The sequence below is a fragment of the Ursus arctos genome, unplaced genomic scaffold (assembly GCF_023065955.2).
Source record: "Ursus arctos isolate Adak ecotype North America unplaced genomic scaffold, UrsArc2.0 scaffold_18, whole genome shotgun sequence".
NCBI lineage: Eukaryota > Metazoa > Chordata > Mammalia > Carnivora > Ursidae > Ursus > Ursus arctos.
In genome coordinates this window covers 2,899,908-2,971,996 of record NW_026622852.1, presented here as the reverse complement: position 1 = coordinate 2,971,996, position 72,089 = coordinate 2,899,908, and the positions used below count along the sequence as shown (strand labels likewise).

At 37.4% G+C, this 72,089-nt stretch overlaps 1 protein-coding gene and 1 long non-coding RNA gene across 2 annotated transcripts; both read left to right on the top strand.

Moving 5' to 3' along the window:
* Positions 1-13,899: 13,899 nt before the first annotated feature.
* On the top strand, positions 13,900-18,686 carry DMAC1 (distal membrane arm assembly component 1). Its single transcript, XM_026506539.4, has 2 exons — positions 13,900-14,256; positions 15,096-18,686. Exons 1-2 carry the CDS (start codon positions 13,983-13,985, stop codon positions 15,158-15,160), a joined length of 339 nt encoding a protein of 112 aa, XP_026362324.1. The 5' UTR covers positions 13,900-13,982; the 3' UTR covers positions 15,161-18,686.
* Positions 18,687-20,600: 1,914 nt separating this feature from the next.
* On the top strand, positions 20,601-41,306 carry LOC130544011 (uncharacterized). Its single transcript, XR_008959855.1, has 4 exons — positions 20,601-20,797; positions 26,334-26,444; positions 26,786-26,874; positions 40,398-41,306. It is a non-coding gene; the product is annotated as an uncharacterized LOC130544011 (long non-coding RNA).
* The last annotated feature ends 30,783 nt before the right edge of the window (positions 41,307-72,089 follow it).

Genomic DNA, 72,089 nt, shown 5'->3' with positions numbered 1-72,089 from the left:
TTTATTACTTACCTCTTACTCAATAGCATCTTTTCATTTAAAGCTTTCCCTAATCATTTCGACTAGAATTATGACTCCTTTTTATGCCATATGGTCATATATCACTCTTGCACTTTATTTAATTTAGTTTCATATCTTATCTTTCAATTTAGTCCATAAGCTTTGGAAGAGCAAGGATCCTTACTATGTATTCTTATCTATCTATCATCTATCTATCTATCTATCTATCTATCTATCTATCATCTATCTATTCATTCATTCATTCATTCATTCATTCATTCAACTAGAAAGGTACTGAGCCAGGCTTTATGTGAAATGTAAATATAAATAAGTCATAGTTACCATCATCAATTTGATTTTTGTTTAATTGGTGAAATAAGACATGTAAGTAATTACCATTGCATGGGTCCTATAACTTTTTTTAGATTTAAAAATGTGTTAAGTAGAGCTGAAGATTTTTTCCCAGCATTCTTGGCCCCTGCTGCTTTATATACTTCACAAAATTTAGTACGATGTCATGGACAAAGTAGGAACTAAGTAAATATATGTTAAATAAACTTTTATTAAAAGAAATTTTTAAGATTTCAGTATTAGGCCCATCAAAGTTCCTTTTTTGTTCATACATTTCATAAAGCTACCCACTGTGATACTTTATTACATTTGCATTTTCAGATTCTGGTGGCTCATAACTAATATATGGAGACAAAAATCTTAAAAAAAAATATGAGGGAGCAATATGTAGGGAGAAAAGCATTGAGCTTCAAGTCAGGGAATCTGTGCTTGGTTTTGGTTCCTCTATTTCTTAGCTGTGTTGTGAGACACAAATAAAAGAATGGATTTGAAAGCACTTAGAAAACTGCAAAGCAGTTTAAAAATGATATTGTGAGCTCACAGGCTACGTAACGTGGGTGAAGTGCAGCATGCAGTCAAGGACAATAAGAATTTGCCTTGCTGCTACACCCTGCCAGCCTGACTTGCCATTGACACCTTATCAAATTAGAAAAGTTACATTGTCATTGAATTTCAGCTTTTCTTTCTTTCTTTTTTTTAAGATTTATTTATTTATTTTAGAAAGAGAGTGTGCATGAGTAGGGGGAGGGGCAGAGGGAGAAAATCTTCAAGCAGACTCCCCACTGAGCAGGGAGCCTGACACAGGTCTCTGTTCCACCACTCCAAGATCATGACCTAAGCTGAAACCAAGAATTAGATGCTCAACCAACTGAGCCACCCAGGGGCCCCTGAATTTCAGCTTTCCTACACACAACCTGAAAAGACACTTTATAAATGTAAAAAGCTGAATGGAATCCAGCATTCCATGATCCTAACAATACTTACAAAACCTTCAGAAATCTTTATAATAAAGGTAATATGCAAATATACCCTTGCTACTCAAGTATTAATAGTAGCTCTTAATTATAGAATATTTTCCATGTGCAAAGCAGTGTGTAAAGCACTTTATAGATACTATATTAGCACAGTATATGGATAGACACCTCAAATTGCAGTCAGAAGATGCCACATGATTTGGACCACACTACAGTATAGAATGGGTTCTTCATCCGAAAACCTAGATTCAAGTCTAGTCCTATCTCTTAACTCAGTGACTTCTAATACCTGGTTTCTCATCAATTAAAAAAAATGGACTGTTAATCTCTGCACGTAGAGTTATTGTGAAGACTGAATTTAATTGAGGGAATTGAATTTAATTGAACTGAATTAGTTTTATTTTTAACTGAATTGAATTCAATATGCAGAATGTCTGGATCAATATTAGGTGGTATTTTTTCATCTCTTCCACCTACCAGCAAATTACTTTGGGCAAACTACTTAACCCCTGCAGACTCCAATTTCCTTATCTGTAAAATGGGGATAATAATGATACTTTTGTTACTATTCTATTGTATAAAATTTGATAATATATAATCTTGAAAATACTATAGCTATTTTAATTCATATTGTCACCTCATCCTCTTTCTCTTCTGTTATTTTATTCTTTATACTAACCACAATAAACTACCAGTATATGCTCTCAGGAAGGAAATTCTGGAATAAATTAAAATTCCAAAAAAAACTGTGCTTTTTATCACCAAGAGAAGTTATCTCCCTTGGGTTATGTCAGGAGCAGCCCCAGAGCCATCTAACTTGACAGTATGGTGCCATGTGGATTAGTGTCAGCAATCCTTAGGACACAGTGGGCTGCAGGACACCTGGGGCCCCTCTCCTTTTCTGATGATTCACCGGACAGCAAAGAACAGCTTTCCCATATGTTCACCCATGTGATACCCACAAGGACTGAGAGAGATTACAAGAGGGATTAATATAAGTTCCTTCCTCATGACGCTAATAAGGAACAAGGGAGTTAGAGAGGCATCCTGTTGGAGTGAATAAGTGTTACGGGAAGAACTGAAATAGTTAAATCATTTTTTGCTCACAGTTCTAAAGGTCTGGGCTCACCGACATGTACTTGAACAACGTTTCCTCCTCGGCTGTGTATATACATTAGACATTTCTAAGTTAAAAAGATTCGAGACACCATGAAGTGCCATTTCTTGAAGAAAAGCCAAGCTATTTATTCTTCATCTAATCAATACCGGTATCCAGACCAAAGGAAATACACTGCTTAATAAGCCATATACGACTCCTTGAACTTGACAAACATAAACATTAGTACTAGGCTGTAAGACTGGATTCATCTTCTAAGGAAAGAATTTACTTCAACATCATTTTGAATGACGTGTTTACTTTTTGGTTCTGGTGGACTGAGATACTGCAAGGAGTCGATGTCAGTAGATTGAAGCAATGTGGAGGGTGTACTAGCTGCCATTTTGTATGACATGAACATCCTAGATACAGGTACACATGCAATCATAAATTGAGGAGGAATCAGTTGTCATAATTGTTGTCATAATTTTTAGTAAACCCCAATTTTTAATGTCTTTAACACTCACTACTTTTCAGGTTTTAATTACATAAACCATCTGTTAATATTAATACAGCCATATGAATAATGTATGTAACAGCACTCTTTAACTGCAAAACATTTTACCAATGTTAGTTATTACACCTCTTAACCCTCTAGGACAATGGAGTCAGTGATATTGACATATCATTCCACAGTCCACACCTTCGGTTGCTTTTCAGGCTCAGCTTAAAGTATTTTTCCTCTTAAATTTAACTAACTTGCCTCCATCCAATTAGAAATAATTTTATTTTTCCTACATTCCCACTGAATTCATCACTGCCTCTGTTATAATATTGGCCACAGTCTACAGGTATTTGATTTATTTATGTATATGTTCAGCTTCCAGATAAGACTCATGAAACCTACAAGGCAGTTACTATCTTGCTCATCTTTGTGTAAGCTGCCCCACTACTTCTCTCTACTGGGAGTTTGCACCTAGATGGTATTTAATTATTTTTTTAAATGATTAAAAATATGTTGCTTTTATGTCAGTTATATTTTAACTATGGTGCTACTTATTTTCTGATCCTTAAAATAAGATAATTATGTAACCCACCCTTCCGCCCTATAAAAACATATGGTTATCTACTAGGGGGACACATGCAACCAGATTTATTTTGTGCCTTTTTCTTAGCTACACAGGACATTCCCTCCTGCAGTTCTTAGGGTGATACTTTCTCTCCATGCTGTCTGTGGTAAGTGGCAAGCAATGCTTTTCCCTAGTGAGAAGGAAGTCAATAGGCTGTATTTTACTGTGACAGCTGGGCCATTTGACTTGAGTCTTATTACACTTGATGGCTACCTTTAGGGAATGTCTTTTTCAATTGTTTATTTTCCAAGCCTCTTGTCAGTTCAAACTATAGAAAACAAAAGAGGAACCCACATTTCACTAGTCTGTACCCACAATATGGAATTCACTTTATCAAACCTGGCCCAAGAAGATAGTTCAGTCAAATGAAAGCTACAGATATTTCTGAGTACCAATAACTTTATGAAAATGATATAAAAATTAATAAGCTCTAACAGTCCACTCATGGATATTATATTTAGGAGATAATAAGTACATATATAAAAAATTTAAAATTATCTGAATTACTTGAAAATAGAAGATTTAAAAAAGCCCAAAAAAGTCTAACTTGGGCAATTTTAATAATGGGCACTCATTTCGGGAAGGCAATTTGGCTATACTTGTCAAGCCATTCACTGAGTTTTTCAGGGGGGAAACTATTGACATTTCAGCAAAGCAAACTTTATTGCATAGGACTGTTGTAACCATTACCAGAGATTTAGTATCCCTGGCCCTTGGACACTGTCACTGGGACAACCAGAAGGGCTTCCTTATATTTCCAAATGCCCTGGAGGGTAGCACCCCCAGTTGTGAACAAACTGTTATCTGTCAAAATAGGCTAGGTTATGCTGCAGTAACAAACAGCCTCATATCTCCAGGACTTCATACAACAAACGTTTATTTCTTTTGTGTCCTACATATACAGTGCAGGTCAAGAGGACTATTCTGCTCATTATAATGACCAGGAGCCAAACCTGATGAGGATCCATTGCAATCTGTACATGTGCAATTGCTATGACAGTGGTGATCACGCAAGGTTATGCTGCAGAGAGGAGAGCACGGAGCTGGGACATTGCAGCAGCAGATATCAGAATGAGTCAGCAAAGTACCATTCTTGAAGGTGAAGGGCACACCTTAAATCCCTGCATTCCATGGACCTTGTTTTGCTCCATGAAAAAAAGAAGGTAAAGTGAAATAAAAAACCCACCAAGAAGCCATGTATGCAGGAAGTCCCCTGTCTCTGTGACAGTGTAGGAGAAAAAAAGACTTTGAATTAAAAAAGAAAACCCCCAAAGTTGCCTTTCTATTCACTGGAGAGAAAAGAAGGCTACATGAACTCACATAAGACTCCTTGAGCCAAAAGGATAATCCCAACTGGCCTGCAATTCAGTTCTGGCTCTGTCCTGATATAACCTGCTCCTAATATAAATGGGAAAACCCACCCTTTCAAAATGCTTAATAAACAAGGGAATCAAAACAGGACGTTCAAAGATACACTAAAGAATAAAAGGGAAAGAATGAAAGAAACAAGAAAAATAAATGGTAAATTCATAGTAACATCCAGAGATATATTGTCATGGAGCATATAAAAATCATGACCAAATATTTCTTCCTGAATTTTAAAAATTTAAATACCAGTCAATTCTATGAAGCAAGAGCTCAAAACACAAATAAAAGAACTTACATAAAGATAACTAGACAGCAGGAAAATGTAAAACATGGGTTGTCAGAACTCAACTGAAGCAATGGGAGAAGAAAATGAAAGTATCAAAGGATTACAAGGACAGAAGTAGAGGACTGTGAGAGAGAACAGACATTGCTATAAACACATTAAGGAGCAAAGCTAAAATAAATCAGAAAACGAATGGAAAGAATTTGTAAGAAAATTAAAGAGGATACAAGAGGATATATAATTGGAATCCCTGAAGAAAAAAGAAAAAACAACAAATACTAATGAGCAGATTCATGCTGGCAATGGTACAAAAGGAAGAAGTACTGTGATGGTTACTTTGCTGCACCCACACTAGACTCCTGGGGCACAGGTGAGGGGATGCATGCAACATGTCACACTGCCTTGTCATTCTCCACATGCTGATGCTGCAGCCCCAATATTGCCGTCTGGTCACTGTCCTTCCCAAGGTCTATGGAAGTAATAACAGCATCAACAAAGGAGAACATATCGCTAGCTGCAGGAAAACACATGGAGTCTATTTCTTGTCACAAAAAGGCAAACGTATAGCTTTTTGAATCCATGAGCTGACAGGGCCTGAATAGGCCCATTTATCATTGGAATTGCAAATGGACTATAGCACAAAGCAGCTACTGCTCATTCTGGAGAGAAGGAAAAGAGAGAAGCATGTGGAAGTATGAAAGTCCAGAAGAACATGGACAAGGATGTTATTCCTCATCTTCAGACATCTCCAACCCTCTACAGTGGAAGTTAAAAAGCCAAGGTCCCTTTTTTTTTTTTCCTGGTAATGGAATGGAGGCTCACCACGAAGACATACCTCCAGAAATTAAGGGGGATGGTGGTTATACAAACCTCTTTTTTAGATTCAACAATAGAATAAGCCAGCAGAGGCAAGCATTAGAAACAAAGCTCCAAAAGATGATCAAATACTTATAAATGAGCAGATAACCAAAATTGTGTATCTAAAGAGGCATGTGGCATTCCTTGAGGCTAAAAATAAAAAAAAAAAAAGGTCAGTCCTCATAAAGGCCATGTGTGGATGCCGATTTTCTAGGAAAAAAATCAGAGGTATGGAGCTTGTAATCACATGTAAAAACACATCATCAATGTAGCAGAAGTCTGAAGCAAATATAGGGACATCTAAGGACATGCAGATACCCAGTTTCTTTTCTTTAATTTTCCATCTCTAAAACTTCCTTAGAGGAATATTCTTCTTTTTTTTTTAAAGATCTTATTTATTTATTTGACAGAGAGAGAGATAAAGACACAATTAGGCAGGGCGGCAGGCAGAGGGAGAGGGAAAAGCAGGCTCCCCACTAAGCAGGGAACCTGACCTGGGGCTTGATCCTAGGACTCAAGGATCATGACCTGGGCCGAAGGCAGATGCTTAACTGACTGAGCCACCCAGGTGCCCCAGGAATCTTCTTCTTGAGAATGTTCTGAAAGGACTTACATTTAAGCCAAATAGAAGAGCACATAAGAGGAGGAAAGGAAGGGAAATAATGTAGTTCATACACAATGTCAACAACATGTTACCCAGATACTCCCCTGAAGTGTCCGTAGTTCAGAAGAAAATGCAGACCCCTGACTCAGGAAAAATTAACTGTGAAATATTCAGTTTATCTGATTTGGTAAACACTAAAGTCTTAGCAGTTCAGTTTATCCCATTGTAAACCAAATAGCTACTAGGAGATCTTTACCAAGAAAAAAATATCTTTCTTTTCTTAGGGTTATAAATGTATAAAAATGTATTTTGTGTACTAATCTATAACATCATAAAGGATCATTCAACATCCAATTTTTAATGAAAGCCTAGGGCTTTCTGTAATCATTTTGTTATGCAAATTTTATTGATTCATAGGAGGTGTTTAAATTACATACCTTTCTAGATTAAACTATATGTACCACTCTGAGATTCTTTAACCATAAAGATTGCATTAAAACTAATAGAACTCTTTAAATTTCTATTTTATAAGGAAAGAAATGAATGATTAGTTTTTCTTTTTTCTTAATTACCAGTTCACATAATTAATCAGGATGCCTTGGTAAATTTAACCTTTTTGTTTGTTTGTTGTATAGTGCATTATTTTGAAAGTATGCAATGAATTATCCTTTTGTCTTCAATAATGAATGAGTGGAAGTAATGTTAATGGTTGTATCTGGTGCCAAGAAAACAATAAATAATTAATTGTGCCTTAAAAGATATAATTCAGATAAACATTCTTGGAACAAAGATAAGAGAATGTGTGTGTGTGTGTGTGTGTGTGTGTATACACACATATGTATATTTGTCTCTAAAATTTGGTATTATATAATATATAATAAATAATATACAATAACACAAATATATAATATAGATAATATGTATATCATTGTTTATGCCTGGAAAACTGAACTAGAATAGTCAACAAAGATATATATCCTGGTAAAACGTTATTGGATTTCAACAACTTGAAAGGAAAGGAAAGGAAAGGGAAAAGAAAAATATCACTCAGGCATCTAGGCAAAAAGATCTAGTCACTTATATTGGAGATTAAATTGACCTGCCCTCAGAATACTCCACAACAATATTTAATGTCAGAAAATTGTGGAGCAGCACAAACTCCTTAAGAAAAAAAAAGTGCTGGAGTGCCTGGGTGGCTCAGTCAGTTAAGCACCTGACTCAATTTCAGCTCAGGGTCGTGAGATCAAGCCCCGGGTCAGGATCCACACTCAGCAGAGAGTCTGCTTGGGATTCCCTCTCCCTCTGCCCCTCTCCCCACTGTGCTCTATTGCTCTTTCTCTCTCTCTCAAATAAATAAATCTTAAAAAAAAAATGGAAGAAGAAAAGAAAGTGCTATCTGTGGTTATACTTTCCTATCTTCAGATTCTTCAGAGTGCATTGTCTGGGACAAAGGTTTAATCAAACACAAGTATTAGTTTCCTGTGGTTGCTGTAACAAATTGTCACAAACTTGGTGGCTTAAGACAACAGAAATTTATTCTCTCGCAGTTGTGGAGACAAGAGTCTGAAATCAATATCACTGAACTGAAGTCAACACGTTCATTCACAGGGTTGTAGTCCCTCTGGAAGCTCTAGGGGGGAGTTTGTTCCTGGCCTCTTCCAGTTTCTGGTGGCTGCCCATACTCCTTGACTTGTAGCCACATCACTTCTTGGTCACAGTGCCTTCTGTTCTGTGTGTACTCTTTGCCTGTATGGTATTTATAAGGATGGATGTGACTATATTTAGGGCCTGCCCAAATGATCCAGCATAATCACTCCATTTCAGGATCCTTAAGTAATCACATCAGCAAAGACTCTGTGTGTGTGTGTGTGTGTGTGTGTGTGTGTGTGTGTGTATAAACATTGATAGGTTTGACACAGGTTATAAAGAAATTAAAGGAATTGTAAGGGGCTACTCTTCTCAGTGTAGTGCAAATAAACTTGAAAACTGGGATGAAGTAAATAATATTCCAGAAATGTATAATTTGCCAAAACTATTTGCAGCAGAAAATTTAAACATATTTCTAAAATACAAATCAAGAATTATGTTAAAGAACCTCCTTCCTCACATCTCCTCCTTCCCCCACTAAAATAATAAAGTGCCTGGACTAGACAATTTCACAGGGAAATTCTAACAGAACTTATAAAAAACAGGTAATTCCAATGGCATTTTAACTGTTCCAGAGTACAAAGAAGTAATGCTCCCAAATTCTGTTTATGAAATGAGTATAAAAGTGATCCCCAAAGTCAATAAGAATTCCACAAAAAGAAAACTATCAATCACATTCCAAAAGCTCACCAGAAGGTCCTAATAATTCAATGTTAGGATATATAGAAATCAATAGTCTTCTTGTATTCAAACAACAACCGGTTAGAAGACACAACAGAAGGAAAAATTCCTTATTTTCAATAACAGCACAAAAAGATAAAGTGTCTGAGAGGAAATGTGTAGGATCATTATAAAAACGACTTTAAAATGTTACAGAGGAACACAAAATAAGATATGAACAAAAGAAAAAGCATCCTATGTCCTTGCATAGGATGACTCAACATCATAAAGATGTCAATTCTCCCTAAATTAACCTACAATTTTCACGCAAGTCTAATAAAAATGTCAGCATCATTTTGTCAGAATAATCAAGCTAAGTCAAAAGTTCATGTGGAAAAATAAACATGTAAAAATAGCCAAGAAAATCTGGAACAGGGGGGAACCTGTCTCCAAGTATTAACACATTACAAAGCTTAGTAATTAAAATACTATGATACTGACACATAAATAAGTAGACAAATCATGGAGCAGAACATGAAGTCCAGGAATAGACATACATCTGTATATGGCATTTTAGAAAGCTGGGCATTTCTAACATGTGGGGAAAGATGGATTATTTAATAAATAGAGTTAAGAAAAATGGATTGGGGAAAAGAAAGGGGGGAAAAAGTTGATTCCATTCCTAACTCCTAATAATAGTAGAAATTCCAAATGTATTAAAATTTTAAGTGTTTAAAGAAAAGATCAAAATACCAGGGGAAACCATAGAAAGTAGAAGGCCTTTCTAATTATGACATGAACCTCAGAAGCTATAAAAAGAAAGATAGCTAAATTCAGTTAAATGTTTTTAAAATGTTCATGGTAAAAAGTACAAGCATAATAAGGCAAATAGCAAATTGGGAGAAAATTATGAACTTACATCACAGACAAAAAGTTAATCTCTCTAGGGGCGCCTGGGTGGTTTAGTCATTAAGCGTCTGCCTTTGGCTCGGGGTGTGATCCCGGAGTTCTGGGATTGATCCCCACGTCGGGCTCTTCCGCTGGGAGCCTGCTTCTTCCTCTCCCACTCCCCCTGCTTGTGTTCCCTCTCTCACTGGCTGTCTCTCTCTCTCTGTCAAATAAATAAATAAAATCTTAAAAAAAAAAGTTAATCTCTCTAATGTATAAAGAATTCTTAGAAGTCAATGAGGAAAAGACAATTCAATGAAGAAAATGGGCGAAAATATGGATAGTTAACAGAAAAAGAAGTATGAATTATCTTTAAACATATATTAAGAAGATCACTAATAATAAGAAAAAGTAAATTAAACCACTTTTACCTACCACATTGGCAGAGATCAAAGTTATTAAATTCATTGTTTGGGGGAATAGGATAGAGAAACAGATCTCACACGTGTTGTTGAGAGTGTAAATTGGTACATCTTCTGTGAAGGGCAATTTGGTAATGTCCATCAAGTTTATAAATACTATAGCCTTTCAGAAATATATTCCGAGATATATGTTTGTGATATGATGTATGTACAAGGTTATTTACTGTGGCACTATTTGTAATACCAAAGGACTGGAAGCAGCCTAAATGTCTATTAATGTCCATGAATATGAGACCACTTAAATACAATATAGTACAGCCATACAGTGCAATACTACAGAGCCCTACAAACACATAAAGAGGCTCTTAACATATTGGCTGATATGGAATGACCTCCAAAGTCACTGGAGGAAAGAATATACACATACATACAGACATCTCTGAAAAGACATACATGAAGCTGGTAAAACTGGCTGTGTTAGGGAAGGGGAACTGGGTGCCTGGGGGACAAGAGTTGAAGGACACTTTTCATGCCTTTTGCATTTTTAAATTTATAAATAAAATAGAAGAGGTTGTAAGGCTTTGTGAGCCATAAGTGCCAAGATAAACTATAGAGATTATAAGTAGTAAGAAAATAAATAATTACAATAGAATGAAGTAATCTTTCAACCTTCTCCTCCTATTTCTTTCCCCCCAAATGCACACATCTTCCCCCAATTATAGTTTTGTCTGCTTTCATTAACCTCTAACCTCAGACCCTACTGTTTCATTTACGTCAAGATGCGTCAACATTTCTAATAATTTTCCGAAGTTACATCTCAATCTCATTTCAACATCTCAATTTCAACATGTGCTATGTGCAATAACAAACAAGCTGAAATTATTTATTTGAGGCAATCATAAGAAAAGAAACACATCTTTTGGAAGGGACTTAAAAAAAAGTAGTTAAAATCTTGCCTGTGGTTTGGAAAATGTGTCATGCGATTTTAATAATACTTGTTTAGAGAATTGAAGATGTCCTCTCCTGGCAGCTTTAACTGTAATATGCACAATAAGGAACGTAAGCTTTTAGATAAAAGATGACTTAATAAAGTCACATGTCAAATAATGATGGTGTCCATGGAGATGCACAAGCCTATATACAAAGATAAGATAAAATATTAAAATTTATATTTCTATCATTTTATCTTATCCTCATAATGTATAAAGTAATATGTAATTTATAAATAATAAATAGGCATGCATAAATGTTATTGTGTGCTCAACCTTTTTTTTGTGTGTGCATGTGCTCAACCTTTTCATCCACAGAAGTGTGTAATCAAAATATTTGGTAACTGCTGTCAAATGATGTTGTTGTTGTTTTTTTTTACATAAATAAGGAGAAATCACATGCAGTATAGAATGTTGAATCAGGCATAGTGAAAAGCAGCAGCTACAAATTGTGAATTTCTAAGTGAAACACTATTAAATTCATTTAGTACGGAACTATTAGCACAATGCTAATTGAAAAGAGATATAGTAAAAAATAGAACTTTCAAGTTAGGAAAAAGTGTTAGATATCACCTATTCCAAATCTCCTTATTACAAACATGAGGTAAATAAAGGCTAGAGAGAATAAATAATGTTCTCTATGTCATGTGGCTGACTCATGGTGACAGCTTGCTATAGAATCCAAATTTCCAAACAGTTTGTCTTTCTACTGGACAACACATGGGGAGAGAGAGAGAGAGAAAGAGAAAGAATGAAATGGAGAGGGTCTTTGAAATTAAGCAGCAGGCCAATCTGTGTTCTCATGATTGTATTTTCTCCTATTACTTTCTTTTCTCCCATTTATCCATACTTTTATTTTTATCTCTTTTTTAAGCCTTCCCAAAATCACATCCCATTTTAGAAAATGGAAAAATGAATTTATTTTTTATCATGTTAATTTTTAAGCCATTCTAAAGGAGAAAAATTCAAACCTGAAGTTAATCCTGTTTTCACCCACCTCCTGTAACAGAAATGACCTCTGAACTCTAAATGCCTTTTTCTTACCAGTAATCCCCTGAGAACCACCCAGAAAAAAAAAAAAAAGTACATATGCAGCTCTACCCAAAGGAAATGAGAGGGGAAATGGGTTGGGAATGGATGCTGTAGCAGTTGAATTGCAAAGAAGCGATCAAAATTAAAAGTCTATTCTTAAGGGATGGTAAGAATGTAAACCTGCAAGAACAGATTCTATATTAACTCTTCGAGTCCATTAGCCTGATTTTGAGTTGAATTATCTCAGAGGCTCTCAGCATCTAAAAAATATCATGAGTATGACAAAATTGAGATCATGACATTAGGGAAAAAAGCTAAAGAGAAGTGAAAAATTATTTATCCAGGTAATTCAAACCCATTTTTAATAACTCTATTATATTTATGTAGTCCCCTCACAATATTGATAAAGGAAATTTTCAACTTTGAATGTTTTCTGCTCTTGAGCTCTCAGGGAAGCAATACTTTAAAATTTGGGGCACCTCAGGGGCTCAGTCGTTAAGCGTCTGCTTCAGCTCAGGTCAAATCGGGCTCCCTGCTCAGCAGGAAGCCTGCTTCTCCCTCTCCCACTCCCCCTGCTTGTGTTCCCTCTCTCGCTGTCTCTGTCAAATAAATAAATAAAATCTTAATAAAATAAAATAAAATAAAATTTAACAAGGTCAAAATGACTAGGCAAAACCTCAAAGCATGGGTTCTATTTTTATTGTGAGCACACATTGGCCTTCTTTGTTTAAAAATAAGTAATAAGTAAAATAGAAAATAACCAAAAATGAGCATCCTAAACACAAGAAAAAAAAAAAGAAGAAAAGAAAAAGAAACTTCCCTGTTCCCATAAGATTAAGGTCATACAGCCTTCCAATATATTAAAAACCAAGATAAAGTCTGTGACGTTCTGGAATGTTCTTCATCATGACTTCTAATTCTTTGTGTAAAAACATATATAACCTTGCACCAAATGTTTTTTTCCCCCCAGAACACACTCTTTGTGAATACTGTGTACCCCAGGTAGCTATCCTAACTGGGCTGAAATAAAACTCTTTTCCTTTCTCTTTAAAATTAAAAAAAAAAAAAAAAGGAGGTTTGTTCATTTTGCATCAACAGTATGTATAGGTGGCATATAAAAAATTTGACTGTATTGACACAGGCATTGGTTTCAACTATGGCTATGCCACTTAACCAGTTTTATCATTTATTGGGAAGCTAATACCTCATTGGGTTGGGAAGATTAAATGTCATAATGCAGATAATCGCTTAGCAAAGTGTCTAGCATATAGTTAAGCACATGTAAAACTTAACTCTTTTGAGTTACACACCTCCAGACAGGTGAAGTGACATGCTCAAGGTCTCACTTTTTGTGCTAGGGAAGAAACTTACAAACCCAGACGACTCCTCTAAGGAAACTAAGAATCGAGACATTTAGGGGCTTGGCTAAATCATAATCCTGAAAGTGATTGCGTTTGGATGTAGGCATAGATGGCTTCCAGGAAAGCCAAGGTTGTTGCCACACAAATCCACAAGAGTAGGTCCGCCACCACCCTTTCCCGTTAGAGGCAGGCTAGAACTACATTTCCCAGCGACCCTCAAAGAGCTTCCTGTGCAGTGCGCCGGCGCTCTGCTTTCCGGCCGTATCTTTTACGTCAGTTCGGTCCGAAGTCTCCCACATCGGAAGCCGAGCTCCTGAGCATGGGTTCTTTCTCGTCGCAGCCTCTAAAGCCGGTCAAGGTCGCTGCGCCACCCGAGGCTGCTAGCTCCGCCGAGCCCCTGCCCCTCGCCGTACCTGGAGCACCGACCTCTCCAGCGGAAGTCCCTGTATTTAATAACTGCTGGAGCTGTCGCGTGCTTTCAGGGGCGGGGCTGATAGGGGCGGGCGGGTACGTCTACTGGGTGGCGCGGAAGCCCGTGAAGCTGGGATATCCCCCGGGTCCAGGGACTATTACGCAGATGGTCATCGGCATCAGTGAGAGTCTGGGCAAGGGGAGAGGGAAAAGTGGGCGGTAGCCACGTGGGCGGATTGCGGGACTGGTCACGTGATGGAGATAAGCCAAAGGAGAAACGGGCGGGGAGAGGAAGTTTTTGGGACGCTTTTCTCATTTAAGAAAAATCGCAGTATTGAGAACTTTTGCTAGTTTCAGTCTTTTTAATACTAACAATAGCTATTAGAGGTAGGTAAGATTATAGTAATCCTTTTTTACCGCCAACAAACTAAGGCGCAAAGACTAAGAAGTATTATGTTCAAGGTCAGATAATCAGGATGTGACACAGCTGGCACCAGACCCCCCCCCCCTTTTTTTTTCTTCCAGATCCTGGAGGAAGTCTGAGTGAGGGTACTTAATCTCGGTTTAAGAAATAGGGCTTTGAAGTCACATCTTAGACAGGAATTGTAAACCCACGTTCTGTGTGTATCATGGGTAAAGGGGCCCACAGTCCTTATCTGTAGCAATAATAATCTGATTATTATTATAAGTGATTGTTAAGATGTCTTACAGTAAAATGCAGTAATTCTTTTTACTCTTTAAGCCAGTTCAATAGGTAGAATTTTAGGTTTCAGATCTCTTACCTTTTTAATTAGATTCCCCAAATCAGTTCTCCTTAAGTCCCTTTCTCACTTGGGGATTTTTTTTTTTTTCCCCTCTGAACTTTGTTTTCCTTTTTTTAAGTTTCACACTTACAAGAGAAATGTAATGGTGATGTATCTTCTGATTGTTGTGAGGATTAAATAAGATGGCACATATGAAAGCACCTGGTAAACTGAGGTGTAACATACATGTAAGGTACTGTTGGTTTTTTTTCCCCTAGGCATTGCTTGTTGGGGTGTAGTCATCCTTTCAGACCCCAAAGGGAAGGCCTTCCGTGTTGATTGAAAGTACCACCAGTGAATTTGTCATCTTCTGTCCATGCCCCCCGCACCCCCAGGATACCAAAACAAGCATGGGACTTACGGATATTCTGGACAGACGAATGGACATTGAGAGACTTCAGTCCTGAGGATACTGCAAGACTGAAAAAAAGAAGAAATGATAAACCAAGTTGGAAAATGAACTAAACTATTATTTTAAATAGTTCTCTTTACTTTTCCTATAATTGGGTCAATATCTGTTAACATCCTAACAGTGGATTGGCATCATGCAATATGCAGAAGTACATAAAAATTTTTATGTGTGTACTGCTAATAATTTCCAAGGTGTTGTCACATATATCACCTTATGAGAGTTTCAGAGCTACTCTATTTCACTGGTGATAAGTGAAACTTAAAAAATAGTCCTGGTGATTTGCCCAGGGTCATTCAGCAAGTCAGTGGTGCATCTAGAACTTGTTCAGTTCTCGTTCTAGTCTTTCAGAACTAGGATGATTTCAAAGAGGCAAGAATTACCTTTATGAAACAAAAGTCAGCATGTAATTAAAAGTACCAAAAAAATTGAGAGAAGTTCACATTTATCATTAAAAACAAAAACATTTTGTTCTTTGTCCACAACCACTGGAAATGTTTCTGTGATGAAATTGACACACTTTTGAGATAATGTCTTAAAATTTGACAGTTCACTTCTAAGAGAAGTCTGTGAGCTTCCTGCCAGTTTATTATTATTTTTTTTCATTTCTGATATACCCTGGCTTCTCTGTAAAGTTACACATAGCTGTTTTTCAGAGCAGAAAGATATTCAAGTTCAGCTGCCAATCACAGTGTATAAGTTTTGAAAGATTTGTTAAGCAAGTCCTTTCAGAGCTGTTACTCTCTTGTATGTAGAAGTGCCTGGATATAATGCTGAGTGACTATTCCCAACATTTCTTAGGTTAAACCAAAGTACATAAATCTAACTCTTGGTTTTGGATTGACCTACTGGATAAATAGAATAACTCTTAATATAATTTTAACATCTCAGAATTTGTACTAGTGTGTAAGCAAGTAAGAGCTTTTTCCAAGTAAACTTATCTGCTCACTAGAATATTACCAAGGTATATTTGGTTCTTCCCAACTTGGGGCTGTTTAACTAGGTTTGAGTAAAATAATTCTTTACTATGTGTACGGGCAGTTAAGTGGGAATAATACATCTCCCCCCCCCCAATAAGTTTGTTAAACTTGAAACTAATAGTTTTCTTTTCTTTCTTTCTTTTTTTTTTTTAACTTTGGAAAAGTTGCTTTGATTTCTGCCAGTGCAAAGTCAGAAATCTAATTTGTTTTAGAGATGAGTCTGACCTTCAGAGACAAAAGGGATATGCCACTTTAGTCGTGCAATGCAGGAAGTACACATTGTACCCCTATTATCTTCCCTTTTGTTGGGGATGAAGTGGGGTGAGTAGGATAAACAGGCTCAAAAGTCAGTGGATTATTATTTAGTAATGTAAGAACACCTGTTTAATTATGATTCATGGGCTTTAGAATCTCTTTATGGCATGGAAATGAGTTTAAAAAGGCTGATTATTTTAGCAAAGGAGAGGAGAAAAAGTACAAATAAAGGTAATTTAAAACGACCTTACAGTTTTCTTTGAGACACAAACCAAAATGTGAACATACATGTATGTTCATGATGTCCAAGGTGTCTATTAACTAAACCTTTACATAGTATAAACTTTAGTAGCTCAATGATCAAGAAATTATTACACCAGGGCACCTGAGTATCTCAGTTGGTTAAGTGGCCGACTCAGGTCATGAGTTCTAGCTCTGAGTCTTGAGATTCTCTCCCTCTCTGCTCCTCCCCCAGCTCGCACTCATGTGCTCTCTATCTCTAAATAAATAAAATCTTAAAAAAAAAGGAAAAAAAATCATTACACAGTTTCCTGATCCTTTTTTTTTTTTTTTTTTTTTTTTTAAGATTTTGTTCATTCATGAGAGAGATCATGAGAACAAGAAGGGGAGAGGAAGAAGCAGGATCCCTACTAAGCAGGGAACCTGATGTGGGGCTTGATCCCAGGACTCCAGGATCATGACCTGCGCTGAAGGCAGATGCTTAACTGACTGAGCCACTCAGGTGCCCCTCTTGTTCCTTTTGTGTATTGCATTGACTAGCCTGGAATCCTATGACCAGCTACCAATATGTCTTGAACATATGAAAGGACCCAAATATAGACTGATGCTCAGGATCTTGCTATATGTTGGGAAGGAGAAGTGAGGGGTCTCTCTTCCCAGGCCAGTTGCTGAGACTGCTGTTGCTGGCAGCACTGGAGTGTTTCAAGTGGAGGTCAATGTAAGAAGTTACGGAGTTTCACCTGACTGAGACCAATTCCGGAGACCATACTTACAGGTTAAGTATCTCAGCCATGATTTGTACTTCACCTCTCCTCTTAGCATTTGCTCCTTGTTCCTTTTCACTAGTGGTTTCTCAGCCTGGCTGTGTCTGACTTAGGGGCCTCTTGAGTGAAAGCAGCTGATTTGATAACAAAATAAATTGCTCCTAAATTAAATACATGTTCAGGGCAAGCATATGTTCAAGTACCCCCCAAAACCAGCCTTGGCCTCAACTGATTTATTGCCGGGACTACATTGATCAAACCGACACCTCTCAAATCTTGGTCAGGAATAGTAAGCAATTTTGAGTTGAAAAGCCACTTTTTTTCCCCAATGATGGATAAATCCTTGCCTTGACCCAATGATTATATAGGTGTTAGGGGCACAGAGTCAGAGGTGAAAGACTTATAATTACACATCATTCAGAAGTACCCTAAGAGCATGGGGAGAAAATATGTCACTCTTCTAAATGCATGTCTCTTGGCCTTTGAGATATTCAGCAACTTGTCATTCATTTGTAAAAGGAATGTACAGAAATAACCCAAAGGGCAAATGTTAAATGCAGCAATGCTGCTAAAAATCACTGCTCAGTCTCGTGACTGAACTTGCATGTGCTTTAGGAATGTGGTAGGCAAGATTCTTAAGATAGTCTAGATCCCTGGTGTACACCCACTTTCTCCCAGTTATTAACACCATTCTAGGTGCTGCTGTGAAGGAAGTTTGTAGATGTAATTAAGGTCCCAGATGAGTTGATCTTAAGACAGGGAGATTATCTGGATGGGCTAATCACATGAACCCATTAAATCTTGTTCTAGAGGTCAGAGACAGGAGAAGTTAGTAATTAAAAGCAAGAGGAGTAAGATAATTCCCTGCAGGACTTGAAGAAAGCAAACGCCCCTGTGAGCTGCCTATGGGGATCATGTGGCTAGGAAGTGCAGGCCTCCTGGAGCTGTTGAGAGCTGATAGCTACTAGGGAACCTACAACCTCAGTTCTACAACTACAAGGAAATGAATGCTTCCAACAACCTGTAAGCTTGGAAGAAGGCCTTATGAGACGAAAAACTGCAGCCCCAACCACCGCCTTGTTTCAGCCCAATGATACCCTAAGCAGAGTATCTAGTCATGCTGTGAAATTGTGAAATAATACATTTGTGTCATTTTCAGTCTCCAGGTTTGTGGCCATTTATTACACAGCAGTAGAATACAAGTGCAAAGTCAGGTGTGTTTTGTGGTATCATAGTCCTAGAAGATGGAATGCCAGACCAAACATGCACCCCCATTCTGGGTATTCGGGAATTAGCAAGAAGAGGCCATCTAATAGTATTTGTCTTTACAGTTACTGTCTTTACTTGTTCTTGTTCTTTTACTGGCAGCTTTCTTGGATAGTTTTTGTCTTCTGTTTTCTAGCAAAATTGTTTCATATATATGTGGAACATATATTTGATATATGTGTATATAAAATTACAGTACCCTTTTTATGTTCCAAGCATTATGATAAGTGCTTTGTAGGAATTGTTAAATCTTCTCAGCAGCCCTGTTGTACAGTTGAGATAACCAAGGCCTGGAGCAGGTAAGAATTTTCCCAAAGCCTCATGCAACGAAGCAGTAGTGGCTTGGTGAAGAGCGTGAACTGGGAACTGGGGATTCATGTTGCTACGGTCATTTTCTTAACATTCATTCTCAAAATGTTCGGATGTCAAAATTAGAAATTTCGAATTCCGATTTTCCATTTTTAACTTGGTTATCCCTTAGTTTAACGTGTATCATTAATCTCTTGGTTTCCTCTCTATAATTGAGGTTCTATCACTTATCATTCTGACAGCAATTTGCATATTAATCCAGGACAAGAAATTCACATCTCCCTGAGCAGGCTCATACCCTTCCATGACTTTACCCTAATCTTTCTCCTTACTTTGGACAATTCTTCTGAACTTCAGACTCTATTTCCCAGCCACAGTAGGGCATCCTATTTGCCTATCTGCAGACACCAGCATTCTAACTTGTCCCAAATGAATTTATCTCACCCCAACCTACCTCTCCTATTTGCTATCTCTGTTCATGGCATTTACAGCTCATCAGCCGACCATGCTAGAAACTGTAGAATTATCTATGGCTCTCTTTACTCTCATTCTTTACCTCTGATGTGTTAGCAAGTCCTGGTTATTTAAACCCTTTAATGCTCTTTGCTGGGCATTCCCATTGCTATTGTTCTGGATGCGTTATCATCATTCCTAATGTAGATTACTATAAAAAGATTCTTAATTTATACCTGCTTCTAGGAAACCCCTCTCATCCTCCCTCACACTCTAGCCAGAGTAACCTTAAAGCACATCCCACCTAAAAACCTTTCAGTATCCCTGCTGCACACAAGGTGAACGCCAGACTCCTTGGCAGGATATGGAATGCCCTTCATTAGTTCATCTTCCTTATCTTTCCACCTTCATCTTCTTCCACTCCTTGACTTCTGTTCCACACACCCTATGTTCCTGCCACTCTTACTTAACCAACTCTTCCTAAAGATGTCACTCTTCAGGGGCGCCTGGGTGGCACAGCGGTTAAGCGTCTGCCTTCGGCTCAGGGCGTGATCCCGGAGTTATGGGATCGAGCCCCACATCAGGCTTCTCCGCTATGAGCCTGCTTCTTCCTCTCCCACTCCCCCTGCTTGTGTTCCCTCTCGCTGGCTGTCTCTGTCTCTGTCGAATGAATAAATAAATAAAATCTTTAAAAAAAAAAAGATGTCACTCTCCATGCCTTTGCACCTGCTGTTCCTTCAGCTGAAAAGGATATCCTTTTGTCTCTGCTCCATCTGGAAAAATCCTACTCTTCCTTCCTAGCCCAGCCCCAATGTCACCTCTCTGACAAAGCATTCCCTGAAAAGTCTTTGTGTCATTACTTTCAGGACTGTGCAACCATTACACTTTGTATAAACTTCTATCACTATAATTAAAAGATTGTCAGTAATTATTTATGCATCTGTCCCTCCTCACTGATTGTGAACTCCTCAAAAAGAGGATTGTGCTTTTGTCATCTTCATGTTTCTTTTTTTTTTTTTTTAAAGATTTTATTTATTTATTTGACAGAGAGACAGCCAGTGAGAGAGGGAACACAAGCAGGGGGACTGTGAGAGGAAGAAGCAGGCTCCTAGCAGAGGAGCCTGATGTGGGGCTCCATCCCAGAACACCGGGATCACGCCCTGAGCTGAAGGCAGATGCTTAACGACTGCACCACCCAGGCGCCCCATCTTCACGTTTCTGATCTCCAGCACCAAACATGCCGGGTACTTAGTTCATATTCAGCAAATATTGATGAATAAGAAAAAAAGGGTTGAACAAACTAATGAGGAAGGAAAGGGCAATGTTTATTCCATTTGACAACTTTAGTGTATGTCAGGTATGATCCCAGGCCCAGCAGCATAAGCATCACCTGTGATCTTGTTAGAAATACACATTCTTAGCCCCATGCCAGATCTACCACTCAATCAGAGGTCGTGGTGATGGATCGCAATCTATATTTTAACAAGCCCTCTGGCTGATTCAAATGAATGTTTAAATTTGAGAACCACCGGTGTATTTGAACCTGATTGATGTGTACAGCAGATCTCAGCTGTAATGTAATGGGGAAAAAAAAATCTGACTGAAGCCATGAGACCTAGTTCTCAGTTCTGCCACCAGCTTCTAATCAGCTCTTGAGCAAGCCACTTAAACTTTTAGAACATGTTACCCTCCATGAAGTCAGAAGACTAGTCAATCTCTAAATTCCTTCTCATCATGAAGGTTCTCTCTTTGTATGAAAGAGATGTACTCTCTGATGCCAAAGGAGAGAGATAGTAGTGGAGAACAAAGAAAACTGAAATAGCACTCTCTGCAGTGATGGTGTGAAGCTGCCACAGAAGCTCAGACCATTGCTCCTACAAGTTCACTCTCTAGCAACCTGAAGCAGCAAATGCTTCATGCTTCACAGGAATTTAATAATCCCTCACCCCAATTAATGCACCAACCAAAGAAACAATTCTACAGGGGTGGAACAGGGTCCTTTCTGACCCTTTTGTGATCAGATCATTCTTGGAAGCATGAAATGTGATTATCCTCTCCTGGTGTGTGTAAATGCTCAGACATTCAAACGAAATACAGGAAATCAGGAAGAGTTGAGATTGGTGGTGTGGTATGTGTGTGTGGTCTCTTTCTATTTCCCAAAAATCCAAATAGGAAAATCCCTCCTTCAGTTTCACTCTGCATAATACTGGTTTAGTGATGTGCATTAAATCAAACACGTTATGTTATCCAGGCTGTGTCTAGCATAAGAATAAACCTCAGCAAAGGAAAATATTCCATCAGTGAGCAGGCAAAGCAGACCAATAAAAAATGCACATTCTATCATATACATATGATATATGATATATATATGATATATATATGATATATATATGTTTTAAATGTTTTAAAAATGTTTTAAAAAATAAATATGTTTTAAATATCATATATATGTTTTAAATGATGTCCACCTATATGTGAAAGTAAGTGCAAACAATAAAATCCAGTAAGTGATTTTATCACTCTAACGGCCAACTACAAAAATAGTCCTTTAGGCCTGGAACCTGAAGCCAGTACTGGCGGAAGTGCTAGATTTTAGTTGTGTTATCATAAAAAAGTTTCAATAACTAGAAGAAATATGGCCTCATTTCCTTCAGGGGGATTATCATTTTCAGGTACCTCAGATGCGTTGAATTAAGATTCAGTCCAATATGCATTTATTAGCCTTTGTTATTTGCCAGATACTCTACTTGGTGTGTTGGGAATATTACAGGGTTCCTGCTCCTAGAAGTTGAGTCTAGTGGAAGAGACGGACTCTTTAAAAAGTAATTATGGTATAAGTAGGGATTATACGCTGGGTACATGGAAGCAAGACAGAGGGATATTTTAGATCTTACTAAACAGGTACAGAAATCAAGTCTGATATCTTACTTGGAGCAAAGCCCGATCAACATTCGGACAAATTCTGGATCACCAGGAGGATGAATAAAGCATACATATGTCAAGAGGAAGGGCTACCAACACTCATATCTAGGCATGTCATCAAACAGAAACTCTAAAGGGAAATTCTCAGAATTCCTTGACTTGGGATTGCTTTGAGCAGCATTCTGTGCAGCCGTGCTTAGAACTCTGTGACAGGGAACTGCAAAATGCCTGTCAAAACCCTTGACAAGTGAAAGACAGGCAAACTGGAGGGGGAGCTTTCTCTCCATCCTCACCAGCCTGTGAACACCTGTTACTAACAGAGCAAGCTGAGAGACACATTTGGCACATGTTGGCAGCACCAGCAGAATCAGCCCCTCCTCACGATTTAGTGAAAACGTGATCCTTTTTCTGTGGCTTCTGCTGCACAAAACCCATTTCAATTCCCTTTGCTGTATAGTTATCAGAACTGAGAGGGAGAGGGGCGCCTGGGTGGCACAGCGGTTAAGCGTCTGCCTTCGGCTCAGGGCGTGATCCCGGCATTATGGGATCGAGCCCCACATCAGGCTCTTCCGCTATGAGCCTGCTTCTTCCTCTCCCACTCCCCCTGCTTGTGTTCCCTCTCTCGCTGGCTGTCTCTATCTCTATCGAATAAATAAATAAATAAAATCTTTAAAAAAAAAAAAAAAGAAGTGAGAGGGAGAGATAAGAAAACCTAAGCCAGTTTTACCATGGCTGAATATGAGCATGACAAAAATTTTGGCAGCATTCTTTCTGAAGTGAGAAAAATCACCTTGTGATTTAGTGGGGAGCTTTTCAATTGACAATCACCTTCATGAATTTATACAGTTGGCTCTATAGCAAGTTGAGAGAATGGGCAGGGCATGTCACATAGTCCCCATTTTACAGATAAAGCAATGAAGGTGGCTTCGGGTGGGTGAGGGACTGTACAATCACCAGTAAGAAGCAGATTTGATCATGTGAGTGCGGCTCTTTGGCATCTTCGCAGGACATTGGTTCTCAAAGAATTCAGAGAGATGTGTCTACTTGAATTCTAGCCTTCCAGGCGGAAAGTAGTTTAGGTTGCACCTTTCAAAGCAACAGAAGTTCAACTTGTCTACCTCAAAGTGCATCAGCTGTTTTTGGAAGCCTGAGGTTCACAAGGACTGGAATGATGCAGGTGGAAGGTGTGCTGCTGTTAGAGGCAGCCAGCTGGAAGCTGTCTGTCCCTAAATAAGCTTATGAAATGTGAAAAGTCGTACCCACCAAGTTTTGTGAGAACTGAATGTTTAATGACCATGATGCACTAGGCAGACAGTCAACGATGATCAGTAGTTTTTAAAAATACAAATAACGCATGACTACTGCTCTAGCCTGCTGGTTGAGGACTCAGGGTCTGGATGTGGGGAAGGGACTTCTCTCCTAGTGATTGTGGAATTGAGTGTTTTTGGTCATATCATGTATCACAGACAGATGCCAGGAAGGCAGAATGTTAAAAACTTGGAAACCTGCTCATTGCTCGAGGCATGTCTGTACTTGCAATTTGGCTCAGTTCATTCCAATTTTTTACTTTAAAATGTTTCATTTAATTAGAAATGTAACTTTAAAATAAACAGCAAATGAAAAATAAAAAAAGAAAAACGACAAACTCTATCTAGAAAAAAAGTTCTCCTCTGAGGGGGCTCCAGAGTTGGCTCTACAAAAGTACCAGCTGCCAGTTTGTTTTATTATTACTTGGTTTAAATATATCTATGGCTGAGGAGGAGGAGGGCAACTGACAGCAGCTTTGGCTTCCTGCAATGCTTGATGCTTATTTCACCAAGTTGCTTGTGGGACTGACAAGCTTTTCCTTGACATGAGCTCTAAATGAATCCCTAAGTTGAGTCCTTTCTCCACCACTTATTGACTGTCTCACTTCCTCATTCGGAGAATAGAGATGATCTTACCCATCTTGTCTGTCTATGGCTTTTTGCATAGATCAAATAAAATAAATGGATATGTAAGTCTTTGAAACTGTACATAGCACCCTACTAGTTTTACTCCTCTCATTCAGTTGTATTTTTCAAAAATATGCAGTGCAACCCTTCAGAAACAGAGTGGTGCTACCAGGCATTCTGAATCGAAAATCTCCCAAGCTATCCTTTTTCGGTGCAATGTTAGCCATTCTCCTTTGAAACCAATTTAGCTCTTCAAAAACACCACTATGATACCAATTCTTACATAAATACCATGATTTCTTCGAACTTGCTTTGTAAGAGATAATCTTACTAAGACTTAGAGCTTTGAATCCCTCAAATTAGAGGATGAAACATGTCTGCTTCTTTCTTCTCCTAATAGTTCACATACTGTCCTATGATTCCTCTTCCCTTTCCTCTGATGTTTGATGTGAAATGTGGCATTTCTTTCCACAAGGATGCCATACAGAGTCCTAGCTGTTCAGGGGCATGGCCATTTCTCAAAAATTGGAGTCAAGGGGCGCCTGGGTGGCTCAATTGGTTGCCTCTTGGTTTTAGCTCAGCTCATATCTCATGGGTTGTGGGATGGAGCCCCAGGTCGGTCTCCACACGGTGTTCAAGCTCAGCAGGGAGGCTACTCGAAGAGTCTCTCCTATGCCCCTCCTCCCACTTGTGCTCTTTCTCTCTGTCTCTATTTGAACTTTGGCGGGAACATCATGTCTAGTTAAGGGCTTTTCTTTTGAAGTTTGGAATACTCTACTGATCTTTAGAAATTATTATAAGATCTTTTGTATCCAAGATTTTCTCTTACTGAATGTAGCTTTCACTTATTTTCTTGAATGCAGATTATATATGTGTGAAAAATATATATTGGGTATATTTTATATAAGATATATATTTTTTTAATTAAAGTAATACTCAAAAAAATAAAATAATACTTATTTAATTATAATAATAATATTTTTTAATTAAAATAATTAAAATAATACTCAATATTGGGTATATTTTATATAAGATATATATTTTTTTAATTAAAATAATACTCAAAATAAAATTTCTGACAAGTCTGGCTTTTTATTTTCAGTAGTCATCTAGATATAGCCAATACGAAACGAAGAAAGAGGTACAAGTTTATTTTCTTTATTTGGATTCCAGTTGGTTAACATACAGTGTAATATTAGTTTCAGGTGTATGATACTGTGATTCAACACTTGCATATATCACCCAATGCTCATCACAAGAAGTGCACTCCTTAATCCCAATCACCTATTTAACCCATCCCCCCACCCACCTCCCCTCTAGTAACCATCAGTATGTTCTCTACACTTAAAAGCCTATTTCTTGGTTTGTCTTCCTCTCTCCCTTTTTTTTTCTTTGCTTGTTTTATTTCTTAAATTCCACATATGACTCAAATCATATGGTATTTATCTTTCTCTGACTGATTTTGCTTAGCATCATACTCTCTAGCTCCATCGATGATGTTGTGAAAGGCAAGATTTCATTCTTTTTATGGCTGAGCAATAATAGTCCATTGTGTATATATACCAACTCCTCTTTATCCATTCATCAGTCCATGGACACTTGTGCTGTTTCCATATTGGGCTATTGTAGATAATGCTGGTATAAACAACCAGGTGATTGTATCCTTTGAATTCGTATTTATCCTTTGGGTAAATACCTACTAGTGCAATTGCTGGATTGTAGGGTAGTTCTATTTTTAACTTTTTGAGGAATCTCCATACTGTTTTCCCCCATACTGGCTATGCCAGTTTGCATTGCCACCAACAGAGCAAGAGGGTTCCCCTTTCTCCACATACTTGCCAACACCTGTTGTTTCTTGTGTTGTTGACTTTAGCCATCCTGACTGGTGTGAGGTGATATCTCATTGTAGTATTTTTTTTTTCAGATAGGCTCCATTGCCCAGTGTGAAGCCACTCATGGGGCTTGAATTCATAACCTGAGATCAGGACCTGAGCTGAGATCAAAAGTCAGATGTTTAACCTACTAAGCCACCCAGGTGCCCCATCTCACTGTAGTTTTGATTTGTATTTCCCTTATGATCAATGATGTTGAGCATCTTTTCATGTATCTAATGGCCATCTGGATGTCCTCTTTGGAAAAATGTCTATGTCTTCTGCCCACTTTTAATTGGATTATTCATTTTTGGGGTGTTGAGTTTTATAGGTTCTTTAAAAATTTTGGATACTAACCCTTTATCAGATATGTCATTTGCAAATATCTTCTCCTATTCTGTAAGTTGCCTTTTAGTTTTGATGACTGTTTCCTTCCCTGTGCAGAAACTTTTAATTTTGATATAATCCCAATAGTTTATCTTTGTTTTTGTTTCCCTTGCCTCAGGAGACCTATCAAGAAGAAGTTGCTATGGCTGATGTCAGTTTACTGCCTGTGTTCTCTAGGATTTTTATGGTTTCATGTCTCACGTTAAGGTCTGTAATCCATTTTGAATTTATTTTTGTGTGTGGTGTAAGAAAGTGGTCCAGTTTCATTCTTTTGCATGTTGCCACCCAGTTTTCCCCACGCCACATTTTGAAAAGACTGTCTTTTTCCTGTTGGATATTCTTTCCTGCTTTGTTGAAGATTAATTAACCATATAGTTGTGAGTTCATTTCTGGTTCTCTGTTCTGTTCCATTGATCTTTGTGTCTGTTTTTGTGCCAGTACCATACTGTTTTGATCAATGCAGCTTTGTTATATAACTTGAAGTCCAGAATTGTGATGCCTCCAGCTTTGCTTTTCTTTTTCAGGGTTGCTTTGACTATTTGGGGTCTTTTGTGGTTCCAGACAAATTTTAGGATTGTTTAGTCTAGTTCTGTGAAAAATGCAGTTATTATTTTGATAGAGATTACACTAATGTAGATTGCTTTGGGCAGTATAAACATTTTAACATTATTTGTTCTTCCAACACATAAACATGGAATGTCTTTCTATTTCTTTGTCTCATCTTCAATTTCTTTTATCAGTGTTTTATAGTTTTCAAAGTACAGGTCTTTCACCTCTTTGGTTAGGTTTATTCCTGGGTATCTTATTGGTTTTGATGCAATTGTAAATGGGATAGATTCCTTAATTTCCCTTTATGCTGCTTCATTATTGGTGTATAGAGATGCAAAATTTCTGTAAGTTGATTTTGTATCCTGTGACTTTACTGAATTCATTTATCAGTTCTAGCAATTTCATGGTGAAGTCTTTTCTACGTTTCTACATAGAGTATCATGTCATCTGCAAATAGTGAAAGATTTATTTCTTCCTTGCCGATAAATGTCTTTTATTTCTTTTTGTGGTCTGATTGCTGTGGCTAGGACTACCAGTACTATGTTAAATAATAGTGGCGAGAGTAGACATCCCTACCTTCTTCCTGACTGTAGAGGAAAAGCTCTCAGTTTTTCCCCATTGAGTATGATATTAGCTCTGAGTTTTTCATATATGGCCTTTATTATGTTGAGGTATGTTCTCTCTAAATCTACTTTGCTGAGGGTTTTTATCATGAATGCATGTTGTACTTTGTCAATCCTTTTTCTGCATCTGCTGAAATGATCATATGGTTTGTATCCTTTCTTTTGTTAATGTAGTGTATAATATTGATTGATTTGTGAATACTGAACTACCCTTGCAACACAAGAATAAGTCCCATTTGATCATGGTGAATGATTTTTTTAATGTATTGTTGAATTCAGTTTGCTAGTATTTTACTGAGAATTTTTGCATCCATATTCATCAGGATATTGGCCTGTATTTCCCTTTTTTAGTGGTTTTTTCCCTTTTTTATCTGGTTTTTGTATAAGGGTGATACTGGCCTCATAGAATGAGTTTGGAAGTTTTCATTTCTTTTCTATTTTTTAGAAATAGAAAGGTTTAAGAGGAATAGGTATTAAGTCTTCTTTAAACGCTTGATAGAGTTCATCTGTGAAACCATCTGGCCTTGGATTTTTGTTTGTTGGGAGTTTTTGTTTTGTTTGTTTGTTTACTGATTCAATTTCTTTCCTGGTTATCAGTCTGTTCAAGTTTTCTATTTCTTCATGTTTCAGTTTTAGTAGTTACATGTTTCTAGGAATTTATCCATTTCTTCCATGTTGTCCAATTTGTTGGCCTGTAGTTTTTCATAATATTCTCTTACATTTGTTTGTATTTCTGTAGTGATGATTGTTATTGCTCCTTTCTCATTTGTGATTTTATTTGTTTGGATCCTTTCTCTTTTCTTTTTGATAAGTCTGGCTAGAGATATGTAAATATTATGAATCTTTCCAAAGAACCAGCTCTTGGTTTCATTGATCTGTTCTATCGTTCTTTTGTTTTTTGTTTCTTTAGTTTCTATATCATTTATTTCTGCTCTGATCTTTATTATTTTCTTCCTTCTGCTGGCTTTAGATTTCATTTGTTGTTCTTTTCTAGGTCCTTTAGATGTAAGGTTAGGTTGTTTATTTGAGATTTTTCTTGCTTCTTGAGGTCGGCCTGTATTCCTATGTATTTTCCCTCTTTGGACTGCTTTACTGCATCCCAAAGGTTTTGGACCATGTGTTTTCATTTTCATTTGTTTCCGTGTATTTTTTAAATTACATCTTTGATTTCCTGCTTGACCCATTCATTATTTGGTAATATATCATCTAACCGTGTATTTGTGGTCTTTCCAAATTTTTTTTAATAATTTTTATTTTGTTATATTAGTCACACAGTACATCCCCAGTTAGATTTTTTCTTGTGGTTGATTTCTAGTTTCATAGTGTTGTGGTCAGAAAAGTTGTGTGGTATGATTTTATTCTTTTTGTATCTGTTCAGGCTTGAATTGTGACCTAATATGTGATCTATTCTGGAGAATGTTCTATGTGCACTTGAAAAGAATGTGTATTCTGCTGTTTTAGGAAGGAATGTTCTGAATATATCTGTTAAGTACAGCTGGTTCAGTGTATCATTCAAAGCCATCGTTTCCTTGTTGATGTTCTGTTTAGATGATGACCATTGATGTAAGTGGGGTATTAAAGTTCCCCACTATTATTGTATTACTATTGATTAGTTCCTTTATGTTTGTTATTATTATTTGTTTTATATATTTGGGAGCTCCCATGTTGGTGCATAAATATTTACAATTGTTATATCTCCTTGTTGGGTTATCACCCTCATTATGATATAGTGCCTTTCATTATCTCTTGTTACAGTCTTTGTTTTTCTTTTCCAAATTTTTATTTAAATTCTAGTTAATTAACATATAGTGTAATATTGGTTTTAGGAGTCGAATTTAGTGATTCATCACTTACATATAACATGCAGTGCTCATCATAATAAGTGCCCTCTTTAATACCCATTACCCATCTAGCCCATCCCCACCCCATCTCTGTTCATCAACCCTCAGTTTGTTCTCCATCATTAAGAGTCTCTTATGGTTTGCTTCCCTGTCTCTTTTTTTTTTTCCTTCCCACATCTGTTTTGTTTCTTAAATTCCACATATGAGTGAAATCAGATGGTATTTTTCTTTCTTTCACTGACATATTTCACTTAGATTAATATACCTTAGCTCTATCCATGTCATTGCAAATGGCAAGATTTCATTCGTTTTGTTGGCTGAGTAATATTCCATTACACACACACACACACACACATACACACACACATATATTTTTTATTTTTTATTTATTTTTTTTAAGTCTAGTTTGTCCAATATAAGTGTTGCTACTCTGGCTTTTTTGCGACATCCACTTGCATGACAAATGTTTCTCCGTACCCTCACTTTCAGTCTGGAGGTGTCTTTAGGTCTAAAATGAGTCTTCTGTAGGCAGCAAATAGATGGGTCTTGTTTTTTTGTATCCATTCTGACACCCTATGTCTTTTGATTGGATCATTTAGTTCATTTACATTCAAAGTAATTATTGATGGCTATGTCTTTATTGCCTTTTATTACTTGTTTTGTCATTGTTTCTGGAGATTTTCTCTGATCCTTTCTTGTCTTTGTCACTTTTGGTCTTTCTTTCCCACTCAGAATCCCCTTTAATATTTCTTGCAGGGCTGATTTAGTGTTCACATACTCCTTTAGTTTTGTTTTGTTTTTTGTTTCTTGTTTTGTGTTTTTTTTTTAGGTGGGGTCTGGAAAATTCTTTATTTCTCCTTCTATTCTGAATGACAGACTTGATGGATAGAATATTCTAGGCTGCAGACTTTTCCCATTCAGCCCATTGAATATATAATGCCACTGCCTTCTAGCCTGCAAAATTTCTGTTAAGAAATCTCTAGCTAGCCTTATGGGTCTTCCCTTGTAAGTTAAGGACTCCTTTTGTCTTGCTGCTTAAAATTTTTCATTATCACTAGATTTTGTAAATTTAATTACAATATGTTGTAGTGTTGGCTTGCTTTTGTAAATTTTAATGGGAGTTCTCTGCACCTCCTGGATTTAGATATGTGTTTCCTTCCCCATATTAGGGAAATTTTCAGGTATTATCTCCTCAAATAGATTTTCTGCCCCCTTTTCTCTCTCTTCTTCTTCCGGGACTCCTATGATACAAATGTCATCACATTTGATGGAGTCACTGAGGTTCCCTAAGTCTAGTCTCAGGTTCCATAATTATTCTTTCTCAGATCTTCGGTTAGTTTCATTATTTTTCTTTACTTTGTCTTCTAGGTCACTAATTCATTCCTCTGCTTCTTCCCGCCTGCTGTTTATTGTATCAAGCACGTTTCCAATCTCATTTATTGCATTCTTCATCTCTGATACTTTTTTTTTAACTCTTTTATCTTTGTGGTAAGAGTCTCCTTGATGTTTCCTATTCTTTTCTCATGCCTAGTGACTATCCTTGTTTGGTGTTTTAAATTCTCCATGAGGCATGTTACTTATATTTCTTTTGCTTTGATCTCTTGCTGTGGCATTATCTTGTTCTTTCATTTGGGATTCCTCCATTATGGCATTTTGTCTAAGTCTCTGCCTTCTTCTCTGTGTTAGGAAAGCCAGTTATATTTCTTGCTCCTGAAAGTAATGACTTTATGAAGAAGAGGTCATGTAGTGTTCAGGGCCTGGCACTTCAGGGACTGTCTCTGGCATGTCCTTCATGTTTTTTGCTTGTATTTTGGGTGCTCTTTCCTTCAGGTCAGTCATCTGCAGAAGCTCTCCTTGCCTGCTGTGGGCAGTGTTTGGTCCTTGGCCTGAATGTGGTGAGTTTTAACTAGGTGTGCTCTGAATGAGACCTGATACTATTTCCATGAGAACTGAGGCCCTGCAGAAGTCTCTGGTCAGGAGACATGGTGTGTGCAGGGGTTTGTGCTGGTACTGAGGTAAACTTGACTGAAAGGGGCAGTCCCAATAGAGTACAAGTGTTTGGGGCTTGGTGTAAGTAAGTTAGGTAGCCAGTGTCAGTGCTGTGCTGCTTCCTGCAGGTGGCTCTGTGTTTATGTTGAGTAGAGATGAGAAATGGTGCCAGCCAAATCCTTTTTTCCTGGAAAGGCATCTCTTTGAATGCAGCCTCTCAGGGAAGCACTGTGAGAAGAGCAAATAATCTCCCCTCTGTGTGCTCCAGGCATTTTTCAAATTGCTCTTTCCACACTGTCTGCCCCCAGACAGTGACCTCTGGGCTCTATTCCAGCTAAGTCAGCTGACATTTAAAACTCCAGGCTTTAAGCCCCAGTGGTTGCAAGAACTCAGGGAATTCAGCACCTCTCATTTTCCAAGCTTTGGGGAAATGTTCTCCTTGTACATTCCTTTGTATGGTCCTCTCTCTCTCCCCTTTCCCCACTATCACAGTTCCCTCCCCTCTGCAGCACCTGTGATCCCTTTCTTTCCTAAACCTCTGTGTCTGCACTTCCTACTTTCTTTCATGTGGCTTCTTCTCTCCCTTTAGTTTGTGGAGTTTGTTCTGTCCTTCCTCAGGTCAACTTCTGGGGTATTTAGGATGATTTGGTAGTTATCTAGTTATGTTTGTGGGACAAAACAAGCCTTGGGTCCTCCTACTCCACCACCGTCTTCCTTCTGACCAACCAGGAGGTACAAGTTCAGACTTTAATTCTCAGTGATCTTAAATAAGTCAATGGTAATGATTCTCAAATTTACACCTCTTGACCCAAAGTCCTCCTGAGCTCCAGATTCATATATTCTATTGCCTTTTGACATTGCTGTTTGGATGACTAATAGGTGTCTTGAATTTAACACTCCCAAACCCAAAACTAAGAAACTCTTGATGTCTCCTTTTACTTCCCAAATCTGCTTTATCTCTTTGTCCCTTTCTTAAGAAGTGGCATCACCATCTCTTGCTGCTCATATCAAAAACCTGAAAGTCATCTCTGACTCTTCCTTTTCTCTTACATTACATACCTATTAAGTTAATTAAACAAAGAGGCCATTATACTGAGGTTGCTCATGGTAGCCTACATAAACAACCAAAAATCTAAACTTGTAAATGCCTCAAGTTAATGGAATTGAAACGTGAAGGACAACCAATCACAAGGAGCCAAATATGCTTTAAGCTATAGCCAATCAATAATTTCCTCTTTGTTTCCATAATTTCTACTATATGAATCTTTCCCCTGGCTTCTGTACCGGAGTGCTCCTAACCACTTCTGGTTTAGCACTGGCTGATTTGAATAAATTTTTACTCAAATAAACTCTTAAAATTTTTAACAGGTCACAGTTTATCTTTTAATACACTCAACCCCACAGCAAGTCCTGTTAGTTCTATCTTCAGAATATTCCTAAAGTCTGACCCCTATCACCACCTACATCATCCTGCTTCAAGTCACCATAGCTGTTACCTGGCCTATCGTAATCCTCTCCTGACTGATTTTCCTTCTTGTCTTATACTTCCTACACTTTCAGCCCACACAACAGCCAGAATGACCAATTCAAATGTAAATTGGATCATGTCATACTCTTTCTTAAAACCCACCAATCACAGATCTTTTCCTATCACACTTAGAATAGATTCTTAGAATAACTTCTTTTTCTTGGCCTTTGAGATCTTATATGATTGAGCCCTGGATAGTTGTATGATCTCATTTCACACTTTCCCTCTTGCTCACAGAGTTCCAAGCATATTCTTTGCTCTCTTTCAAACACACATATAACATCTCATCTCAGAGTCTGCACTCACTGTTTTCTCTTCCTGGAAATCCTCCCCTCAAATAGTCACATAGCTTGTCCTGTCTCACATATCTAACATCTGTTAGATATCTGCTCAAATTCTCTCAGAGTGCTTTCTGTCAAATCCAGAAGAGTTTCCACTTTTGCCCCTATTACTCTATCTCTTTTCTGTACTCTTTTTCTTCCTAACACCCATCTCTACCTGACCTTCTGCTCAAACACATAACCACACTTGTTCATTCCTCAGTCAAATGTAAGTGTCAGGAGGATAGAAATTTAGAGTGTTACTTTTACAACTTTATTCCTGGTAACTAGAACAGTGCCAGGTATTCAGTAAGAGCAAAATTAATAATTGTCAATCAATGAAAGCATGCATATTCCTGGCCTGTTTCTTTTCTGTAAAAAATGGCCTATGACAATACCACTAGCCTTAAAAGCCCATGATTCCTTGCTTTATTTTTTGGTTTATGATCTTGCTTTATTATGCACAGAAAGTCAACTGTGTCAAAAAACAGTAGCGTAGGAGGCAATGAGGTAGCCAAATAGCATCTTACAGTAACTTTTAAGAACTTGCTCTTAAATTTGCTTCTGATTAAATGTCTTGTTCCTTAGAATTTATGTTTATGGCATATAAATTAGTATAGCTAATACAATGGGTACAAATAATCTGAGTGTGCCCAATTAAGGAAACCAAAATGCTGGTGAGGTCTGGAAGCTTAGGGCCAGCCTTTCTATTTCCAGAGAGCTTTATACATGTAGCCACATAGGCAATGACATCCTCAGATCATTCTGTTTGAGGTCCTAATTTTCAGGTACTTCCCAGGCAATGTATTATAATCAAATGAACAATCTGATTCTGATTATCTGTTCCAACACATCCTGTAGGTGTAGTCAAAGCATAAATTATCTGAGCTTCACCTATTAAATGGATTGACCAAGATAATGAAATAGTTTCATGCAGAAATCGATCTGTGTATTTAAGGTGGGGAAACAGACTGACAGACCTCTTTCATAATGCTCATGACAGCCAGCCCTTTTTGGCTTCCATTCAACATGAAGAAGTTTGAAGTCAATTTAGAATAATCCCAGTACTATTTCTTACTAATGAATAAGAAGGGTGGCACCATTCACTTTTAAATACCCTTACTCTTAAGGCAAGTGTTCACAGAGAACACAGAGGATATAAAAATTTTCCTTTACTTTGAGACATAACTTCAATTCCATAATCATCCAGAAGACAGAGTAGCTTCTTACATATCAGAGTTGCCTACTCCTTCTACCTTGTAGTCACTAGAAAGCAAACCCCTCTCTCTACGACTGATGTCTATTTGACCTCTCTGCCTTTCTCTTCTGGAGGCCTCACTCTTCTTCTCATGTATCTGGCATAAGTTAACAATTATTTGTGGATGAGGATGTGTGCGGTGGGGAGGATAATACTTAGGATGCTGCAAGTGGAGAATTAGTAAAACAGTAAAATAGTTCTGTGCTGCCAAAACAATCTATTTACATACCTGGGGTTTCTGTTTCTTTCCTCATTTGATCTACACTACCAAATTCCTCTTTTTGCTATCCTGACTGTAATGTGTCTGCTCCCTGTAAAGGAGGAAGAATGAGAGAAAGAAATAAGTTTATCATATCACAATTAGCAAAATCAGATGGAGGAGGGTTTGGAGGAGGTTTACTGATGAGTTTTTTTAGAGAAAACCAAGGCAAGGGTGTTAAGCAACAGTAGCAACAACAACAAAAAAGTTGGAGAAGCTAAAGACAAGGCTTTAGAATCCAGCGTGTTTTTTTTCTTATATTATGAAACAATATAGTACTTGTATAAATTCTATACATTAGCTCAGAATCCCACCTGAGAATGTCCCATAGATCTGATTCTGCTTTGGCAAATTATAAGTGAGAGGGAAGAAGAGCAAATGCAAGAGTTAGATTAGTTCTTGACTGGTAGCTCTGTTGCCAAAATTACAGCCAAGTTTAAACCCAAGTTTCATGAGGTGTATTGGCTGTGAATTGAAAAGAAAAATCCACCAACACATCTGGGCACCTGAGATTAGAATGTGCAAACCACTGTGCTCAGCATTCCAACTATAGTCCTGAAATATAACGTCAGACGGAGTGGGGAGCCATAAAATGTGAAGTCAAAAGGCTGACTGAGTTGTCACTGGAAGGTTCATTACTAACTCTGATGTGCTCTTTGGCATTTACCCAGACAATCTGAGGCTATGACATTAACATGCGGTTCTTTATGTGAATCCAAGCCTTGCTGCTTCCCCAGAAAGAAATGTGAGAGGGGAAAACCTAAAATATTTTAATTTCTTTTGCAGTTTCACTAAAAGCCAGAATTTTTTAGATATATATAAAAGATATCATTAAAAATAAAAGTGTAAGCCCTTTTGTAATTTCATTCATATATTTTTAATGATAAATGCTATCCTTGTTTCAGATGCTTTTCAAATAAATCTACGTGTGCATCTTCAAAAATATTTACATGACTGGAAAAAAGTAAACTATTCCTTCATACCACTGAGGGTTATTAAATTTAAGGGAAAAAATAGAGAAAATGGCCTTTCTGCTTTTTATAACAAAGCAATCCAAAGGTCCTTTCCAATTGAGAAGAGCAACTTCCAAATATATATCTAAACATATATCTGTGTCCACTGTTTGGACTGCTTTTTGACAACACATGACATAAATCCCGCTTAGGGAGTAATTGCCTGGGATGGTGCCAAGTTACCAGGTCATTTAAATCGATGCTGTGTGCTATTGCACACTTAAAATTATTTACACTGCTCTTATCCTAGCTACAATCTGTTCTCTCTCACTAATGCAGTGGAGAGCAATTTACTCCAGAATACCAAAGTCCTTCTGATTTCATTTTTGCTCCCACATCTGCTGCTGTGAGCTCAAGTCCTAGAAATAAAACCAAATAAGGAAGCACATGGAAACTTCGGGGAAAGTGGGTTTTAGAGTAAACATCAATGAAATCTTCAAAGTTCTGTTTCTGACACTTGGTTCTAATTAACTTTAATGGTTGCTTGCCATTGTTCATTTGGGTGATTTGGAGGAGATCTTTCTTTCCTGGAAAACCCTAAAAGATACCAAACATGAATGTTTTGTTTAAGTCTCAATTCTTTTATTTTTAAACCTTCATGTTACTTACACCCACCTGCAGAGCTGTTGGAAGTTCTTAGTTTTGTTTTTGTCTCTTATTTTTAAATTTTTTCTTGTTTGTTTTGTTTGTTGGTTTGTTTGTTTTTTACTGAAAAAAAGTCAGGATCTGGTTAGAAATGGATTGAAAAATCAGACACTGTAGATTTTGACTAAGTAGTGAAAAATCAAAATAAATTAAATAATTAAATTAAATTAAATTAAATTAAAACTTCCTCATCACTGTAAACTAAAATCTGATGTGCTTCTGGCTATTCTGTGGTTCCAGAGTGGGAATCTAGGAGTTGCAAACATGCCAAAGATTAGGATATGAACAACTCCATTAGTCTTCCAGAGCTTTTCATCATGAAGGACCAGGAGTCTTTTAGTACTTGGTTGCTTATCAGAAACCCACCTCTTTCTTCTCTGCTAAGAACAGTCTAACTGTATTCATGTATCTAGCCCTTAGGAAATATTGACTATTCTAGCAACAAACAAAAACCTCACAATATTAACCTATTCCCCTTGATGGTGATTGGTTTAGGAGTGAGCATGTGATCCAGTTCTTGTCCAAGACGTTAAAGGTCAACTTGCTGAGAATCTTGTGAGGTTTCCTCAGTATTAATACAGATATATAGAAAGAGATGGACCCTCCTCTTCTTTTGATTGTTGGGTCTGTATTTGATGCCTGGCACTGCTGTAGGTGTCCATGGAGTGAACCAGTGTGAGGACAAGCCAATAAGTTATCGATGGCACAGCAGGAAGACAGAAAGCTATGTCCTTGATGACATTGTTAACTCAATGAAAGCATCTTACTAAAACCTCCTATGGAAAACAAAACAACAACAACAACAATAATTAAAAAAACAAACAAACAATTTCAGCCTACCAGAGAGGATGTTGAGGTCAGCAAACTGATATGAAGTTGAAGCAACTTTGTGAGAAAAAAAATCAATTTAAGTGTCATTAGCTCCCTACCCAACCTCCTAAATTCCACCATAAGACACATCTGACCAATTTCTGTGCACAGGAAGATATGACCAAATGAGAAGCACATCATTCCACTCTCTGGCAAGACACAGAAACTAAAAGTTGAATCCATTTAAAACTTTGGATGTAGAAGACAGCGCAGAGCTAGATGAAGAAAGTATTCCTCACTGGCAGGGTAACCTGTTGGAACTAGAAGTAAGAAGCAGGACCAAACTGAGCTCCTGGGTTTGGGAAGTTGAGAGCAGAAAACCATAGGAGCCTCAAAGCTGCTTTCATCTGTAGCAGAGTATTAAAAAGCCAGGACATGCCAGGGTAGTTTCAGAGTAATATTAATGAAAACTTGAAGAGCAAGAAAGAAGATGAGACTGTCTAGGGACCACATGAAAGCACATATGAAGTACCCTCTGGGGACTTGGATGTCTTGGGAGGCATTTGAGAATGGGGTTGCTGGGTGTCCAGCCAGAGAGCTATTTTTTTGTTAAGTTTATTGCATTCCCAGATCCTTGTGACAAGGAAAAACAGGGTTCTCTGTTATCAAACCAGTAGTCACTTTGATTTGGGTTAGAACAGAAAGCTGTGTGGAGAGACCTCCTTTACCAAGCCAAACTCTGTTTAATGGTATTTTGATGGTTCGTCATTGCTATTTTTAATGGAGTTCATTAATGTTGCCTACTCATAACACAATGAATGAATACATCCCAAAGAAAGACTGGTTACCCATTTGAGAGCTCATACAACTTAAGTTTCTGAAACATTAGTGTGCCTAAGACTCACCTAGTGGTCTCATTTGAATTGCTGAATTCTGGAGTCTGCAGATTCTCATTATGAGTGTCTGGGGTGAGGCCCAGGAATCTGCATTTTTAACAGGTTCCATATGTGACTCTAATATAGGTGATCTGTGGACCCCACTTTAAGAAACTCTGCTCTAAGAATTCTGCATTAAAGTACAGATGTTATAAATAAAAACATGTAGCTTTCCCTTCAAAGAAGGCTTTGCATTTGAAATATTGTTCCACAGATAGGAATGAGGTTGATACTGAATAGTCCTCTTGGGATCTACAAATAGTCCATGAGTTGTGATTTCGCCACCCAAGAGCTATTGCATAGCAGTCATTTTTCTTCGTAGAGGTTCCTTAAGCCTTACAGAAGGAATTTTGTTGTTGTTGGGGGGGGGGGTGGGATGACAAATATGGAAGACAATGTTCACTACATATTTCCTCCCTCACTACAAGTAGGAGCATAAGAGGAGGTCAAAAGTCCATTATCCTTGAGACCAAGAAGCAATGTATTGATCTGTGATTCCCTGAGAGCAGAGTTTGCTATCCATCTTTGCATTCCCAACACCCACCCATGACATCGCTCCGCCTACTACCTTGCACATAATAGGAACTTGCTAAATAGCTGTCAAATGTTAGTGGATTTGGGCCACAGTTTCTGGTCTGAAGTTACAATAACTTCAAGATAGCAATAGATAGACCCTAAATTCTTAGCTCCAAGAGGGAAGAGAAATGTGTGTTTTTTTTTATTTGCCCACAAATAAACAAATGTTTGTTGAATAACTGAATGAATGTGTGAGGGTATACAGACCCTAAAACTTTATAATCATCTTTTACATGACATTAGATTTTTTTATTTTAATAATTTTTTTATTATATTATGTTAGTCACCATACAGTACACCCCTAGTTTTTGATGTAAAGTTCCATGATTCATTACTTTCATATAACACCCAGTGCACCATGTATACATGCCCTCCTTAATACCCATCACCAGCCTATCCCATTCCCCGACCCCCTCCCCTCTGGCGCCCTCAGTTTGTTTAGGATGTGGAGAAAGGGGATCCCTCCTACATTGTTGGTGGGAATGCAAGTTGGTACAGCCACTCTGGAAAACAGTGTGGAGGTCCCTTAAAAAGTTAAAAATTGAGCTACCCTATGATCCAGCAATTGCACTACTGGGTATTTACCCCAAAGATACAGACGTAGTGAAGAGAAGGGCCATATGCACCCCAATGTTCATAGCAGCATTGTCCACAATAGCTAAATCGTGGAAGGAGCTGAGATGCCCTTCAACAGATGACTGGATTAAGAAGTTGTGGTCCATATATACAATGGAATATTACTCAGCCATCAAAAAGAATGATTTCTCAACATTTGCAGCAACATGGATGGGACTGGAGGAGATAATGAACCATGAGAGACTACATGACATTAGATTTTGAAACTATTTTTTTCTAGTAATGAAACACTCCTTCCAAATAAAAACTTGCAGGATCCTTCCAGATAAGACAGACAAAAACAAAACTGAGGGATTGGAAATTGAAGATTCTTCCTCTCTGTATCATTGCCATCCCTCAGCAATAGCCTCTGAACCAATTCCTATAAAACTAGTTTAAAACTATTGGTCTGTAGAATATTCACAAGGTACTTGTGCAGCTTTCTACACTTCTATATTTTTTACTTTTGTGTCAAGGGTTATTAAAAAACTAATTTTTGTGTGGTCCATCTTTGCAACAATAAGCAGAACAGATTTCTTTCCCCTCACAAGTGACAAATATTTAAATCTTCTAACTATAGGATGCACACACCCTGTGCTTTCTTTCTTTATAAAATCTAAAATAAAATATTATATATAATAAGAAACAAGGCTATTCTAAACATTTATTTTTAATTCATTTTACAGAGTGCATCTATCATAAATTGTATTTACTCATAATTGGCTATAGTAGCTGTAATTTTCCTTTTCTTTACATATTTTCCCACCAGATTTCTTCTGGCTCCCATGGTAAGCTGGTGGGACTAAAGTTCATGGTGTCCCCTGACTCCAACCCCACCCACTACCACTGACTGCCATCATCAATGCTGTCATCTCAAGGTACAAACATCAACCAGGCTGGCTAAGGTACTCATCTCCCTAACTACAGTGATTGACTCAGGAGTAAGCATGTGACTTGGGATTGATAGGTAGGTTCTGGGAGGGAAAGATCTTCTTTCTATTCTAATGCTATGCTATAAATGTGGGGGTTTGGGTATACTGCTGCCCATGTTTCTCCCCCACATAGGGAGAAGCAATACAAGATGAGACATGACCTGAAGATATCATATGAGCCCCTGGAATCTGACTATGTCACACACTGTGTGACACCTCTGACTTATCAGTTGTTTGAGCTTAAACATTCCCTTTTATCTTAAAATTGACTGACTTGGTTTCTGTCACAACCAAAAGATACCTTTTAAATAAAACATTAACTGTATTCGGAAGAACAGGAGGAATTTATGAACTTATAGACCACTGAAGAGCATTTAGTATATTGAAAAGCACTTGCTCCTAATTTCTTCCTTATTCATTTATACTCTCAAAAGGACCATGTAAACTAAATATGAGATTACACTGTAGAAAAAAGAAACTTTGTAGTTAATAAAACATTTTTCAAATAGCCACATAATTACCTATGGAGCTGCAAGGATTCTAATATTTTATTTTATTTTGACAAACTTCACTGTATGTTTTGTGTTATAGGTACTATTCTAGATGAAAGCATTAGAGACAAGTTAGAAATGAGTGTTTTTATTTATTCAAAATTTCTCTGTGTTCTTTTTTTCTGCATTTTTAAAACTTTAAACAGAAATTATGCATTAACATTTAAATTGATTTTAATAAATTAATATTAATAATAACTTAATTTGAACTTGAACTGTGCTTGATACATGCCAGGCTAAGTACTTATGTGCATTAGTTATTCCTAACAATAAACCAGTAGGGTTGGTATGGTCCAGCCACTAAGATGGCTCCAAGATGGCTTCAGTGATCTTTGCCTTTTGATATTCACACTCTTGTATACAGTCACTACCCACACTGAATAGAACTGACCTACATAACCAGTAGGATATTGTGGAAAGGATGATGTGGGACTTCCGAGGCTAAGTCATAAAATATACTGCAGATTCCACCTTGCCCTTTCTTAGATTACTCCCTTTGGAGGATGCTGACTTCCATGTTGTGAGGGTACTTATGTAGCCCTGCAGAGAAGTCTACACAGTGGAAAGCTGAGACATCTGCTAATAGCCAGCACCAACTCATTATGAATGCAAGTGAACAGATCCTTCAGCCTCAGTCTAGTCTTAGGATGACTGAAACTCCAGCCAACACCTTGACCACAACCTCATGAGAGAAAGTGAATCAGAACCATCCAGTTAAGCTGCTTTCAAATTTCTGACCCACAGAAAATATGAATAATGTTTGTGGGTTTTTTTTTTTTAAACCCACTAAGTTCTGGGGAAATTTGTTATGCAAGAGAGAACTAATACAGTTGTTTCTACTGCTATCCCCATTTTATAGGTGAAATAATTAAGTTTTATGAAGACTATAAAATGAACTCAAGATCACAAAGAAAGTAAGTGAGAGAAGCCTTTCACAGACCCCTGGGTGGCTCAGTCAGTTAAGCGTCTGCCTTCAGCTCAGGCTGTGATTCTAGGGTCCTGGGATGGATCCCCTGTCTGGCTCCCTGGTCGGCAGGAATCTTCTTCTCTCTCTCCCTCTGTCCTTCCCCCATGCATGCTCTCTCTCTTGCTCACTCTCTCTCAAATAAATAAATAAAATCTAAAAAAAAATAAAAATAAAAAAAAAACAACACAAAACCCTTTTAGATTTCAAAGCCCATGCTACATATTCTGGGAAGGGAACAATAAAAATAAAAGTCATTTTTAAATGGCTTCCCACACAACAACTACTTCAGGTGTTCTCTATATCTCACTAACCCTGGACAAATATGATACTATCATTTTTATAGTTTAAAGAAGTTGAATATTGGTAATTTAATATATTGCAAACTTATAGAAAATATTACCTGCAGCAAGTGCCTCCTTTTCCTGTGATATAAGCCCGTGACATCTTTTATAGTTTTTATAAGGTTTTGAGGTAGAAGCAAAGTGTCTCATATGTAACAATGCTCTCAGTAAGATTTAAATTAATAAACCCCCTATATATTATCTCACAAGTAATAATGGAATTTTTAAAAAGAGCGTAGGCAGAAGAATGACTCACAATACATGAGAGGAAAAGATATGTTATGTATGTATACTTATAACAGAGGCAGCTATGGGCAAACAAATCTGTTGCCTTCTCTGTTGTCCCTGTCCTCTGCTACCCTTTCTGTCAATGCACTTCTCAAACTTTCACCTTAAATGCTACAGACCGATTGAGCCCCACCTGCCATCCTCAGGGTTTTCACCTTTCTCTATTCCAGCTATACATGCCCACATGTCTCAGTTGTCCTCTACACACACACTGCCTGCCATAAAAGAACCATCACCCTGCACTGCAGTAAGAATGAGCCTATGTTTGTGTGTATGTGTGAGCCACTGTCCACTGTCTATGACCTGGTATTCTCCATCCAACTGCATTTTCAGCAGCTGCAGTTAATCCTGCCATAATAACTCATCCTTCCCTTTACTAACTCCCAGCATGACCCACTTAAAATTATCCCTGCATTTTGCTTATTTCAAGAATGTTGAAAGCAGAACTCTGCTGGCTAGAGCAGAACCATATGAGCTACACAAAACATGAAGGTGAAATTGAAATGAACCAGCAGGGCAGACAACAAACAGATGTAAGCACTGGGGCACCACTATTCATGTGGGGAAACTCCAGTGACACTAGAAGACCCCAACAGTTCTGCCCAGAGAGCAAGGAGATATGGTGTCTTCAGAAGGCAAATATTTTACAAGAAAGACTGGTTTAAAGTAATATTTTCTTCATTTTTCTAATTACCACAGTCCTAAAATGAAAGTAGATGAGAAGAAGGGAAATAACATTAAATTGATTATTCAAGAAGCATGGAGATTTGTATTAGTTAGCTCTATCAATAGCTGGCTATGTAATATTGGCAAATTTTTCCATTTTTCTGAGTCCTATTTTTTCCTCTATGGAAGATAACATTTGACTATAAGATTCTTAAAGTAACTTCTGCTTTAACGTTTTAAAAATATTAATTAAGAAGAGAGCCACAATTTTAATAAAAGTTGAAGAAAATGAGTTTATTAGGGAAAAGTCAAAATATTTAGATTTTAGAAATAGTTAAAATTGAGCAAACAATGGTCTTTATTTTAATAAAGGAAAAAAAATTTAAGACAAAGATCAGCTGGACTTAATCTTAACCTTGGTCAGCATGAGAGGAAATGTTCTCTATTTGCTAAGATTAGTTTTTAACAGGGACTGTATTGGATGCCAAAGTTGTAATAGGCAATGGGAAATAATGTATAACAGCTCTTAAGACAACTTTCAAAGAGCATATATAATTATCTCTTAAACGGTCTATTCCAAACAGAAAAAAAAAAAATAACATGCAGGTGGTTTTTCATTGATCTTTTGATTTCACAAGTTTCATGAACAGAGTATTTGATGTATGAGATTAAAATCCCTACTTTTAGCCCTTATTTCCTTCTTTTTCTAGCATACATCTGCCATCTGTCTCTCCCATGCCCAGTGTTTGAGAGCAGAAGACAGATGATCAAAATACAATGGTAAACAAGTGCCATAGGCAGTGGTTTGCCAGTAAATGTTTAACAACTGACTCTGGGGAGAGAGGTGGGTGCTTTGGTTTGTAGTTCTTGCCAATTTTCATGGTATAAATACTCCCACTGTGGTTGATTTCAAGCAACCAATATGGCATCAACTAGCTGCAAAGTTTCTGAACTCATAAAAATCAGCTCTTAGGAGGTAGCATGTCAGCTCTAACACACCACTGAATGGGTATTAGAAAAGTGATTTAGAAGCTCCTAACTGTCCAGAGGAAGTAGGGCTATCATAGCAACCTGCAGAAGTTGTGACAACATGATGAATTAGGACATAAGTAGTTTGCTAGGGCGGGGTCCTAGGTTTGTAGTGGGAAATTCAAATAGGAAAGCAGAATGGGAAATATTGTGAGGCGTTAGGTAAATCACACTAAGGAGTTCGGGGTTCATCTTAAGAACAGAAAGAAACCTGAGACACATCAAGGTGGTGGTTCAATGCAGGATAATGATAAAAATAATAATTTATTTTAAGAAAATAACTCCAGTGTGAATTATGGACACATTCTGAATCCATCTTGACTTGTTTTAAGCAAAAATGGGGAAATTGTTATAATAATTACAACTTTATAGCAATGCATATGAGTCAATGAAACCCAAAAGCTACTTGGACTATACCAAACACTGGAAGGCTGCCAGGAATCCAACACATGTTCTCTCTCCCTCCCTCCCTCTCTCTCTCTCTGTCCCCTGAGTTTGTTTTGCTCTTTGCCTCTATTCACCTCTCTCTCTTTCTCAGAGGAGTGGTTTTCTCTGCAACCTCATTTATATGGTAGGAAGACAAATGTTCCAAACACCCAATTAAAAAAGAAGAAGAAGAAGGAGAGGGAGAAGAAAGTGAAGGAGAAGGAGGAGAAGGAAAGAAGAATCTTTTTTACCTGGCTCTAATCAGGTATCCATTTTTTATCCAATCACCTGTGCCATGGATGTGGCATGGGAAAAGAAAGCCAAATATGAACTATAGCTTTAGGAAGACAAAAGGGTGGGTGCTGGGGGTGAGGAGAAGTTCCCACAAAAAGAGGCCACTAAAAGCTGGGTAGATATTCTCAAAAGAATCTACTAGAGATTGGAAATGAGAGAGAATATTAAGGAAGATACATGTTTGAATCCAAGTTCTTTAACACATATTCTATGTGATCTTTTATCAAGTTAGGTTAGTTCTTCAAGACATAATTTCCTCATGAATAACATAAGTTTAATAGTACCAATCTTAGTAGGTTACTGTGAAGAATTCCTGAGTTAACCCACATGAAGGAACTTAGCAAAGTACCTTGGTATGTACTAAGTCCTCATTAAATATTTATTGTCATTATAAATATTATTAATTTCAAGTAAAGTAATAAATATAAGAAATAACTAAATGATTTGGAAAACACAAAAAAGCAAAAAGAACATGAAAGTACCTACATTCCTAGTATCCAGAATGTAACACTGTTAACATTTTAGTAGAAAGCTTCTAATGAAAGCCATTTTACATTACTGAGTTAGTACTGAAAAACCTTTCCAACCATTAGAATGTAGGCAGTAAAGAGGTGGAAAAACTCAACATAATGTTTACAAGCTTAATAGGCTAAAGCTCACAAATTCCAATAGATAAGCCATATTGGACCTACTCTTCTCTTTGATACAATCTAACAGGATCTAATTTTTCAGTTCAAAGTTGATAAGAAGCAGCAAATTGGGAAAAGAAACTCTGAAGGAGAGATTCATTTAATTATTCAGTCAATAATTAAATAGTTACACCTTAATGATATAAGAAGTGATAACCAACAGCCTTAGAGGGTGGGGAGACCTCCAATATATTACAGAGAAAAAAGTAACTAAAACTTAAAGGGTAAGATTTTAGAGTTATTCAGTGTAGGTATAAGGATCTAATAGATACCAGGCATAGTGTAGACTTGACTGAATAATAATCTTTGCAGTGATTAATGATAGTGACCCAGAATCATCAAGGGCATTTTGTTATGCTCTGTGGATAATAGCAATGGGACAGTCCTAAAATTCCAAAAGTCAGTGTAATTAAATCATGACATGTTTGGAGAAGAGTTTCTTGACATGTCACGGGAAATAATTTTCATCTGCAGTGCCAACTTTAATAGATTGGCACAAGCTGTGAAGATTACTGTGTTAAATACTGTGTTAAGGCTTACTCTATACTCTGTACTCTAAGGAAAGAGAGCCTTACTACATTATTGAAAATGTACACCTTGGGCTCCAGAACCAGTAGGGGCTGCCTCCACAAATATATCTATCCTGGGCTTAACCAAAGCTCAATTAGAGATATTAATACACATACAGACAAAAACTGGCAAGAAAATTACTGGCATGTTTCTTCTTTGAATGTTTGGTAGAATTCTCCGGGGAATCCGTCAGGCCCTGGACTCTTGTTTTTGGGGAGGTTTTTGGTCACTGCTTCAATCTCTTCATAATTAATTGGTCTGTTTAAATAATCATTTCTTCCTATTTCAGTCTTGGTAGTTTATAGGTTTCCAGGAAGGCATCCATTTCTTCCAGGTTGTTAAATTTATTGGCATAAAGCTGTTGGTAAAAGTTTCTAATGATCCTTCCTATTTCATTGGTGTTGGTTGTGACCTCTCCCCTTTCATTCATAATTTTATTAATTTGGGTCCTTTCTCTATTGTTTTGAATAAGTCTGGCCAGTGGCTTCTCGATCTTATTTATTCTTTCAAAGAACCAGCTTCTAGTTCTGTTGATCTGCTCTACTGTGCTCCTGGTTTCTTATTCATTGATCTCTAATCTAATCTTGATCAACTGCTTTCTCATGCGTGGGTTAGGCCTGTTCTTCTGTTCCAGTTTCAGCTTCTTGAAGTGAGAATATAAAAACTGCATTTTAGATTGTTCTATTCTTTTGAGTGAGGCTTGGATGGCTATGTATTTTCCCCTTAGGACCACCTTTGCAGTGTCCCATAGGTTTTGGACTGATGTGCTTTCATTCTTATTGTTCTCCAAAATTTTTTCAACTGATTTTTATTTTCCTGGTTTACCTAATCATTCTTGAGCAGGATGGTTCTTAGTTTCTAAACGTTGGAGTTTCTTCCAAATTTCCTTGTGATTGAATTTCAGGTTCAAAGCGTTGTGGTCTGAGAATATGCAGAGAATAAGCTCAGTCTTTTGGTATCGGTTGAGACCTGTTTTGTGACCCAGTATATGGTCTATTCTGAAGAAAGTTCCATGTGCATTCGAAAAGAATGAGTGTTCTGTTGTTCTGGGTGTAGTGTTCTGTATATATCTATGAGGTCCATCTGGTCCAGTATGTCATTCAAAGCTCTTGTTTCTTTGTTGATTTTCTGCTTAGGTGATCTGTCTATTGCTGAGAGTGGAGTGTTGAGGTCCCCTACTATTAACGTATTATTATCTATATGTCTCTTTATTCTGGTTAAGAGTTGGCTTGTGTATCTAGCTGCTCCCCCTGTCGGGGGCATAGATATTTATAATTGTCATACCCACTTGTTGGATACATCCTTTAAGAATAATATAGTGTCCTGTATCTCTAACTACAGTCTTTAGTTTAAAATCTAATTTGTCTGATATGAGAATTGCTACCCCAGCTTTCCTTTGAGGGCCATTGTCATGAAAAATGGTTTTCCATCCCTTCATTTTCAGACTGGATGTAACTTTAAGTTCAAAATGAGTCTCTTATAGACAGCAAATGGATGGGTCATGTCTTTTTATCCAATCTACAACCCTGTGGCGTTTTATGGGAGCATTTAGGCATTCACACTGAGACTGATTATTGAGAGATATGATTTTAATGATGTCATATTGCCTGTGAAGTCTTTGTTTCTATACATTATAAATTTCTGTTCTGTATCACTCGTGGGGCCTTTTTACTTTTATAGAACCCCCCTTAATATCTCATGTAGGGGTGGTTTGGTGGTTACGAATTCCTTCAATTTCTGCATCAAAATCATAGAGGAGAACATAAGCTGCAAAGTCTTTGACATTGGCCACAGCAACTTTTTTCATGACACATCTCCAAAGGCAAGAGAAACAAAAGAAAAAATGAACTTGTGGGACTTCATCAAGGTAAAAAGCTTCTACACAGCCAAGGAAACAGTCAAAAACACTAAGAGGCAACCCACGGAATGGGAGAAGATAGTTGCAAATGACACTACAGATAAAAGACTAGTATCCAAGATCTACAAAGAACTTCTCAAATTCAATACATGTGAAACAAATAAACAAATAAGAAAAGGACAGAAGATATGAACAGACACTTTTCCAATGAAGACATAGAAATGGCTAGCAGACACATGAAAAAATGTTCAAAATCATTAGTCATCAGGGAAATTCAAATCAAAACCACATTGAGATACCACCTTACACCAATTAGAATGGCAAAAATTGACTAGGCAAGAAACAACAAATGTTGGAGAGGATGTGGGGAAAGGCGATCCCTCTTACGCTGTTGGTGGGAATGCAAGTTGGTACAGCCACTTTGGAAAACAGTGTGGAGGTCCCTTAAGAAATTAAAAAATTAGCTACCCTATGACCCAGCCATTGCACTACTGGGTATTTACCCCAAAGATATAGACGTAGTGAAGAGAAGGGCCATGTGCACCCCAATGTTCATAGCAGCATTGTCCACAATAGCTAAATTGTGGAAGGAGTCGAGATGCCCTTCAACAGATGACTGGATTAAGAAGATGTGGTCCATATATACAATGGAATATTACTCAGCCATCAGAAAGAACAGTGTCACAACATTTGCAGCAATATGGACGGGACTGGAGGAGATGGTGAAATAAGTCAAGCAGAGAAAGACAATTATCCTATGGTTTCACTCATTTATGGAACATAAGAAATAGGAAGGTCAGTAGGAGAAGGAAGGGAAGAATGAAGCAGGGGGGAAACAGAAAGGGGAATGAACCATGAGAGACTATGGACTCTGGGAAACAAACTGAGGGCTTCAGAGGGGTGGGGGTGTGGGATTGGGATAGGCCAGTGATGGGTATTAAGGAGGGCAAATATTGCATGGAGCACTGGGTGTTATACGCAAATAATGAATCATGGAACATTACATCAAAAACTAAGGATATACTGTATGGTGACTAACATAACAAAATAAAAATTATTATTAAAAAAAAGAAAATTACTGGCATGGAACCCATTTCAGGATAGGCCAACTTTATTTTCAAAGAATATCCTAAATCTCAAAGATGAGACAAATTTCTTCAGAGCTGTTCTGACATTAAGGTTATTTTGGAGGTTTAGAGTTTAGGCTAAAATAATCCCCACACAGTTATTCTTGCATACAACAAGCAATTTCTCAATTAAGATTTGAGACATCTCAGACACCTTAATAATGGTGGAGGAATGTCCTCTCTAGGAGGCATAAAGATTCTGATCACTAAAAAGTAATACTGAATATGAATAATTAAGAAATATATATTTACAATTCTGCCTCTTATGAGCTTGATTAATGTAAATCAGCCACCCATTTCACCACTTACCCTGAGTCTATAGTCTAGGTCAATTCCAAAGAAAGAATCATCACTGGATATACAAGACCTTCAATGAGCAATGACTGAACTTAGACCTAATTTTATATGATAAATATTATAATTTTAAAATTATATAATTTTATTATCTTTTCTATCATAAGTAAGACCTCCATTCTACCCTACCCTCAAACACACACAGAGTAAGGACCCACATTCATATTTATTATAACTATGACTGTGGAAAGTAAAATAATTATCATCCTAGTTAACAAAGCTTACTATATGAAGGCTTTATGTTAAAGGCTTAATAAATGATCTCAAATATCACTCACAGTAACCCCTGGAAATGAGAATTATTGTTACCTTCACTTTCCAGTAGAGAAATCCAAGGGTTAAAAGGTTAAGTGTCTTGTCCAAGGTCACACAACTAGTAAGTAAAGCCAAAATCTGAACCATGGTGATCCAATTCCAAAGCCCTCTTGTAGCCAGAGCCCAACAGAGAGATACAAAGGTCTGATTTATGCAGTCCCCAACTTGAACCTCACCTTAGACCTTTATTCAGGAAGCAATCAGGACTCAATTGAGAATGAATGCACAAAGAAAATTTCACTTCTTACCTGCAAGGGTAATGACCAGACTCTGTATTGTGGTGATCACATGCTGCCCCTGCACAAGCTGGCCTCTATACTAGTGACTTTCAAATGCCTTTGTGACCCTTTGTGACCCACAGTAAGAACTATATTTTACGTTGCATCCACACCCCTAACAACAAAACTTCTCAGAAGAGTACTTATTCATATTATATGCGATATACTCTGATTTTTCTATTCCACTCTATTCCATTCTATTTCATTACTGGTCAAGACTCACTAGACTGACTTCCTGACTGCAATTTTGAATAATGTTCCTTTGTGCAATTCCTCCAGTGGTATGTCTCCCACTCCATCTCCCCTTGTTTTCATCCCAACTTAGACTGCAATATGATCAATGTATTTTGTGAGAGACACATGTATTTTAGAAATACTTCTACTGAACATGTTTTAATAAAACTTTGTCATTTCTTATTAAAGAGGAACATTAATTATTTGGCAATAATAAATATCTCATTCCCTTATGATGCCAGATAAATAAGCTTTTATGAACAAAATATGAATATAGGGGCGCCTGGGAGGCTCAGTTGTTAAGCGTCTGCCTTTGGCTCAGGGTGTGATCCCGGCGTTCTGGGATCAAGCCCCACATCAGGCTCCTCTGCTGGAAACCTGCTTCTTCCTCTCCCACTCCCCCTGCTTGTGTTCCCTCTCTCGCTGGCTGTCTCTCTCTTTGTCAAATAAATAAATAAAATCTTTTAAAAAAATCATCTTTAAAAAAAATGAATATAAAAATTATGCAACAAAATTAAATAACCATGATTTAAATAATAGTATTTATCACATCTATGATTATTCATACATTATATATTATACATATTATATATTATATATATTATTCATATATATATTATTATACATATTATAATCTATACATATATAGATTATATATATTATACAAATATAAATATGAATTTATATAACTTAGTAATTATTTATAACTTAGTTATTATTGACTAAGTTTCCAACTATGTCTACAGCCTCTGAAAATACTTGGATAGAATTTCACCAAGTTGGAAACTTGGGATTGTCTAACCTAAAATATATGTGGCTCATATAAAATTCAGTGTTAAGGGCTCTGGGGGAACATGTTAAATAGCTTCCAAACTGAAACTCCATCTTGGTATAGACAGAGATTCCATACTGATGTGTCACAGACAGTGGGTACAAATATGAACCCCAAGATGAAAATGCAAATCTTAAGGGACAAATGCTACAACCACAGATGTTGGTTTCTACTTGGAGCTACTTCTCACATGGGCCCTTTTAAGTAGAGCAAATGGCAATAGGAGTTTATTGACCATCCTGAACAATAAGGATGCCACCTAATGTTTACTAGGATATCTTTGGGGCATAGAGATTTTTCTTTTTCTTTTTGGTCTCCTTTGCTACTGAGGGAGAAATAACAGAAAATGAGAGAGTAAAGCATGAAAGGACAGAATTTAGCCATATGGAGGAAACTTGAAGCCCTATTTTGAAGAAATAGATACAAGACTTTAAGAAAAAAGTACCTACTTAATTTTTTATATTGCTTACATTTCTGAAATGTAAATCCTCTCCTTTTCCCTAAATATTCTTTTATATCCATAAAGTCTTCGTAACAAATTTGTTGTTTTTAACTTTTATTGTTGTTTGTGTTCTGAACATCAAGTAAAGGGACTGAGTTTTAATTCTGGGTTAATACAATGAGTCCTAAGGACAGCACGTTTGGGATGACAGGAAAATGTGTAACTGAGCTGCATTAGCAGAAGCAGAACCCGGGGCTGTAGGTGAGCATGAAAGGCAAAGCCTGCTAGGAATTCACAAAAGCATTTTCTGATAGCACTGAATCTTCCATAGAATGCAGAATGGGGTTTTAAATTGATCTTGTTTAGGGGCGTCTGGGTGGCACAGTCATTAAGTGTCTGCTTTCAGCCCAGGGCGTGATCCCAGCGTTCTGGGATTGAGTCCCACATCAGGCTCCTCCGCTAGGAGCCTGCTTCTTCCTCTCCCACACCCCCTGCTGTGTTCCCTCTCTCGCTGGCTGTCTCTGTCAAGTGAATAAATAAAATCTTTAAAAAAAATTGATCTTATTTAGATCTCAAGGAACAGTGACACCGACTAATGACAAGTATTCAATTTTAAATAAATAAAACGACTTCTGATTTTTAAGCTTATGTTTAAACCCCAAATAAACATATAATTACTTCACTTCATAGAAGAAGGTGTGTATCAAACAAGAAGACAATGTTTGGCAATTTAGGCTGGAAACATTGTTTGGGATCTAGTCTATTCAGGATACTAATAAATGTACCTTCCATAAAATATTTAAGAGCAAGTGAATGAATCCAGAACTCCATAGAGTTCATACTATTATATTTAGTTTAGAGATTTCTAATTGTAAGATTCCTCTTGGTAAGGAAAGAAAGGAAGAAAGGAAGGGAGGGAGGGAGGAGGGGGAAGGAAGGAAAAAAGAAAGAGAAAGAAAGAAAGAAAGAAAGAAAGAAAGAAAGAAAGAAAGAAAGAGAAAAAAGAAAGGAAAGAAAGAAAGAAAGAAAGAAAGAAAGAAAGAAAGAAAGAAAGAAGGAAGAAAGAAAGAAAGAAAAAAGGAGGGAGGGAGGAAGGAAGGAAGGGAGGAAAGGAGAGAGGGAGGAAGGGAGGGAGAAAAATTGGAGAAATCCCTACTTTAAAGAATTTCTATAGACCAAAATCGATTTTTGTGCTGAAAACCTGATTAAAGCAACATATACAAGGGTGGTTCATGCTGTTTAGGACACTCTCATCTGCTTTATCTGCCCTCCTTCGTGTATTAGCTTACTGGAATTGTGTGTCATAATATAAGAAAAAAGATCTTCTCATTTTCTAATGATTATGTTTTAGCAATATTCACATCTTTTCCGTATGAGTTTGCCTAATAACAAAGAGAAACAAGTAAGTGCAGAAGAGCAAAAAAGACTAGAATTAATGTCAGTTGAGTTCCTATGTGCCTCTTTCTATGTATTGCCCATTATGGAGGTCTTTCCTTCATATATTATTTCATTAAATTAATTTGGTCCTCATATATCATTATCCCCATTTTATAAAGAAAGCTTAAGAAAATTAAGTTACAAAATCACATAAATGATAACTGACGTCCACTTATAACCATGCCACAGGTTTCCAGTGTCCTTCGGTTTGTCGATTAAGTATGTCCCAAAGAAACTAAAAGTTGCTTGATCATATAAGCTTGGTAAATGCTGGATTAAACAACACCAACAAGGTCTCTTTACTATAGGACTTTTCTGAATCATTGATATGATGAGGTTGATTGTCAGTGTCCAAAAAATAATAAGCAGAATTTTTTTTAAGAGTAACTCCTATAATTAGTGTTCAACGGATTACTCACTTTAGGAAATAAATACTACACCAAACAATGTTACCTCAAATAAATTAAATAAATAAATAAATAAATAAATAAATAAATAAATTTGATCAATCTAGAACCAGTACAATGACATGATCACGATCTGTCAGAATATGGTTCAAGCCAGGTGGCTGATAACACATCAAACATGCCCTGCAATTCAGAGTACAAGTAAGGAGTCTTTATTGATTTTCTCTTGTTGCTTGACAGCCAAGCCCAGGGGTAAAGTAGAGTTACAAAAGTTCACAGGAACTTTTCAACAGACTATGTCTGCCTCCTACACTGCAGCGATATGGTGAACCCTTCCTGGGCTTATACATTGATTATAACCTTGGATAATATGCCACTGCAATTTTTAACTTTCTGGCTGAAGAACGGGTGTTACTAAGAAAAATAAAAAATAAAAGACCGATGGAATTTTCCTCCTCTCTGATGCATGTTTATCTTTTTTAATTAATAGCTTTGTAAAAATATAATTTTATCATACTGTAGTAATTTTGATTGAAAAAGCATTTTTACAAACAATGAATCATGGAACACTACATCAAAAACTAATGATGTACTGTATGGTGACTAACATAACATAATAAAAAATTTTAAAAAAAGAAAAAGCATTTTTATCACTTTTATTGAAAATTCTGGCAACAATTTCAAACACTATAAATGCATATATAACTTTTAAAAAAGTTTGTCTTCCAATCCATCATAATTGTCTTCTTTTCCAAAGTTGGCTACTGAGACCAGTTTCTTGGAAAATTTTTCAGATGTCCTCTCTCTGTGTATAAGCAATGAGTGTGTTTAAGGGTCTTTTGCACATATATTGAGAATTATTATACACAGTGTTCTGTTCCTGATGTTTAGATTTCCTGAATGAAGATCTTTTTCATATAACTTAACTTGAGATAGAATTGATTAATATAATCTATTTCAAGTAAAATACCAAGTTTTTGACCAGCTAGATTGATCTTTTTAGAGATACAGCCATATTAACCAATGCACCATACAACCCAAGCATTCTATAAGACTCTGACACCATTTTATGATCTGAGTGTTAATCCTCAAGGAAACAGAAAGTGAGCAAGGGATTATGGCATGAATGTGAAGGTGGAGAGGAAAGCAGGAGCTGGTAGGCCATACACAGAATGTGGCTTTTATTGTAAGGTTAGTAAGAAAATATCTGAAGGTTTGGTAATTGGGTGATTATGCTAATTGCATATCCTGTGTTGTTCAATACATTGGCCAAGAGACACGTGTGGCTAGTGAACATTTGAAATGTGGCTAGGCTGAATTGAAATGTCCTAGAAGTGTAAAATACACATTGGATTTTTAAGACTTACAAGATTTAGAATATAAAAAAAGATTGTATCCTTTTTCTCAGTAATGATTAAATTGGTTACATATTTAAATGACGGCATTTGGAAATGACATTAAATGAAATATAAAAATAAAATTAATTTCACCTGTCCCTTTTTAACTCTTTAATGTGGCTACTAGAAATCTGAAAATTTTACATTTCCATTAGACAACATAATAGAGACAAGAAGATCTAAGTAAGTGCACACTGAAACTGTTATTTGTCTATGGGGTTTTTTATAGCTCTGAAACCCCATTTGAATTCTTTTCTTTCTTTCTTTTTTTTTTTTAAGTAGGCTCCACTGCCCCCATGGAGCCCAGTGTGGAGTTTGAACTCACCACCCTGAGATCAAGACCAGAGCTGAGATCAAGAGTCAGACACTTAACCTACTGAGACACCCAGGTGCTCCCGAATTATTTTCTAGAATGGATATTAAGAATGGCTCAACATTTTTAAGTGGTTGATTTCAAAGATAATATGGTTCTTAGAAATAAATTCTCTGTGCAAGTACCTGAGGATTACTACTTAGTCTGAGAAGTGCTGTGGTATAGTGGAAAAATGACTGTAGTCAGTGTTATGAAGTCTGAATTCAAACACTGACCATGAACATGACATTTAACCTCATTTTTCTCATTTGTTAACCAAGAGTTATATCATCTGGCCTATTATTTATCTCAGTGTTATTGTAAGCATCAAATAAGGAAGCAGATAAACATTTAATGAATTATTAAGCACACCTTAATAGTTGATTACATAGCTGTATTAAAACAAAGAACTGAAAATATTATTGCAAGTTTACCCTTAGAAGCTCCTTAAGAAACCATGTAGTCTAACACACAACTACCCTTCCCTCACAAACATCTGCTTCATTTTACAGATGAGGAAACTAAGTTTGGGTTTAACCCAGAGAGGTTTAAACCAACAATAATGTGTTGGTTAATAGTAAATTTAAGATTAGAATCCAGATCTGATTTATTCATTTTTCAGTGAGTACATAAATGGGTTCCAGCCCATTCATTCACTTATTCCATAAATACTAAGTCCCATTAGGGACCAGGACTATAAAAGATTCTAATGATAACAACGGCTAACATTCATTGATTTCATACTAGTACCGGACACATTATATAATTTATCTCATTTCATCTAAGAGCCCTTGTGATAGGTGTTATTGAAGTCTACTTAACAAAGTGAGAAACATAGGCTCTGTGGGGTTAAGTAACCTGGTCAAGGTCACACAGTGAGTTAGTGACAGAGCATAGATTTGACCCCTGTTCTCTTCCACTCAAAAGTCCATGCTATTGACCCTGTGTTTCTTGCCCAAAGGGAAGAAAAAGCTGTCAGAGGACGCAGTCAGGTAGACAATAAACCAAAGCATAGTGTAGTTAATTCTATAACATAGAATTAGGCACAAGATTCTCAAGGAGCCCAGAGAAAGTTTGGATTGTCTTTTTGCTTCTCCTATGGTCTTTCCCAACCCAGTAAACAGCACTGCCACACATCCATTCTATTAAACCATTTCATAACTTACTAAGTTATGCTTAATCACCCTTCACACCACCAAAGTCTATTCTACCTCTAGTTTGTGTCCTTCACTGTTCTGCTTCTTTTCATCTACACTGTCACCACTTTCCCACCTCCCCACCATCCCCACCATTTCTCCATACCTGGAATATTAAAACACCTAGTTATTTGGCTGTGAATCCTTTTGCACTCTCCCTACACAAGACTTTTTCCATCAAGTAACCAAAGAAATCTTTTTTTTAATAATAATATTTCTTTATTATATTATGTTAGTCACCATACAGTACATCCCTAGTTTTTTATGTAAAGTTCTATGATTCATTACTTGCATATAACACCCAGTGCACCATGCAATATGTGCCCTCCTTAATACCCATCACCAGCCTATTCCACCCCCCCCCCCCCGAAGCCCTCGGTTTGTTTCCCAGAGTCCATAGTCTCTCATGGTTCATTCCCCCTTCTGTTTACCCCCCCTTTCTTCTTCCCTTTCTTCTCCTACCGATCTTCCTACTTCTTATGTTCCATAAATGAGTGATCTTTTGAAATTGTAAATCTGATTATGCCACTTGCCTGCGTCAAACCTTTAAATGGTTTCATATTAACTTTACAATAAGAACCATATTCTCTACATGGCCTACCAGCCACTGCTTTCCTACCCAACTTCCCATTCATGCCACCTTCCCTTGCTTGTTTTGCTTTAGCCACATTGCTTTCCTTTTAGTTCCCAGAACAAGCCAAGCTTTTTCCTTCCCAGAGACTTTGTACATGTTTCTGTTGTGGGTGTCCTGCTCTTGGCATTTTACGTGGATGTCTACTCATCTTGTAGGCTCAGCTTAAATGGCTTCTGGCACCCCTAAGCAGTTTTCCACCATCTTCTACCTTCAGAGCACTTTCATCTAATTGGAAATACATATTCATTTATTTAGTGACATGTTTATTAGATTCACTAGGCTGCAAGTCCGATGAAGGGCAGCTATCATGGTAATCTAGCTGTCCTCTGAATACCCAATATGTAACTTTGTGCCTGGCACACAGTAGATGATTAGCAAATGTTTGTAGAATAAATGAGTTATAATTATTATTGGAAAGACGGTGAAGTTTTACTAAGAAAGCAAATCAGTCACTCTTACTTCGCTCTCTCTCCCTTTTTTTTTTTTGTTTGACTAGTTATATTTCTTTTGCTTTCATGCTCCTGCTAGAAAAATTATAGGTAGCTCATCATGCAGTTTCCTAGAATTGGAAAAGTCAATGTGCAATGCCTGTAATGCTCACAGTTTGGATGATTTGCCTTCAATATAGTCCTGCAGCCATGCATTATGGATGGCTCTTTTAAGCAAAAACTGCTAGAGAAATGAATCAGCAAGAGCTAGAAGCTGCTGCCTCCATCCAGACACAGCTGTTTTCCCGGCTTTATTCAATTCTTACTTCCTGGCCACCTAATTCAACCAATGATTTTCTAGAGAGACTAGCACAGTGGTTGGTATGTAATAAGATACACAATTCTTTCCCAGAAACAAACACGTGTTTGAGTTGGATTTTTACTGAAGTTTATTCCTAATCTGGGTGTTATAAAGTAACCACACAATGAAAATCTAGCACAGTAAAAATTTAGAGCTGCTGATTGTTACTGTCTAAAAATACCTTTTAAAAATCTATCACCTATTTCATCAGGATAAGGGAGCAAGGATTAAAGAGAATCGAATGGAAACTAACATTCATTGAGTATCTGTTGGTGACAGGAAACTTGCTGAATACTTTACACATTGCCTCTTTTATCTTCAGAAAGAAGCCCTGTCAAGTAAGTATGAACATTTTATCCTCACCGTATGTTGACAAAGCAGAAAGCTTAATTAATTTACCCAAAGTTACCCAACTAGTCAAAGGCAGAGCTAGAGATTTGAAATTATGTCTATCTTTGTCTGAAGCCCACTCTCCCTGAAAAGGAGAAAGTGAAATTCAAGGTTATTTAGGGTTTTCTGGTTAGCCAACTCTTTTCAAGTTTCGGTCAAGGAGAAATTGAAATTAGGGCCCTAAACGTTATTTCTGGACCATCTGAGAACCAGCTGTGAGACATTCATGTCTCTTTACATCTGGGAATAAAAATAAATCAGGTAAATTTTAATATGGAAGCTAGTTTGAAAGAAATATGACATTTTTTTGCCCTTATTTACTCAGGACTTCCTTTCCCTTTGGGTTTTTGAAAAACACTGATTTGGCAGGAAGCAGTATTTGACAGATGACTAGCCCAAAAAGAAGAGAGGCACAGATGGGGACAACCAGTACTGAGCAGGAGAGCAGTCGGATAGTGTGCAGAATTCATACTTGGGACGCATTCCACAAACTATTCAAAAGACTGACCTATGGACTCATTGTATACTAAAAACACATCTCAGTTCCAGTAATACCCAAACAGCTGCCCAGTAAGGTACCCTTCAACAAACTGCATTGTTCTTATGGCTGAGCAGACATGGATATCTGATAAGTGAAAGAGAGGTAAGAGTGCCCTTCCACCACAAGGAAATAATTTTGGACACTAACTCCTATAGGCAATGGGTATTCAAAACAGAGGGTGGATGCTCAAGTCAGACCACTCATGCCCTGTGCATGGGATCCTACTCTGGTTATGTAATTTCCCTGAGACCCAATTTCCTCCTGCACCTATAAAATGGAAATGATGGACATTTCCTACCTTAGTGGTGAAGATCAAATGGAGTAGTGAAGGGAAAGTACCTGGCACAAAGCATACAGCAGGTCATTCTCCATTCCCTTCTTCCTATATTCTTTGTGTGTTTCTCTTCTATTTATTTATTTATTTATTTATTTATTTTATTCTTTATTATGTTCAGTTAGCCAACATATAGTACATCACTAGTTTTTGATGTAGTGTTCAATGATTCATTAGTTGCATATAACACCCAGTGCTCATCACATCACATGCCCTCCTTAATGCCCAACACACAGTTACCCCATCCCCCACCCACCTCCCCTTCCATAACCATGCTACTGTTTGATTGGGCCACTCTTTTTGTTTGTTATACCTTGGCTATCAACATCTTTCCAGAGAATTTTTCTGAAAACCCATTTACAGATAGGATAAAATAAGGGAGAATGTTAGTCTACACAATTCCTGGGCTTGATCCTGAGAGACAGACAGATTCCACTCCCCAGGAGCCTGCAGTAGTGGCCTTGACGACACACCCTTATTTTGGCTCTTCCTCTTTCCTTCTTACTTTCTTCACTCCCTCCCTCCTGATTCCTGGGATCACCTGCTAAGTCTTTGTCTCAAGTTCTGAATTTAGGGCCAAATGAAACTAAGACAATTTGCAACAGCCTAACTGATACAGGGTGTAATCCAAACCTGCCATTACAATGAATACCTTCCAGGGATTTGATATAATTATCATAAATTTGTTTACTATAATGTAGCAAAATGATTTCAATACATCAGATTCCCTATCTACAAATTGGAGATAATAATAATTTCTATCTCACAGGAGTTTTTGAAGATTTAAGGAGACATTGCATATTAATATGCTTTATATAATGTCTGCCACATAAAAAGCAATTTAAAATGTTACCAATTACTGATACGATCATCATTTTTATTGTGAGATTAAGAGTAATGTGGCATATGAACCTCTATTAACCTTGCTGACAGCAATACTCTTTGGCCTTTCAGCCAGCCTTCAGCCTATACCACACCCTCGCCACCTGCAAACCCCATACCACATATAGTCTGTTGTAGACAAAATGTATTAAAACACTGTATGTGTGCTAAATCATGTTACTTGGTTTAATTTCACTTTCTTTCATTCTTTTGCCCAACCTATTATTTGCGTTTATTTTTTCAGAAAAAGAGAAAGTAGAGAGCTGAGCAATCTTTATGAGTACTGAACATCAAGAGGTTTAACAGAAAAAGAATTAAGTGTTGAGAAGGGATTTAAAAGAAAATCAGGTACTGAGTCGGTAAAAGATCAAGAAGAGAGGGTTCATCTCAGCTTAATGGATGGCAGTGAAAGAAGGAACAAAAGTAAGACCTAGATTAGAAGATTAAAGAATAGCCAAAATTGGATAAAGGGAAGGAAATTAAATCAGAAATACAGGAAATCAGAGAAGATTTGTAGGAAACTCAGAATGTCAAAGAGGCTGAAATTGAGCCCATGAAGCCATTTCCTGGAAAAAAGTAAGAAGCGGTCATGATAGTATAGGATACTAGAACTTAAAGGGATTTTAACTATTATCTAGCCCAACCATTCCATGCACAAGCAAAGAAACTGAGGTTCAGCATACAATAGCACATCTCTTTCCCAAGGCTACATCATAACTAAGTTGCCAACTTGGGCTGGACCCCAGGATTTCTTACTTTTAGCTTAGTGACTGGGTTCTACTCAATTATTTCTAATAAAAGACCTTAATGAAAAAAAAGTGATTTGCTCTAACTGACAAATGAGGCATATGATCAGCAAATTAGATCATCTGAGCATTTAAAACAGTAATCATTAATAAATCTTGTTATAAAAAAGGGTTTACTTGGAGTTGTTTATAATCACACAAAAATTGGAAACAATCTAATTATCTAGTCATGGTAATATGGTTAAATAATAATATTACAACTTTAAGATAGTCCTTTAAAAATAAGGTTTCTAAAGGATTTCAGTGACCTCAAAAACTTTCCATGATATTGAGATGAAAAAAACTCAAGATACAGAAGTATAGCAGCAATATGATTTCAATTACATATAAAATATGAATGAAAAAAACTGAAAAGGAGCATACCAGAATATGCTAACAGTGGCCCTAATGCTCTGTGTTTTGGTCATGGATGAATTCTATTGTTATTTTTAGAGTTTTGTATACATTTTCTGCAATAAATACTCATTATTTTACTAATTGGAACAAAACATTTGACTTTTTTTGGTCTGTTTGAAAAGTTTGGTTGGAAATTACAGTACATCTGATATTACAATTTGAGAGCATATTTTGTTCCTACCTCCAGAATGAGGATGGGATTTTAATATTCTTTTATACTTTCCAACACTGCAGACTTACCTCCTTTATAAAATGACTATACACTCTGTGCAGTAACTTTGAATATCCTAACCACTGAAGCAAATTTATGTTATCAACATGCATCATTTATTCACACCTTCATTTATTCAACCAGTACTTACTAAGTACCAACTACACATTGTTCTTCCACAGAAAATACCCTCAAGACGTGTCCTTACCCGAGTGGAGAAGGCAGAAAATGAACAAAGAACAAATTAATTTCAAAATTTATGGTGTAATAGAATAGAAATGAACAGAGTGGTTTGATAGAATGCTATAAGCAAGGGTATAGCATAATTAGTCAAGGCCTCTGCAGTGGATGCTCCCATCCCCCTCTAGGAACTGAGCTCTCATTGCCCCAGCTGTGGGGATGTTCTTCCATGGGCTCATAGCTCAGTCACTCTAGGAACTGTGCTTGGCTGAAGGAAGCTGCCTCACCATGTTACTCCCCCTTTCCAGGGGCATCGTGTACCCAAAGCCTGACTGATGTGGGGTGCAGAGGCCCAGACCCCTTGCCTTCATATGGGACAATTTTGAAGGGACATAGTGGCTTTAGAGCATCCTGGGAGATTGGCTGTGGCCTCTGTCAAGACTGTATCACAGCTCAGATTTTCCCTCTGTCCAATCTGGTTTGTGTCACCCTTTCACAGGTATTATTCCCAAAGGCATTCCCCAATCAACATTCTATACATGCACCTGTATGTGAGAATCTACTGCCCAAGGAACATGGCTATACACAGCCTCTCCTCAGAGAGAATATATGATTTGAAACCTCAAAGATAAGAAGGAGCCAGCTATGTACAAGGCCAGGGAGAGAAGAAAGGCAAAAATTCTTGAAACAGAGGTGGAGCTTTCAAATTCCAAGGAAAAGAAAGGAAGCCAATATAGCTATCTTGCCTAAATTTATACAGCAAGACAGTAGTGCAGTTGGGATTCAAACCTGGGTGTGTCTCACACTGAAGTCTGTCTTTCTGACACATTATGAGCTTCCCCCAGATAATACGGGTCTTTGTTGTGTGAAATACAAGTATTCTATTTTATTCATGAAGCATTAGTTCTGCAAATATAATCACTGAGTTGTAAGTCCTTTAAAATGTCTCCTCAGATAAGTCTGTGACTTTATTCTTAAAGTATCATTACTTTAAGTATCTTAGTAGTTTAATTATACCCAATTAAATGTTCTTTCATTTTATCTGCACGTATCCATAGGAAACATTTGAAAATCATGAACACACCATTAATTCTACCTGCACACTTTTTGAATACATTTATACATAGATAATAACTGTATTAGGTCCTTGCTTTAGTCATGCTATTAATTCAAAATTAACCCAACTTTTATTTTCTCACCCTTGAAAATACATTTTTTTTTAAGATTTTATTTATTTATTTGACAGAGATAGAGACAGCCAGCGAGAGAGGGAACACAAGCAGGGGGAGTGGGAGAGGAAGAAGCAGGCTCATAGCGGAGGAGCCTGACGTGGGGCTCGATCCCAGAACTCCAGGATCACGCCCTGAGCTGAAGGCAGACGCTTAACCGCTGTGCCACCCAGGCGCCCCCCTTGAAAATACATTTGATAAATGTTTTCATGGTGCAACTGCAATAACTAAGCAAATTTGCTCTCAGCACTCATCAAAGATCAGTTATCTGGATTTAACAGTATGGTATGATGAAGCCCACTGTATTCTGAGCTCTAAGAGTTCTGTCTGCCTTCAGAGGCCTAGTACACTCCATATGAATTTAGTTCATTCATTCACCCATTCACCAAACATTTCATCCATTGCACAATACTAATTTGAAGGAAACTTAATTCTGGACTAGAAATGAAGGGAGTAAAGGGAAACGAAATATGCCATCCCCAATTTAGCATGTTGATTATTTTGAATTAAAGTTATTTAAAAAACACTCGATGCCAGAAAAACACTCTGGCCCTCCTCCATCCCCTTGAAAGCAAGAAATAAATCTCCCATGTGAAATGTACCCTCCCTGTACCAGTAGGGTAAAAGGCATCCTTATCACCAGAGGTAGGGAATTCAGGGCCAAAAAAGCTACATAAACAAACTTCTTACATCATTAATTTATTACCTCAATCCCAAAACATTTGTCTTGTCAATTTTTCACAAATTTATTGAGGTTTTGGGTTTTTTGTTCTTGTCTAAAAAGCATAAATGGTGCCTGCTTTGTGGCCAAAGTTTTTTTGAGTTTCATATCTCTTATGGGTTCCCATACATGCAAAATTAAATTTGCTTTTCTCTGATAAGTTGTCTCTGTCAATTTACTCTAAGACCAGCCAAAGAACCTAGAAGGGAAGAAGAAGAAAGTTTTCCTACCCTATACTAGACAAGAGGCAATGAAGGTTATAAGGGTTGGAGTGAGGTGGGATCAGAGTTTTCTCATGAAAGTAAAATGTGATCTGAGATCTTAGCTGATGGAGACCAAAATGGGAAAGCTCTCTTTGTCAGGAGAGCCTAAGGCATAATCAAGGATCTGAAAGAAGCCAACATGCCTGAGCTTTGAGAAAATGAGCAAAAAGGAAAATGAAGGTGGAGAAGCAGGCAGGAATAAGAAGATGGGGGAATTTATAATCCATGTTGAGAGATTTAATTTTAATTTTATGTAATAGCAATGAAAAGCCAAATTCCTCAAGTGGAAAGTCTCATATTAGATTCTGCATTGACAAAGGCAAGTAGATCCTTTCCTTTTCCACAAGGGCACACAGTCTAGTGGGGGATAACGGGTGATTAAACAATAATCATGGCACAGAACTGTAAGGACCATGATAGAGACAAGTAAAGGGTGCAGTACGAATGCTGCGGAGCCCCCCTAACTCACATGGGAAGATCAGGGCAGGCTTGGCAGAAGTACCGCCTGAATTGAGTCTCAAGTGTACACATCTAAAATTGTCCAGATCCCAATTCCAGTTCATGTAAGGGAGGAGGTTCCCCACAACAGTAAGCAATTCTTGGGATGACACCTGAGTGTCCTACAATTTAATTCAATCCTGACTCTATCGACCCAGAGATAGCATCAGATCTCATGGTCAAAATCGCAGTCCCACAAGACTGCAGCACCCCCCTCAATTCAGACACCAATCCTAAACCCAGGTTGTAACCTGTGCGTCTGATGGACCAACTACAAATTAGAGCTTCTAATGACCCCCTGAGACTCAGAATGCCAATTGCAAGTCCAGGCTGTTACCTGCACTTCTAACCAACCAGCTATAAATCAGAGGTTTCCATTACCTCCCTCTTGGGTTCAATTAATTTGCTAGAATGTCTCACAAAGCTCAGAGAAACATTTTGTTTACTATATTATGAATTTATCATAAAAGTATACAACTCAGGAACAGCCAGATGGAAGAGATGCATATGTGGGAAAATTGCAAGGAGCTTCCATGACCTTTCCAGATACCCACTCTCCCAAATCACCACATGTTCACCAACCTAGAAGCTCTCAAAGTCCTTCCTTTTGAGTTTTTGTGGAGGCTTCATTACATAGGCATGATTAATTAAATCATTGACTATTGGTGTTGAACTCCATCTTCAGGCATCTCTAGAGGTCAGGGAGTAGGGACTGAAAGTTCCAACTCCCTAATCACATGGTTGGCTCCACTGGCAACCAGCTCCCACTCTTAGGTGCTTTCCAAGAGTTACCTCATTAATAAAAGACACTTTTATCCCACTCTCAATATTCAGGAAATTCCAAGAGTTTTGGGAACTCTGTGGCAGAAACAGGGAAGAAGACAAAATATATATTTCCTATTATAGATCACAACATCACAACACATCACATACATAATTGTCCATGCCAATAGGCCTCCCCAAATACTCTTGGTCCAAGTGTGGGCTCTGGCTTCAGAACTCATAGTTTTCTATTGCCTACATGATAGGTTTCTATGGAACTAAAATACCAAAGATAATAATACTCCTTTGTAAGGACTGGTACCACCAGGAGACTTCTCCCAAGAGGCTAGTTTTGTTGAGCCTCTACAATGTGTAGGGCAGAAAATGGGCTCTGAATTAGGGAAGAGTGACAAATTCTAATCCATGATTATGCATCTTTGCTTTCACACAGTTTGTAAAATGGTAAGAAATTCTGGTTGAGATGGAGCCGAGAATCTAAACATGTCCCAAGTGGGAGTTGGGGACACCTCTCTGCTCAAGTATGTGTTTGGGGAAAAAAGGAAAAATAACCTGTTTGTTTTGAAGAGCATGGAAGAGAAATGGTGCCAATGAAGGGACATATGTTATCTGTTCTCCTATAGGACTGGCATTTGTTTATTTGATAGATTGCTTATTTGTTTCAATTGGAAGACAGGGAGGAGTGACTAGAGCCAGAAGCTGAAGTTTTTGGAAAACATGTAAGACCTTAGGCATATGCAACCTGCTTCTGGGACGAGGTAAGCTAGTGTGAAATTGAGCTGGGGAAAAGGGAAGCTCTCCCCACCATCTATACTCCATTTCAGGTTTCAGTGTAGCCATGGCACCCTGAGGGCTCAGGAAGGTGACAGCAGGAGGGAATGCAGCACGCAGTAGTGACAGAAGGGCCATGATTCCCTGAAATGCCTGGCAGGAAGTTTGATGAGGTCTGACACAGGCATGAGTGGATTTTCCCCTGCACATTTGTAAGCTGACTCTCTCTCCCCAGTTCTCTTGGAAATAACCAGTAAAGTCTTCGAGGGACTATCAGTGAAGGTCCTACAATTATTCAGGTGGGGGATATCAGTAATCCAAATCTGGGCATTAATGTTGGTGTTCCATCAATTGTACTCAGAAAGTAATGATGTCTAAGATATTCAATTTATTGTAGATTGGCTTGGACAGAGGGAAACTCTGAGGAGAGGAGAAATGGGACAACCAAAGCATTATTGGCTGACTTGGTAGATAAAGTTGGATGGGTCATTTTACTTCTTAGGGCTTCAGCATTCTCAAATATTAAATGGAATGGAAGATGGAAATAATCTTTAACCCAGTAGGCAAAAGGCTCAGAACAAACAGTGGGGTGCAACTTTACTAAAAGATATCTGAGAACATTGGATTAATCAGAACCCAAAGCCCATCCAACCCATTATCTTCCAGTAAAACAGAAAAATCTTATAATTGAGGCTCCATTTACCTGTCTTTGTTTCTGTGAGATCCCTCTCAATTCTAACCTCTTCCAATTCTGATCCTCATCTTGTTGGCAGTTTAGAACTGCACCCCTAACAACAGTGCAAGAAATATTTAAATACTGATTTCACCAGGTCAAGATTCTATTCTAAACAATTCAGTGGTTTCTATGATATTTGTGATGCTTTTATAACTTTAAAATTATAGATTTGCAAGGTGTAATAAGGCTGTTTCAGATACCAGAGAGGAAATAGATCTCTGTGACTAAAAAGGGAGAGTCAAAGAAATGACTAGTTCTAGTTCTAGAACTAGAGAGTAGAGTCAAAAGGGAGAGTCAAAGAATTGACTAGTTCTAGAAGTGACTAGTGACTAGTTAATTGAGAAAATGGTGGTGCTATTTACAGATGGATGTTGAGAGGGAAAGCTGGTTTAGAAGTAGATAAAATGATGTCACTTTTGGACCTATTGAGTCTAAGATGCCAGCAAGACAGAGATTTGGGTTTTCCACAACTGAACCATTAGAGAGAACCAAAGATTTACCAGAAAAGCAAAACAGCAGAATATTATTCATTGAGCATTTGTTATATACCACAGCTGAAGCAGGAATGCTACATCAGCATTCTCAGTTAATGCTACGATGACATAGATATTCTTACAGCCATTTTATAGAAGGAAATCAAAATGGAGGGAAATTCATCAACTGGCCTAAAGTCACACAGATCAAAAGACCTGGATTTGAATATACATCACCTGAACATCAAGATGTGTACCTTTTCCATAACACTTTGTCTACATTCTCAGGGCAAAAAAATCTAAAACAGAGACCCCAGATCTTAAAGTCTGCACAAGTGATGTTTATTTGTGTTTTAAGGATCTAGTCGTATAATCCCCACTCTCTATAAAAATACTGTTTGTTTATTATTTTAATACACAACTGAGAATCAGCATTACAGACCTTGAAAAACAAAAAGCTTGGGCACTCCTCAACAGTCAGGATCTTGGTTTTCTACATGGGAACCAATGAGATTTGGAAATTAAAACCAGTTGGAGGCTGGCTTGCTCCTATCTGTTCTTTAGAACATCTTTTTACCTAGCAGTCAGCCAGCTGACCAAGGACAAAAGACCAAGAAATAAGCTAAAAACCAATGGCTGGGGAGATTGTCTGGTAGTGCCAGCTGCTAGCAAGACCACCTTAACATGGGTACAACACTCACTTTGGTCTCCTCTTATCCGAGGGTATGAGCATAAGGAATGACTTTTGGGTTTATGCTTCCCACCAAGACTGGGCAGAGCTCCTCTGGGCCCTGGCGTTTTCTCCTGGGGCTTGGGGACAGTCACACTGTACTTTCTGTTATCTGTTCCCCAAAAAATCTTGGATCTGAAATAAATGTAGACTTTTCTGCTTTCAGATGCTTTTTTTCTCACAGATATGGTGGCTTTCAACTGAGATGCAAATCACATCTACTTCTTCTCCTTGGGGAGTGGGAATTGAAACCCACCTGACTTAAATGAAACATAATGTGGGTTTTATCAAGCTGCCTTCACAGCTTTAGCTGATAGAACAGCAGTCACTGAGACCCACAAGGCTAGGTTTTGGAAGCAGTTACATGACACTTTACAAGGTAAGGTGCAGCACAAAGAGGGACCATTTTCTGGTGGCTGTCCCAGAAAGGAGCTCTGTAAACTAGATCATGGAATAGAAGAGGATACCTCCTTCCCACTCAAGCAGGCAGTTTGTCTCAAATGCCAAATTTTACATGAGCCTCAAGGGAGCCATCCCTATTCCCTGGCAGGCAGCCAGTTCTCTCTAGGCTCACAGGCCCTCCATGTTCTTTCTCATTCCTTTTCTTGACTTTGCATTTTTTAAGTTTGTGTGTGTGTGTGTGTGTGTGTGTTTTAACACCCTCCCCTGTTTGTCTGGTTAACCCCTATTCATTGTTTCAAACTCATCTTCAGAGACTCGCCACAGGCATTATATACTTTGGATATCTTCTTCAACTCCTACTTAAGCTGTTTCGGTAGTCCTTTATGGTGTTTTCTTAGTACCCTCTGTATATCTCTAATACTGATTTTATTTACTATGTTGTTTTATAAGTGTCTTTTTGTGTGACCGTCTTTCCCCATTTGTAGAAGAGATTGGCTAATTGTTGTCCAAACAAATTTTCACCTTTTCCTCCTGGGCGCACACAGAAATTGTAGTTAAATATGACCACAGGGTGATATGGACCAAACAGCAGGGCACAATCCTTCACATGCTCTCTCTTCCCTTGTCTGCTGGCCAGATACAGAGAGAGTGGAAGATTCCAAGGTTCTAGGGATGGTAAAGCCTAGGTGCCTGAAAGTCTGCTTGAAAGTGTGCCTCTCACTACTGACCACTGTTCTGGGGCTTCAGCAAGACACAAACCACTAAGATTTGGGAGAGGTTTTTGCAGTAGCTAGCCTGCCGTATGTTCCAAAGGTGACCATAACATCTTCACATGCTCACCAACTACCAGAGTACCTAGCAAATAGTAGGCACTTGACATGTGAGGAATGAAAGCATCTTGACTTTGTTGATCACATTTTTCACAAGAAAGGCCATCAAACTAAATCTTTCCCATTTGTAATTGCACTAATTGTTTTTTGATCAACTAAACCAAAAATTTTATTTTTTATTCTTCCAAAGAGTTCTCTTACTAGCATTCCATAGTCTTTGGACTCAAATTTAAATAATCAGTTGAATTGAAATAAGCAATCAAATAGGGCCCTAGAATGTGATCATTGAAGTCTCCTTCCAGTTCAGTACTCATCTATTAAACAACCCCTTGGATATTCAGCAAGCAATTAAACTAGCAATTATTCAACCAGTAATCACACTACTTAGCCCTACTATACCAATCCACATTTTTCCATTTTATAAGTCTTTGTTTAATGCCTTCATAACTCTAGCTTCCTCATCTTTATTGCATCTTCTAATTTCTAGCCTGGTACCTACATACAAAATGTGAATTATGGGGTGCCTGGGTTGCTCGGTTGGTTAAGTGTCTGACTCTTCATTTCAGCTCAGATCATGCTCTCAGGGTCGTGAGATCAAGCCCTAAGTCAGGCTCTGTGTTCAGCACAAAGTCTGCTTGAGATTCTCTCTCTCCCTCTGCCCCTCCCACCACTCATGTGCTCTCTATATAAATAAATAAATAAAATCTTTTTAAAAATGTGAATTATGGTTTGACTTGTTAGCCCTACTTAGGGAGTCTATGTTGATTCCTACATGTCACCTTGTATAAACTGCTCATATAATATCTGTTGGAAAATTCTGTTGGGAATAACCACCTAGTTTAGCAGCCTTGAATCCAGGGAAATTTTCCCCTTTGTGAAAAACTTTGTAGTTATCCATCCCCACTGTCCTAGCACCTTTCTCATTGTCCATGATTTCTCAGAGATGACTGACAGTGGTCCCACAATCACATCAGCAATTCTTCTGGTCCTTTGAGAGGTAATTCACCTGAGTCTGACAAATGAACTAACTTCAAGAAATGAGACAATATCTTATGATTAGTTTCCATTTCTCCCTCTAAAAAAGCTCTGTTTTATGCTTTGCAATTGAACAGGCCTGACAGCTCTCCACTCCTTGTTAATTTGATACTATCTGTACTTACGTAGCTGTCATGTCCCTTCCTCCCTCCTTCTTATATTTAGGTTGTTGATCCATGTTGAGTTAATTTTTGTAAATGAAGTAAAGTAGGGTCCAAATTCATTATTTTGCATGTGCTTATCCAGTTGCTCCAGCACTGGAGAGACTATTCTCTCCCTATTGAATGGTCTTGACACTCACGTGATAAATGAATTGGCCATAGATAATTCTTACTTCTCAATTCTATTTCATTATTCTATATATCTATCCTTATGCCAGTATCACATCTTTTAGCTTTGCAGTAAGTTTTGAAATTAAGAAGTCTGAATCTTATAAGTTTGTTTTTCGTTCTCAAGATTTTTTTAGCTATTCAGGACTACTTAGAATTCCATATGAATTTGAGGATTGGCTTTTCCATTTTTTTAAGATTAATTTATTTTAGAGAAAGAGAGAGAACACAAGCAGGGGGAGTGGCAGGGAGGGAGAGAGAGAATCTCAAGCAGACTCCGCGCTAAGCACAGAGCCTGACACAAGTCTTGATCTCATGACCCCAAGGCCATGACCTAAGCCAAAACCAAGAGTCAGAGGGCCAATCAAATGAGCGACCCATGCACCCTTGCTTTTCCATTTCTGGAAAAAAAAAAGGCCATTGGAATCTTGAAAGATATTGCTTTGAATCTGTGGATTATTTGGGGGAGTATTGTCATCTTAACAATAGTATGTCTTCCAATCCAAGAGCATAGAATATATCTTACAATTTAGTTAGGTCTACTTTAATTTCTTTTATCTGATATTTTATGTTTCTCATTGTGCAAGTTTTATACTTCCTTGGTTAAATTTATTCCTAAGTATTTTATTATTTGGATGCTATTGTAAATGGAATTATCTTTTTAATTTCTTTTTTGAATTGTTCATTGCTGGTGTATAGAAACACAACCGATTTTTGTGTGTTGATTTTCTACTCTACAACTTTGTTAAATGTATTTACTAGTTCTGGTGGAGTGTGTGTGTGTGTGTGTGTGTGTGTGTGTGCGTATTCTTTGGAATTTTCATATATAGAATCATGTCATCTTAAAATAGGTAGTTTTACTTCCTCCTTCTTTTGTTTTATCTTTTGTTTCTTTTTCCTGCTGAATTGCTCTTGCTAAGATTTCCAGTGCAATGTTGAATAACAGCAGTGAAAGTGGGCCGACTTGTCTTGTTCCTGATCTTAAGGGAAAAGCTTTCAGTCTTTCACCATTTAGTATGACATCAACTATGGGTTTTCATAAATGCCCTTTATCATGTTAAAGAAATACACTTTTATTCTTAGTTTGCTAAATGCTTTTATCATGAAGAAGTGTTGAATTTTTTTCAAATGTTTTCTCCATGTTTATTGAGATGATCATGTAAGTTTGTTTTTTCCTTCATAGTGTATTACATTGCTTGATTTTTTTTTCATTGAACCACACTTGTATTCCTGGGATAAATCCTACTTAATCATGGAGTATAATATCCTTTTAACTTGTTGCTAGATTTGATTTTCTAGTACATTGTTGAGGATTTTTGTATCTATATTCATAGAGATATTGGTCTGTAGTTTTCTTTCCTTGTGACTTCTTTGTCTGGCTTTGGTATTTGATCTATACTGTATTTGTTCAGTTATTTTGCTCTGAAAATTTCATTAAAGGCCCTTTCAGTTGTCTTTGCAAGTTTTGCAATTCTCACCTCGTTCCGAACTTTAGCTTCCTTGCCTATTTCCTTTATAC

Coding starts and splice junctions, on each gene's coding strand:
- DMAC1 (XM_026506539.4), top strand. CDS start 13,983: ATGGGTTCTTTCTCGTCGCAGCCTCTAAAGCCGGTCAAGGTCGCTGCG. Junction 14,257..15,095: donor GCAGATGGTCATCGGCATCA/GTGAGAGTCTGG, acceptor TTTTTCCCCTAG/GCATTGCTTGTTGGGGTGTA.